This window comes from Lemur catta, chromosome 8, assembly GCF_020740605.2.
Source record: "Lemur catta isolate mLemCat1 chromosome 8, mLemCat1.pri, whole genome shotgun sequence".
In the NCBI taxonomy this organism is placed as follows: Eukaryota; Metazoa; Chordata; class Mammalia; order Primates; family Lemuridae; genus Lemur; species Lemur catta.
This window is the reverse complement of record NC_059135.1, coordinates 84404015-84476103: the sequence shown is the minus strand read 5'-3', so window position 1 is coordinate 84476103 and position 72089 is coordinate 84404015. Positions and strand designations below refer to the sequence as shown.

General features: G+C 41.1%; 2 protein-coding genes across 3 annotated transcripts in view; both read right to left on the bottom strand.

Moving 5' to 3' along the window:
* The window catches only part of LCT (lactase), a 47685-nt gene extending 24641 nt beyond the window's left edge, over window positions 1-23044 (bottom strand). The window contains exons 1-5 of the mRNA XM_045559270.1: window positions 22402-23044; window positions 13956-14035; window positions 8928-9011; window positions 4660-4762; window positions 2717-2795 (exon numbers count right to left, since the gene is read on the bottom strand). Coding sequence (XP_045415226.1) covers window positions 2717-2795; window positions 4660-4762; window positions 8928-9011; window positions 13956-14035; window positions 22402-23044 — 989 coding nt within the window. The remainder of the gene's footprint in view (window positions 1-2716; window positions 2796-4659; window positions 4763-8927; window positions 9012-13955; window positions 14036-22401) is intronic.
* A 4687-nt stretch (window positions 23045-27731) lies between these two features.
* Window positions 27732-71775, bottom strand: MCM6 (minichromosome maintenance complex component 6). Of its 2 annotated transcripts, none has more exons than XM_045559269.1 (17): window positions 71648-71775; window positions 54093-54239; window positions 51933-52043; window positions 50591-50840; window positions 48651-48816; window positions 48251-48396; window positions 47356-47506; window positions 44663-44804; window positions 42676-42817; window positions 41911-42018; window positions 40757-40912; window positions 39392-39520; window positions 37342-37503; window positions 33268-33403; window positions 32416-32571; window positions 30757-30896; window positions 27732-28243 (listed from the first exon to the last, which is right to left on the bottom strand). In XM_045559269.1, exons 1-17 carry the CDS (start codon window positions 71683-71685, stop codon window positions 28127-28129), a joined length of 2397 nt encoding a protein of 798 aa, XP_045415225.1. In that variant the 5' UTR covers window positions 71686-71775; the 3' UTR covers window positions 27732-28126. The 2 variants fall into 2 exon arrangements, with proteins under 2 accessions (XP_045415225.1, XP_045415224.1); XM_045559268.1 differs by lacking the exon at window positions 71648-71775 and adding an exon at window positions 57250-57474.
* Between the last annotated feature and the right edge of the window lie 314 nt (window positions 71776-72089).

Genomic DNA, 72089 nt, shown 5'->3' with positions numbered 1-72089 from the left:
GAGATAGGTACTACAATTACTTATCCTCATCCTATGGAGGTGGAAACTGGGACTTGTGAAAATGAGTAACTTCTGGACTTCAGGGCCCAGCAGCTCTTTACCAGCTAGTACAGACGTATTTAAATACTTGAACTACTGGTACAGCTCTCCTGATGTGGAACAATTGAATATCAGCCCTGGCTACAGCCTCCTTTCTTTTCCCTACTGTCTGGAATACAGACATAATGGCAGGAGCTCAAGCATCCATCCTGGACCATGAGGCAAAAACCTTGTTAGGGATGACAAGCTAGAAGCCTGGATCCCTGATGATTATGAGTAACTTCTCCTTGACCACATAACTTGCAAGTGGTGGAACAGAGTCTGTGCTTTTAACCACTGTACCATTATGTGTGTGTATATATTTATGTTTATGTACATGTATGTGTACATATATAATATATCTGAAATAAAACATCAGTAAAAGTGCTGTCCTTACATGCAATGTAGTCTGGTATTTTCTATTTTATTCTAGGCTGTGTCTTTCTTGCTCATTCCTTCTTTCCTTTTTTTAAAAAATTTTGGCTGCCAGCCTCTAAATTGATTTCACAGCCAATGTACTGCATGCACAGCCTCACGGCGCGCTGCAAATGGCGCCAGCGGAGGGCAGCACTGCGGGCGGGGGCAGAGCAGTCCGGGGGGGCTGCAGAAGGGCGGCGCGTGGGGAGCAGGAGGCGGAGCACAAGAACCTCCCCCCGTCAGAGGTCAGAGGGCTTCGTGTGGAGAGGGGATGATGCTTTTACCTGGTACAAGTGACAGGGACCCTGCAGAGGGGTCTCCCTCCCGAGGGGTAAAGCCTGGGCCTGAGTCGCCCCACGGTGGGGGTGGGGCAGGGTCTTCCAGACCTGGGCACCCCCCGTTTCACTCACGTGCCAGAGCAGCAGCGAGGGACATGATCACTACAGCTGTGGATGCTCCAAAACGTGAGCTCGAGTCCGCAGCACGACCAGGGACGTGTGCCCGTGCACGGACACATCGTGACCTCGCCCTGACCCGGCCCTTCTCGCTCCACTCTGCTCCTGGCTCGGAGGAAGAGGTCTCAGGAAGCAAACCACCCCGCGACCAAACAGAACTTGCCATACAGGCCTTGGGCTGGGAGTGCTGGGTTTGCCTAACCAGAGAGTTAGCACCCAGGCCGCATGCCTACTGCGTCTGAGTGCCCCACCTTCAGCCGACACGCCTCCCCGCAGCCCCGATAATGCTCTGTTGTCCCTCGCTGGGGTGCGGTGCTGTGTGTCTCCTGCTACGCGGGTACGAGAGTCACGCGGGGGCCTCTCTGCCTGGCCTGCGAGGTCTAAAATTCTCCGCGGAGAAAACCATGTCAGTCCTCTCTGCAATCTCGCTCCACCTGCCTGCAGCCCGCGGGCTCTCCGTCTCCGCATGAGTAAGGGCCCTGTCAGTTTCACAGAAGCGATGCTGGACGTTTCTTCCAGGTGCAATACTACAAAGTTGGGTGTTGGAGAACCTTGGAGCTGGTGTCATTAGCGATTTGTAATCATTGACTGCGGTTTTGTAATCACTGGCCTCTCGGGGAACCCACTTTATTGCAGCCTCTTGAGTTTTCTTTCCCAGAGACTTCGGCCGGCCCTCCTTGGCTGACTCCAGGGGTGGTCAGGGGGCAATTCTGAACTGCACCTGTTCATTGCACGTTTGCACAGCCAGACAAAGCCTGCTGTGCAGCCGCTGTGTGGGGTCTGTTGATCTGAACTGCTGATCTGAAATGAGTTGAGAGGAGGGACAGATAGAAGGAGGTTGGGGGGAGGGACAGATAGAAGGAGGTTGGGGCTCAGGACAGCCGAGTGCTGGGAGAGGAAAAGTACAAAGAGGTGGTGGCACTGAAGTTCATGAAATGTCAGAGGTAAGTGACAAGGAGAGCTCTAGCTGAAGGTCTGGAAGCCAAACGATCGCGTCCAGCCTCTGTCCCCTCTTAAGGCACAGTGTGTGACAGTCATGCATGCAGCCACCCCACGGATGTTGAGGTGCTGGGGAGCGCCCAGTGATAGTTTCCACGCCATTCTTTTCTCGCTCACTCGGGAAGCACACTGGGATACATTGCATGGGAGCAATGTAATTACGAGCATAACCTCAAGTCTGCCCTAACTTTGTTCAGTGTATCATTCACAAACTTTGGTACTTGAGTCATTCAGTAAGAGATTGTTTGCAACCCCACCAGATTAAAACCTCTGTCCTGAGAACACCTACCCATGCTGTCTCCTCCTGGGGAAGACGTTTCACATTTCACATTGAGGAAACAGGGGCAGAGAACGCCCCTCTCCTACTCAGATGTCCTGACGTGTCCCCTCAGTTGTCCATGTAACTTCAGTGGGATGGTCAGCTCGATCTTTGACCTGGCTGCTCTTCCACAAGCTCACACCTACCCCAACAAGACCTTAAGCTGGAAGGTAGGGACTCAGATCCCAGCTCCGGTAGTCATGTGCAGTTGGGTGAATGGACAGGTGAGACATGGACCCGTTTGGCACCCGGAGTAAGGCTCCATGAGAGACGGGTCCTCCCGCTTTCCCTCTGAGCCTTTTTCTCTCGTCTATTGATTGAATGGCCATAATAAACTCACTGGCCCAAGGGGCAATGACAATAGTCCTATAAGGTCACACATGGGAAAGAAAACATAGTCTTCTACAAATATCAGTTATGGATGGTTCAATAGGCAATCTGACATTACCTTTTCTTGGAATTTGATGAACAACTCAGGAATTCCTCAATGTCAAACCCAACGGTGAGCACTTGGTCTTTATTTATGGCTATAAGAGAGAAGTTGGATTTACTCTTGTGAAGCCCAACCAAGAGCACGCATGTATAAGTGAGTTTTCCTCACTTAGACAACACACCCAAACTCCAAGCAATGGTTCCAAGCACCTCTGGAAAATACCAGGGGCTAAGGATTTAAGGAGGTCAGAAGTGATTTCTATTTACTTATGACTATAAACATGGTTCTCAAACTTCAGCATGAATGAAAATCACTGGCAGAGCTTATTAAAACACAAGTGGCTGGGCTCAATCCCAGAGTGTCCAGTCCAGCAGAGAATATGCATGTCTAACAAGTTCTTGAGTGAGGCTGATTTGATGCTGCTGATCTGGGGACTGCAACTTTGAAAACAATTGATTTAGAAGAACTCCAACATCAGAAAGGGGTGAAATTGTTTTTAAATTGTGGTAAAATATATATAAACATAAAAGTTGCCATTTTGACCATTTAGAAAGGAGTGAGATTTAAGAACAGACATCATTGTGCCATCAAAGGTGAGTTAGGGGCCAGGTGTGGTGGCTCACACCTGTAATCCTAGCACTTTAGGAGGCCAAGGCAGGAGCATTGTTTGAGGCCAGGAGTTCAAGACCAGCTTGGGCAACAAAGTGAGGGCCTGTCTCCAAAAAAAAAAAAAAGTTAGGGTAAGGGTTATTAAAGGCATCTACAGATGGATGAGCTTCAAGGGGCCTGTGGAGCCAGCCCAGTGTTTGGAGGGGTTGCAGGTGTGCTATGGTTTGGATGTGGTTTGTCTCCCCCAAAAATCATGGTGAAATTTAATTGCCAATGTAACGGCACTGAGAGGTGATGGGGCCTTAAGAGGTGTTTGGGCCATGAGGGATCCACCTTCATGAAGAGATTAACCCAGGGAGTGAGTTCCTGCTCTTGTAGGACTGGATTAGTTTCCAGGAGAGTGGGTATGAAGCAAGGCTGCCTCTCGTGTTTCACCTGTTCGCAGGTGCTCACTTCCCGTTCTACCTCTCCACCGTGTTATGAAGCCCTCACTAGAAGATGACCAGATGTGGCCGCCCAACCTTGAACTTCCCAGCCTCCAGAACTGTGAGCTAAATAAACTTCTTTTCTTTATAAATGACCCAGTCTTGGGTATTCTATTATAATAACACAAAACAGACTAAGACAAAGTGGTGCAAAGGGCACTACTGACTTCTCCCATCCTCTGGCCTGTGGATAAGGGTGACAGGACTGAATATCAGAACCCTTGGGCATGTGCCCCTCTGCCCCTTCCTCCCTTCCTGCAGAGTCTCCAGTGACCACCAGCCTCCATGCCTTAACAGCCCCCACCTTGCCCTTGACTTGATTGCACCAGGAGCAGCCTTCCAGTCAGATCCACTCTCAAGAACCGGAACTAAGAGACTCCAAGAAGAAAGTCCTTGAGCTGTGAGTCCTAGACCTGAAAGTTCTCAGCATCTTGGTCAGTTACCCACCAGGGCCACATGCAATCTGAGGTAATGGGGACATGGAATTAGGGTAAGCAGAGAGGGTGGCTGGAGAGAGAGGCACGAGACAGCCTTGCTGATGAGAGGCCTTGGGGGGGAGGTAATGGAAGGGGACAGACAGGCAAGATCAGTTTCCAAGCTTACAACTCACGTCTGCGCCCTGAGTCTTTATTTCTGCAAGAGGCATCCTTATGCGGAACCTTCCCTCTTTCTTGGGTCAGTGGGGGCCGGTTGCAAAGGACCCTCCATAGGAAGGAAGGGTACACCAACCCCACCTGGAGGGGCTCTCAGACCCGCCTGCCCCCTGTACTCTCCTCCCACTGGAACCCCGGATTTCAAGACTGCTACCCACCAAACCAGTGCACCGAATGTCGCATAAAACCTCTCCAGCGATGGTCCACTCACCTTCAAGAAGGCTGAAGAGTAACGTGTCTGGGCTCTTCCTGCTGGAGGGGCAGTCCTGGAGTTTCAGGTTAAAGATGAAAACTTTCACTTTTGGCTCAATTGTCTGGAAAAGATAAAGATAAGCAAGTGAACCAAAGCTGTTTGGAAAGTATCTTTTGATAACAGGGGCAGGGTTTTAAGATAAGAAGCTATGAAAACATACTCTGGCTTTGGACATGACCTCTAGCCGCCTCAATTAATTAGGGAAGCTGAAAGAGAAAGATCTGTGCTTTGCAGTAACATAGGCCACCTCCCCACCAACGCCCACACCCACCTCCTCCTTCATCTCAGGCTGACGAGGCTCCTCTTCGAGCCAGGCCCTGTGCTAGGGTCGGGAACAAGACCGTCCACTCACATCAGGAGCTTCATTAAAAGGTCACCATCGAGGCACATGCCTGTAGTCCCAGCTACTTGGGAGGCTGAGGCAGGAGGATCGCTTGAGCCCAGGAGTTTGAGGTTGCTGTGGGCTAGGCTGACACCATGGCACTCTAGCCTGGGCAACAGAGTGAGACTCTATCTCAAAAATAAAAATAAAAATAAAAATAAAAAAACCTAAATAAATAAAAGGCCACCATCACCGTGTTTATGGATGTCTGGAGTTTGCGTCAGATAATCCAGTTTGGGAGGGAGAAGTTAGGGATGTAGGTGAAACAAGGTTAGCCATGAATCAATAGCTCCTGAAGCTGGTGATGGCTTTATTGAGGTTCATCATTCTCTCTACTTTCAGATGTTTGAAATGTTCTATAACAAAAATATGACTTTGACTTTTTGAAAAAAGTCAAAAGAGCTGTCATTAAAATTGGAGCAAGTGTAATCCCTCTTCCCCCCGTTTTTTTTTAGCCATTTCAGTATCAAGGGAAATACCTCTAGGCTGCTATGTTGTTTGACTTTTTAATTTAATTTAATTTTATTATTTAATCTTATTATTTTTTATTTTATTGAGACAAGGTCTCTGTCTTTTGCCTGGGCTAGAGGGCAGTGGCATCATCATAGCTCACTGCAACCTCCAACTCCTAGGTTCACATGATGCTCCTGCCTCAGCCTCCCAAGTAGCTGGGACTACAGGCACGTACCATGATGCCTGGCTAATTTTTCTTATTTTTTGTAGAGATGGGGTCTTGCTATTGCCCAGGCTGGTCTTGAAATCCTGGCCTCAGAGATCCTCCTGCCTCGGCCTCCCGAAGTGCTAGGATTACAGGTGTGAACCACTGTGCCCCACCTGACTTCACTTTAACTTACCTTTTCTGGGAGGTCAGGGTTTGGTCATTTTTCCCACACTAACTTTTTCTCCTTCGAGCCATTAGAAGCTACCAAGAGATACCAATAGCAAGTACTTTGAAATGAGCCAGGCACATGCTTTGTTTTCTCATAGCCACCTGGGACAATGTCCCTTCTTTACAGGTGAGGTGACTGAAGCTCCAGGAGGTCAAGTGAGTTGCTCATGCCACACAGTTAGAGGGGCTGCAACTCCATGCAGCCCTCATCCTTCCCTGTGTGGGTTCAACGCAGGGGGGCCAGAAGACTGAGGGTGGCGTGCCCAGGGAGCCCAGGGGTTTTCCTTCCTGAATGATCAATATGCAGGGGGGCAGCCTGTGTCATCCCTGGACTCAGGAGCTAGAGGAGCCTTGGAGGCCCCAGTCCTGCCTCTTGCCAAGTGGAGAACTCCCTGGGTGAGCAGGACCTTTTCTGATAAGTGGATGTGGGACCCCCTTGTGTGCCTCCTGCAGAATTCAGAACCTGGGGGTGTGCCTGGCTCTTCATTGGGGCGCTGGGCCTGAAGGCAGCCTAAGGACAACTGAGACAGCTGGGAGCCTGTTGGGGAGGCTTAGCGAGGGGCCTGCAGGTGCCCTGGGAGAGGGAGGGAGGGAGCAGGTGCCTGCCTCTCCCTGCACTGCCTCCACCCTCTTCCCTCGCAGCTCAGGGAAGAGGCCCCTTCAAGGGAAGGGAGGGGACCTGGGATGAGGAGGGAGGGTATGTGCGGAAGGAAGCCATGGGCAGTGTGATTCAAGCTCCTGGGGACACAGCTCAGCCCCTCTCCCCAGGGAGCGCTCAGCTGTCCTTCCCGTCCTGGGTGTGGTAACCGGGCATGGGAAATGCTGCCGGGCCTGTAGCTAGCATCCCGGAGAGGGAGTTCTCCTCCCCAGCCCAGCTGTCGTCAGCTGTCATTCTGAATCTTGGAGGCTGCATCCGAGCTGTCAAGTGCAGCATCTGTATTTGAATTCCTACCCAAGGAAATAAAAGGAATGAAGACCTGCTGCAGGGTGCAGCAAATGGCTGCTAAGTTTGTTTGAGTTTTACTGTTTGGCCGGCGGGCCGGCCACAGACTGAAGTTTCACAGCTTTATCCAGACATGGGAAGGAGCGGGTCTTAGGGAAGCCCTGCCCTCCACATCCCCAAGCACAGACAGTGCCGGTGCTCCTGCTGACAGTCTCTCAGAGCTGTGCCGCCTCTGCGTGGTGGAGATGGTTTAAAAAGGTGAACCCGTTAGCTTAGCAACAAGCTCTGGTTAATTCCTCAAGGAGGACAAAAGATAGATTGAGCCATCAGAGACATAGCAGACCTGGAAGACACTACAAAGTCGTTTGGGGCCCAGAAATCTCATCAGCAAGTCCGTAAGTGCAGGCTCAGGGTTGCAAGCAAGTTCAGGTTCAGGTGAGAAAGTGTTTATAAAAATAACAAAAATTGATCGCATGTGATTTTTAAAAATATTATGCCACCCTCATTATAATGGTCCCTATACCTTGGACTTATTTTCGTTTGGAAAGGCAGTGTGATGTGTTAGAATGCGAAAGCCTTGGTATTTTATTTTATTTTATTTCCCATTTAGGTCAAGAGGTACAAGAGAAAGTCCTGGTTTAAATCCCACCTCTGGAACCAGGCACTGTGGCTGGTGCCTGTTATCCCAGCTACTCAGAAGGCCCAGGTGGGAGCATCACATGAGCCCAGGAGTTTGAGACCAGCCTGGACAACACAGTGAGACCCTTGTCTCAAAAAAAAAAAAAAGCCCCATCTCTGAGGCCCACTACCCAGTGTCTGACCTGAGTTAAATTTCCTAAACCTTAGGGTGTGTTATAACGGGTGGAGATAATGTGAGGATAGAGTGCCTCTTGGGGTGTCTGGTGAGCACTAAAACCACGCAGCTATTTCTCAAATGTCTCGTGGATGCATCTACTGTCTTTGATTGATCATCTTATTGATCTAAATAACAAAAGCAGCGCTGCAAAATGGAGGTGCCACATAGCTGAAGTGCTGAGGGTTTGACATTACTGAACTGGGCCTTTAAACAGATAATTCCTCAGGTAAACCGTCCTTCATGGAGGTGGAGGTGGCGGGATTCTAAACCAGAGGCCGTGGGGCTGCCATGCCTGCCTCCGAGCCACAGGGCTGAAAGCACAGGGGAGTGGCTTTGTGCCCAAACTCGCAGAGCCAAGAGGTCAGATGTGGGTGAATTCCAGAGGTCAGAGGTCACTCGAGAGGCCCAGAGAAGGCAGTGATTCAGGGTGAGTATGGGGATACTGCTAGGACTCGGGAGGTCCTGGAGAAACCACTGGGCGTCACCAGGTAAACCTTGCCAGGGGACGGGAGACTAGTTGCGACTCCAGGGAATGAAGCAAGCAAGTTGCACAGCAGTGACCAAGCATATCCTGATACTTGGATAGAAGGCTCCTAATGTACTTTCCCTAACAAGCCAGAATGGTTAGGCTTGAGAAAAACAATACTGGGTACGGCAAGGAGAGCCCTGTGCTCACTGGGAGGTCCCAGTGGCTGGGATCTGACTTAATAGACCTGCGTGTGAAATGTTTCTTTTTTAAAGAAACTGTGGTAAAACAGACATAAACATAAAATCTTAACCATTTGTAAGTGTACAGTTCAGTGGCCTTAAGCAGATTCACAGTGTGGGCAGCCATCACCGCCACTGATGAATTGTCTGTTTAAAACTCAGAGTGAACACTGGAATTTCGATTCCTAGCAGATTTCTACACGAGACAGCAGAAGATCCATGTCAGTATTTACCTTAACAGTCTAACCCCCGTTACGCTTTCTAGGAGAGACTGCCCACCACCTGATGCTCTCTAGGGACACTCTCAGTGGACACGTCCCCAGGTGCCATCAGCAAGTCTCCAACTGCTGACGGAAGGTCAGTGTACGCAGCAGCCAAAGCATCAGACGTCTCACGCGCTCTCAGGAACCTCGCCATGCACATCAGTGTGGAAAAGGGCTCCACTTACCTGCAATTCACTGAGCTTCTGTGGCAGACTCGCCTCATTTTGGCATTCGTAAGACAAATCAAGAGAGAGGAAATCGACCGAGTCCTAGAAATAAGCAAACAGGGTCATCGGAGCATGAGCATTTCCAAGACAGAGGGCTGCTCTGAGGGCTCTTTGCTGCTTCTCCCCTCGTCACTCAACTGAACACTCCAAAGTGGGGCTTTCTAAGGGCGCAGGTGGGACGGGTGAGAATGTGTGCAGGGTGTGCCCGTGTCTGCGTGTTGTGGGGAATCCATCACACGCTAAGTGTGCATGGTAGGGGGTGGTGGGCTCCCACCAGTGCAGGGGAGCTCTCAGGGAGGGAGTGGGAGGCCAGCACTGCCCCGGCAGCCTCCTCCACACGGCCCTCATGCTTGGCCAGGCTGAAGGCGGTGGAGCCCAGCCAGACACTGGGCTACACAGTGATCTCTGAGGACCCCATTGGGTTTTGGGGTTTTGTTTTAATTTCAGGATACAGTTTGAAGTCCAACCCAGTTAGCCCCACCCTGGCCCACGCTGTCAGCTGACAGCACAACCCTCGCGGTCCTGGTTGTTGACACCCCTACCCACACTTGCAATAAGGGCATACCCTTGTGCCCGGCCTCTGGTCTGCACGTGCTAGAAAGACTTCAGATTCACAGAGTCTAAACACACGAAGACACTGCTGTGATTCTTTCCCCTCTTCCTCAACTTCCCTCAGTGAGCCCGGCTGGCTGTCCATCTCTATCCTTGTCGTGATTACATCATTGCCTGTCCTCTCCCTCTCATAGATCACCTGTTCCCTCAGGATAAGGACTGGAGGTAATGGCATCTACTCAGAACCAAGTGCTCTGCAGACCTGTGATAACTGACCCACCACTGGGGCCCTGTTGCTTTCCCCATCAAGCTATCATCAGCGTTTACTAAGGACGCCTCACACTTGCTCCCTGCCGGCAAGTATCACTCCAATTTTCCCCAATTTCCTCGCAGCTCTTGCTTCTGCTTGTCAGTTCCATACAACACATACTCATTGAGTTCCTACTTCTGAAATCACCGTGCTGGGTGCCGGGGGTGGAGATTCTCATTTAAAGATGAATAAGATCCACAGAGGCTTATAATTTAGTAGGGAGGTTAGTAACTGCACCGATTACATGAGGAAAAGGCAGAAAGGTGGGAGTGTCATAAGAAAAGCTCATACCAGGAGACAGGATCATGACAGCCGACTAGGCCAGGTAGTATGTGCTTCCTCCATGGAGAGAAACCAGTGCAGGTAGAATTCTCACATTTTGAACAGATTGTCTAGGAGAGAATGTTAGGATTCACCAGGGAAGCATCAAAAGTGGGCAAGGAGAGAGTTTAGGACAACTTGCTTGGCTGGGGACTGGCTAACCGCTGAGAGAAGCTCCTGGATGTGGGGAAAGAGTAAAAGAGAAGCCCCCAGGGCTCCATTCACCTAGATGAGCTTTTATGATCTTGGCTACAAGAGAACCCCTCGATCCATGCAGGTCTCCGGCCTAACACAGGGAGCTACTAGGAGATTGCACAGAGACGTTGCTCCAGAGAGCAATGTCTGGCAGCTGTGGGACTGGGGACCAGCCTGCCCAATCCACTGGTAGCTACCAGTAACACCCATATGGACCATTTGGGCCCTACTGGGTGACTCTACCACTGCTACTGCCACCTCTCATATCACACTAGCTGCTCAGGGGACTGAGATCCTGCCCACACCCCCAGCCCTCTGCTCCCACTTCTACTTTCTGAGCAAGCCACCTGAAGGCCCAAGAATTTGGCCCCCAGGACACACTAACACTGCTGCCAGCATCGGCTGCTCTGGGGCCTAAAATCAGGCATACTCATTCCACTGCTTCCACCACTGGGGCCCAAAGACTGGCTCAGCTGCCATTTAAGTGCCTGGCAAAACTTCACTGCAGCCTCAACTAATAACTGTTCCCTAAACCACCAAGGAAATCACAGACACCACTTGTGTGGTACACAGGTACCACCCTGTGTACTGCCTAAGAAATCATACAAAGATCACACTACAAGAGGAAGCCAAAATCAAAGCCAAAGTGTCCTACTCAACCAAAAACATACATACACCTTCAGGAAAAAATTCTCCCCTTTGAAAGCAATTTAAAAGAATCAGAACAAGCGACTGCTACATCAGATGTGCACATACCAACAGAAGGACACAGGAAACATGGAAAAATCAAGGAAATATGACAACATCAAAGGACCATAACAATTGTCCAGCAAAAGATCCCAATCAAAAAGTATTCCTCATAATTCCAGATAAAGAATTCTAAATAGTGATTCTGAAGAAGTTCAATGAGATGGAAGAGAAATCTGAAAACCAATGCAAAGAAATCAGAAAATCAATTCAGGTCATGAATGAGAAATTTATTAAGGAGATAGATATCATTAAAAAAAACATTCTGGAGCTGAAAAAGTCAATGAAGGAAATACAAAACACATTCAAAAGCTTTAAGAATAGACTAGGACAAGCAGAAGAAAGACTCTCAGGACTTAAAGATGGGTCTTTTGAAACAGTCCAAACAAAAATAAGGAAAAAAGAATAAAAAAGAGTGAGCAAAGCCTTTAAGATGTCTGGAGCTACATAAAGCAACTAGACTTACAAATTATAGGTATTCCTAAGGGGGAAGAGAGATCAAAAAGTTTAGGATACCTATTTAAGAAAACAATTGGTGAAAAATTCCCAGGACTACCAAGAGAGTTAGACATTCAGAATCCTCAGGCAAATATTAATACATTGCAAAAAGGACTTCACCATGGCATATTATAATCAGAATGACTAAAGGAGAAGTGAAACAGAGAATTTTTAAATTAGAAAGAGAAAAGCATTTAGTCACCCATAAAGGAAACCCCATCAGACTAACAGCAGACTTCTCAGCAGAACCCTTACAGGCCAGAAAAGAACGGGATGACATTTTCAAAGTGCTGAAAGAAAAGACTTGCCAGCCAAAATTTTATGTCCTGCCAGACTAAGCTTCATAAATGAAGGAGAAATAAAGTCTTTCCCAGACAAGCAAACAATGAGAGAATTTGTCACCAGATCGGCCCTACAGAAAATGTTCAAAGGAATCTTAAATATGGAAACAAAAGGACAATGTTCACCATCATGAAAACACACTAAAATATAAAACTCATAGGTCTTATAAAATAATCACACAAAGGAGGAAGAGAAAAAAATTAAATGGCAACATAACAGAAGTTCAGCAAATCACAAAGACAAAAACAGAGAAAAAGAAACAAAGAAATTCTAAAACAACTAGAAATCAACTAACAATATGACAAGAACAAAGCCTGACATATCAATATTAACTTTGAATGTAAATGGATAAAATGCTCCACTTAAAAGATACAGACTGGCAGAATGGATTTTTTAAATGATTAACTATATGCTGCTTACAAGAAACTCACCTTATCTATAAAGACACATATAGATTGAAAATAAAGGAGTGGAAAAAGATATTCCATGCACTCGGAAACCAAAAGCAAGTGGGAGTAACTACACTTATATCAGATAAAACAGACTTTAAATCAAAAACAGTAAAAAAAAAAGATAAAGAAGGTCATTATATAACGATAAAAGAATCAATCCAGCAAGAGGCTATAACATGGATATTAAGAACAGGTAGAATTTTGCTGGAAGAAGGTTTGAGGAGGGTAGGAGGACAGAAAGGACATCAAGTAGGGAATGTAGGAGAATAGGAAGTAAGCACAACATACACACTGGGTAACACAGAAGGTGAGGCCAGAGCAAAAGACACACACATACCTATACACTTTGGAAGGCCCGAGGCATTTGTACCAATTCAGGGGAGTGTGGCTTCCCAGAATGGAATTGGTCAGAACCGTGCTTTTAGAAGAAGCGCTGCATAGCATGGACTGGGGCAGAGAGACCAGTTCAAAGGCTATTGCTCTACAGGCATTTTTCTGATCAGCACTTTGGTCTCCAGAATTCATTCCGGATAGCTGTATCGCCCTTTGTAAACTAATTTAGGTGGCATTCTGGCCATGCAATCAGCCTGGGAGTTGTCTATTCAGAATCTTATCTCTATGAGTTTTATCATACCTGAACTGGTAAATCTGAAGGCTGGACCCTGAGACATGGGGCTCCACCACACCCAGATGCCAGTGAGCACCTTGTTGGTGCCGCAGAACTGCAGAAACCAGCTCTTTTCTGATGGCTTTTCACACCGCCCAGTAGCCAAAAGGGGGCCAAAGCTGTTGACGTCTCAGATGTTTTAATTTTTCTTTTAAAAATTATAGTGAAGGCCAGGTGTGGTGGCTCACGCCTGTAATCCCAGCACTCTGGGAGGCCGAGGCGGGTGGATCACTCAAGGTCAGGAGTTCGAGACCAGCCTGAGCAAGAGCGAGATCCCGTCTCTACTAAAAAATAGAAACAAATTATCTGGCCAACTAAAAATACATATAGAAAAAATTAGCCAGGTATGGTGGCACATGCCTGTAGTCCCAGCTACTTGGGAGGCTGAGGCAGGAGGATCGCTTAAGCCCAGGAGACTGAGGTTGCTGTGAGCGAGGCTGACACCACGGCACTCACTCTAGCCTGGGCAACAGAGAGAGACTCTGTCTCAAAAAAAAAACCAAAAAAAAAAACCACAAAAATTATAGTGAAAAGTGACAGAGGATATAGAAACCAGGATAAGTACTCTGGGGAGGACATTTTGAAAACTCATCTACCCTTGTATCTATTTTGCTATAATCTGATCTCTTGTCAGCTATTAATATTTTGGATTCTTAATAAAAAATCAGGGCAAGCAGAGACATTTGTCTTCTTTCTGTAGGTAAGTGGACGCTTGACCAAGCAAGAGCTGGGGCTACAATGTTTTGTTTTTAAAGTAATTAATAAATCTAGAGGACAAATGCCACTCATTCTGAGGCTGTTATAAAAATGCCACACCAATAGACAAAAACTTCTCTTGTTTCTAAAAATTAAAATCGCAGCTCTCCGCAGATGGTACTGTTATATCTCTGGGCTGTCCTCACCTGGACAAGGGCGGATGTGGTTGGCTCCAACAGGAACTCCGAGATCTCTCCAGCTCGCAGGACAACAGAGAGCTTTCCGCCTGAAACGACAGAGACACCCGCAGAGGTGAGCGCGGGCAGGAGGCTCTGACCATGGAAGCCACGGGGATTCATTTCCTATGGACCTTTCTGTTAGATGTTCACCAACTTTAAAAAAGATTTTGGGAGAAATGACCTGATTTTACTTCAGCTGAAACATTTTAGAAAACAAGGTGGCTTAAAAAAATAATGTCCTGTTTGAGAATGTTTTATATAAATCAGGACTACTAAATGCAAATGCAGAGCACTTGGAAAAGTCCTTTGGAGTAAAAACGATCACCCTGCCCTGCCACCAGCGAGGGAAAGGAGGCAAAGAGAGAACTCCTTCCTAAATTCTTTTTGAAGGTGGGATGCTCTCAGGAAACTGCTGGTACCTGGTCCTTATGCCCTGTACAGACACCAGGAGAGCCCCCACTGTGCGCTGAGGCTGGAAACGGGGAAATGTAAGCACGTGCAGCTTGTACACGGCTGCTTTGACATTACATGACATAACAGTGGTTCTCAAACTTTTGTGTGCGTCAGACTCACCGCCGTGATTGTTAAAATACCCATTTCCAAACCCTGCCCTCAGAGATCTGGAGTCAGAAGATTGGAGTGGGCCCAGGAACATGCATTTAACATGCTTCCAGGGTGATCCTCATACCGTGGTCCTCAGACCACCATTCGATAAACACTGTGGCGGGTTGGGATTCCTCAGGTGTTTTGTATTGCTGTCTAACTCTTCCACCCACATAAACCTTCAAACCACACCAGATGTTCCTTGAGGAGCAAAACTTGAACATTATTTTAATCCCTCCAAGTATCAAGCTTAGGACTGGGTGCATGGAAAGTGCTCAGACCTGTAATTTGGAAACACAAAACAAAAACTGAATAAAACCAGAGTTTGAGAAAAACTATAGGACTATAGGACTGACTTCCCTTTCATTGAAATCCTCTACAGGAGGAAGATATCCCTGGCCAACGAAACCACAACTAGCAACCACTATCAACTACCGCAGCGCTTATTTTGATAAGCGTAGTGAAACTGTGAAATCCTCTGGGCAAGGAAGGAATATCACGTGAAGACATTTAGTCCTCATTCTGATAAGATAATGTTGTTTTCTAGTTATTTAATGATAGCACGCAACATCATTTCATAGTCCATAGAGTTGGACGCTTCAGCTCATTGTCACATCAGTGCACATAGAACACATGTTCTCAGCCTGTGCTTAACATTTCAGTATGTGCAACTTAGTATCATTTATGGACCAAGGAAGTGAACACAGGTATAGTCAATCCTTAAGCACCATTAACCCACAAATCATTTGTATGTGATTTTGCAAGCTGTTTTTTTGTTTTTTTTTTTTTTTGAGACAGTGTTGCTCTGTTGCCCGGGCTAGTGTGCTGTGGTGTCAGACTCCAGGGCTCAAGCAATCCTTCTGCCTCAGCACCCCCAAGTAGCTGGGACTACAGGCATGCACCACTATGCCCGGCTAATTTTTTTCTACATACATTTTTAGTTGTCCAGATAATTTCTTTCTATGTTTAGTAGAGATGGGGTCTCGGTCTTGCTCAGGCTGGTCTCGAACTCCCGATCTTGAGTGATCCTCCCGCCTCGGCCTCCTTGAGTGCTAGGATTACAAGTGTGACCACCGCGCCCAGCCGCAAGCTGGTTTTATAATTAGCATGAATAAGTGTACCTAAAGTTCTGCAAATTCTCAAATCATACAGAATAATCAAATTTTCCTGATATGGTTCCTGACCTGCTCCCCATGCAAGCACAAACTATACTTTTTTTTTTTTTTGAGACAGAGTCTCACTTTGTTGTCCCAGCTAGAGTGAGTGAGGTGGCGTCAGCCTAGCTCACAGCAACCTCAAACTCCTGGGCTTAAGCGATCCTCCTGCCTCAGCCTCCCAAGTAGCTGGGACTACAGGCATGTGCCACCATGCCTGGCTAATTTTTTCTATATATATTTTTAGTTGGCCAGATAATTTCTTTCTATTTTTAGTAGAGATGGGGTCTCACTCAGGCTGGTCTCGAACTCCTGACCTTGAGCGATCCACCCGCCTCGGCCTCCCAGAGGGCTAGGATTACAGGCGTGAACCACTGCGCCGGGCCACAAACTATACTTCTTAATGAAAACTACTCAAAACTAGATTCTCACTCTAAGCTTGTAGTTCATGTTTTCTTTGGGATTGAAAGGGGGTAATTGCTCTGGCATGAGATAATTTATCTTCCAGTTTTTGCTGGATGTGGTTAAAGATGGTATCCATGCCTAATAGAACTCAAAATCTAGATTTGCTGTGGATAGAGAATTGACTGTATTCAGCCTGTGTAGAAAACCACTGCATAGTACTGTGGTAGATTCATATCCCTCGGAGGCATTACTAAACCCTTTGGGACTCACTAAAGGATAAGCTCACTTCTGTTTCCGCCACAAGAGAAGTCATTCCTCCAAAAATCGTTGTGGTTGTCAACGCAAAATAGCCTCTTTCCCTTATGCTCTGAATGCTTCAATAAAACTAATTTGGGACCAGGCGCAGTGGCTCAGGCCTGTAATGCTAGCACTCTTGGGAGGCCAAGGTGGGAGGATCACTTGAGGTCAGGAGTTTGAGACCAGCCTGAGCAAGAGCAAGACCCGTCTCTGCAAAAAAAAAAAAGAGAAAAAAAAAAATAAATTAGCTGGCTGTGGTGGCACACACCTGTAGACCCAGCTACTCAGGAGGCTGAGGCAGGAAGATCACTTGAGTGAGCCCAGGAGTTGGAGGCTGCAGTGAGCTGTGATTGTGCCACTGCACTCTAGCCTGGGTGACAGAGTGAAATCCTATCTGAAAAAAAAAACTAAAAAACCAAAAAACCAAAGGAAAACAAAAAAGGTAATCTGGCAAGGTGAGAGGATCGATTGATGCCAGGAGTTTGAGACCAGCCTGGGAAACATAATGACACTCCATCTCTACAAAACATTAAAAAATTAAAAAATAAATCAGGCATGGTGGTGTGCTTCTGTAGTCCCATCTACTCAGGAGGCTGAGGCAGGAGGATCACTTGAGCCCAGGAGTTTGAGGTTACAGTGAGCTATGATTGTGCCACTGCACTCTAGTGGGTGACAGAGTGAGACTCTGTCTCAAAAAAAAAAAAAAAAAAAAAAGACAGGAATTTCACAAGAGAAGAAGTAAGTAAATATGGCTAATAAACACATGAAAGCGTGCTCAACCTGAATAGTGATAAGGTAAATGAGATCATAAAAAAATACTTTTATATCTAGTAGATTGACAAAAATTTAGAATTCTGACAAATTCCAAGTTGGAGAGCTCAGCAAGAACTCTTATACACCGCTCGTGGAAATGTAATTTGGTGGGGATGTGGGGCCACTGGGACTCTCGTATCCTGCTGGTGGGAATGTGAAATGGTGTCATTATTTTGGAAAATTATTTGGCAGTTTCTCAAAAATTCAAACATATATCTATCCCATGACCCAGAAATTCCACTTCTAGGTATTTATCCAAGAGAAATGAAAACACGTGACTACACAAAAACTTGTACAAAAATGTTCATAGTGGTTTTATTCATAATAGACAAAAACTGCCAGGCTCTGTGGCTCACGCCTGTAATTCTAGCACTTTGGGAGGCCAAGATGGGAGGATTGCTTTAGGTCAGGAGTTTGAGATCGGCCTGAGAAAGAGTGAGACCCCGTCTCTAGTGAAAATAGAAAACTTATCCAGGCATGGTGGCAGGTGCCTGTCATTCCAGCTATTCGAGACTGAGGCGGTACACACTGTCTGATCCCATTTATGTCTATGGTGACAGAGATCAGACCTGTGGTTGCTCCCAAGGGCAGGATGGATTCAGAGGGGACACAAGGGGATTTTGTGAGGTGTGGGTTAATGTCTTATATCTTTTAATTTTACTTTATTTTTAAATTGACAAACAATAACTAAATATTTATAGGCTACATAGTGATGTTTCCATGCATATAATGTACGATAATCAGATCAAGGTAATTAGTATACCCATCATCTCAAACATCTGTTGTTTCATTGTATTGGGAACATTCAATGTCCTCCTTCTAGCTACTTGAAACTATTAACATATTATTGTTAACTGTAGTGGTATAGAACACTAAAATGTCTTATATCTTGACAAGGGTGTGAGTTACACAGGTGTATGCATTTGTCAAAACTAATCAAACTATAAAATTAAGATCTATGCATTTCACTCTCTGTAAATCATACCTTGACCAAAAAAATTCTTAGGAAAAAACCAGAACTGCATTTCATATTGTTTATTTTCTAATTGGCAGTAAGTGTAAATTTATTTCTTTAATATATATATTTTTTAAAAAACGGGGTGAATGTGCTTTATTTCCTAAAATGCCAGCTTTTCTGCAATTGAAAGAAATTTTTATTTGAAATAGTTGGTTTTGTACCAATAGGCTTTTTTTTTTTTTTTTTGAGACATGGTCTTGCTCTGTTGTCCAGGCTGGAGTGCAGTGGCATGGTCACAGCTCACTGCAGCCTCAAACTCCTGGGTTTAAGCCATCCTCCTGTCTCAGCCTCCCAAGTAGCTGGGACTACAGGTACGTGACATCACCCAGCTTATTTTTCTACTCCTTGTAGAGACACAGTCTTGCTATGATGCCCAGGCTGGTCTCAAACTCCTGGCCTCAAGCAGTCCTCCCACCTTGGCCTCCCAAAGTGCTGGGGTTACAAGGCATAAGCCACTGTGCCCAGCCCAATAGGTAACTGTGGACACTACAAGGGAGGAAAATCATGGATAGACAAATAATAAACAGTATATTTAGCACAGTGGTAACCTGGGGTGGGGAGTGGCAGATGGGATGGGGCAGAATAGTGATATGATTTGTTTTGTTTTGTTTTATAAACCTTCACACACACACCCCCACACACCTACTTTTGTTGTTGTTGTTGAGATATAATTTACATACCATAAAATTCACCTCTTTTAAAGTGTACAATTCAGTGGTTTTTAGTTATATTCACAAAGCTGTGCAACCATGTCCACTACCTAATTCCAGGACATTTTCTTCACCCCCGAAGAAATCCATACCCACTAGCAGTTGCTCCCCAAGCCCTGGACAACCGCTAATCTACTTTAGTGTCTCTGTAACTTTGCCTATTCTGGACATTTAATGTAAACGGAATCATATAGTATGTGGTCTTTTGTGACTGGCTGCTTTTACTAGCAAGTTTTCAAGGCTCATCTGCGTCGTAGCGTGTAGCATGTATGAGCACTTCGTTCCTTTTCATGGCTGAATTCTATTTCACCATATGGATTTATCACACTTTACTAATCCGTCAGCTGATGGACATAAGGGTTGTTTCCACTTTTGGTTTTTATGAGTAATGCTGCTATGAATGTTTGTGTACCAGTTTTTGTCTGGACATCTGCTTCCATTTCTTTTGGGCTGATACCTAGAAGAGGAATCGTTAAGCCATATGGTGACTCTGAAGTTGCACTTTGTGAGGGGCAGCCAGACTGTTTTCCAAAGCAGCTGCACCGTTGTTCATTCCCACCAGTGGTGTACGGAGCTTCCAATTGCTCCACATTGTTGTCAACATTTGTTACTGTCTGGCCTTTCTTTTACAGCCATTCTCCTTGGGTGAAGCAGTATCCTGTTATATTTTAGTTGTTGGATTGAGTAGTTGGTTTATGGGTATTTGTCATAGTATTTTGCTTTTAACCAACATGCTATATAACCTTTTTGGTGTATAATAAATAATATCTTTTTAGAAGAACAACAAATCTATATGATTGGACTTAAAAGGGAGGAGAGGATGAAGAGAGAGAGAGAGAAGAAAACCCCCTTTTAGAACAGTAAGAAGACTGAAAAGGGAATTTATTTTGTGTCTTGCATGATGTCAGGGGCAGATAGTCAGGTGATATTGGTGAAACACAAAATGAGAGCTAGGAGGAACGAGCAGAAGAAAAGTAAAATAGGAGTTTAAAAAGAAACAGTCTCTAGTTACCTGATGGAGATTAAAAATAAAACATGCAAAGCATTTTAATAAACACATGCATTTACTTCTATAATTTAAAGAGTTCTATGGAATATGCCCACAAAATATGATAGATTTGCGTTCACTTGGGCTGATACAAGTTCAGTTTTGTCTTTGTTCAAAGTTCATTTTACTAAGAGCTTCTTCAGTAGAATTGCAGCCCACAGACATCTCTCTACATTTATTTGTTTACCTAACCCGAGGTAGGCTTTCTGAAGAATTCCGTAACTCCTCCTCTCTGCTCCTCGGTTCCCAAACCTGCTTGCACCTCAGGAGCGCTGCGCTCTTCCCTCACCCTGGAACCCTCTTCTCCAAACCTCCCAGCTTGCTCCCTTGCTCCCTCCAATCTGCTCAAATGGCGCCCGGAGAACAGCCTTCCTGGTAACTCTGTCTAAACACCTCCATCACCCTCGCTCTCTCTTCTCTTACCCTGCCTTCTAAAAAAAATTGTAGTAAAATACTCATAATATTAAGTTATGCATACATGTTAACTATTTTTAAGTATACAATTCAGTAGTGTTAAAGTATATTCACGTTGGGCAACCAATCTCCAGAACTTCTTTATCTTGCAACATAGAACCTCTATACCCACTAAACAACTCTTCACTTTCCCCCTTTCCCCAGCCCTTGGCAACTGCCATTCTCCTTTCTGTTTCCATGAATTGGACTCCTCTCGGTTCCTCATGTAAGTGGAACAGTATTTGTCTCTTTGTGATTGGCTCACTTCGCGTAGCATAACATCTTCAAGGTTCATAAATGTTGCAGCATGTGTCAGAATTCCCTTATTTTTAAAGGGTGAATGATATTCCATTGTATGTATATGTCACATTTTGTTTATCCTGTCATCTCTCAGTAGACTTCCACCTTTTGGCTATTGTGAATAATGCTGCTATGATGCCGTTTTTTTTAACATAGAAAAAATGTTTAACCTCTCTATAATAAAATACATGCAAATTAACAATACAAGGAGATAAGTTTCTAGCTGTCAAATTAATAATAATAAAAATAATTATAGCATTTAAAACTGGCAGAACAGGGTCAGAAGACTAATTTTATAACTATTGGTACAAATTATTATATTTTTTCTGGAAAATCATTTAGCACCATGCTTTAAAGTCTTAAAGAATGCAGATCTTTGCACCCAGTAATTTCAATTCTAACAACCTACCAAAAAGAATGTATCAGAAGGTGGTCAAGAATTTATATACAGGAATGTTCATTGCAACGTAATAATTGTAATAGTGAAAATTAGGATAAACATAAAAATGAGAGAAATATTTTAAATTTTATAATCCATTCATATGATGGCAACCTATAAGGCCACTGAAGATCATGCTTTCAAAGAGTTTTTAATTAAATGAGAATATACTTGTAAAATATGTTGTTTAAAAGGCAGAACATACAAGTGTGCATATATATTATAAACTATATATACAAATATATGTACAGTATATAATGAAAATAAGAAAGCATATATACTCCAGGCCGGGCGCGGTGGCTCACGCCTGTAATCCTAGCACTCTGGGAGGCCGAGGTGGGTGGATCTCTCAAAGTCAGGAGTTCGAGACCAGCCTGAGCGAGACCCCCGTCTCTACTAAAAATAGAAAGAAATTATCTGGCCAACTAAAATATATATAGAAAAAATTAGCCGGGCATGGTGGCACATGCCTGTAGTCCCAGCTACTCGGGAGGCTGAGGCAGTAGGATCGCTTAAGCCCGGGAGTCTGAGGTTGCTGTGAGCTTGGCTGACGCCACGGCACTCACTCTAGCCCGGGCAACAAAGCGAGACCCTGTCTGAAAAAAAAAAAAAAAAAAAAAGCATATATAATCCAAAATTGGTTCTTAAAATGGGTGTAGCTAACATTCACTTAGGGGATTAATTAAAATCACAAATAGCCTGGTTCTGCCTAGACCTACTGAATCAGAGTCTCAAGTCACCTATGGAGCAGGAATACGAACAGTTATGCTTGTCTCAGCACCGTTATTTTATCTTGCATTTGTCTGTCCGGCTGGAACGTGAGCTCCAGCCAGAACGGTCAGCTGCTCTTCCTAAGGCGAGGGCGGCCGAGGGAGAAGCGCCTGCAGCCTCGGAGCCTCGGCAGAGCCAGCGAGGCAGGACGGCGGAAGGGAAGGGCAGAAAGGCAGCAGGGCTGGCACAACTCAAGGACGGGCAAGGGAGAGGCCGAGCATTACGCGGTACGAGCTACCCCTGCCATGTCGGTGGGGAAACCGCTACACCGCCAGTTTCTCGGTGATGCCTAGATGCGAGAGGACCTCTGCTGGCGAGCGGGAGGAAACGCCGGCTCCCGCCTGGGACAGGTGGGTGATGGAGGCTGCGGGCGCGCCGGCCGCCGGGGCCCCGCGTACTCACCCCGAGAGGCGTATTTTTCGTGGTAAATCTCGTAGGCTCTTCTGTGGGCGTCAGTGAGGGTCTGGAGACGTGAAGCTCTGGATTCCTGGTGGGGAAGCTCCAGCATCACGCCCTCCAAGTCACTAAAGGTGAACCAGATGTCAGCTAGGTCCCCAAAGGAGCGGAAGGCGAACGTGGCGTAGTCTGCGAAGAGATCGGCGAAGACGCGGCTCCTTGCGGCCGCGCCGGCGGGGAGGCGCTGCTGGTGCAGCACGACCATGGGCCGCAGCCCCGCGCCCCGCAGGGCCTCAAGCAGCCGCCGGTAGCACTGCACGGCCGTCCCGTCGGGGTCCCCGGCGCTTCCCGCCGGGAGGAGCTGTGCCCACGACAGGAATACTTTATAATGGGTGACCTCACTGTCACGAAGACTGCTGAAGTACTCTGGCAGGGCAGTGGGCAGTGGCTGGCGGCATACATAAATGTCCTTGTCCCCTGCTACAGAATCAGAGCCCTGGTTTCCCAGCGGACCGCTCAGGCTGTGCAGTAAGGCATTGGTGAGCGGACCCGCGGCGGAAATGAAATCTCTATCAGATTCCCAGTCTGCCCCCCAGCACGGAAAACCTAGGAGGAGCACAGAAAAGACTGCCTTCCAAGACAGCTCCATTTTCAAGGAACTGTTAGGCGGTATGTGGATCCTTACTTTATAACTACAGCTGAGATTGTAAATTACTAAGTGATTATTGACATTTAATATTTAACTAGGGTATCTAGGATCACAAAATCAGTACAAGGCTCACCCATGTAATATTTTAAAATGTAAAGATAAGAGATAACACAAAACCCTCAAACTTCTAACAATTTAAGGAGAGGAACCTGGAAAATGTCTGAAGAAAAGAAGTTCTCGATTTTTTTGGCCTTACTTACAAAATATTTTTAAAATTTGTTTACATAATGAACCAAAAATAAGTCCCTCACCAAACTTTTTTCCCCTGTAAAAATATGTAAGTAAACAATAAACACATTTTGTAAAAGATTCAAGCAATATAGAAACATCTATGAAAAACTTGGAAATTACCTTTCCTAGGATAAGTACCTTCAACAATATGCATCCTTCCGGTGTTTTTTCTCTGTGTAGCTTAATGGTGATTCAGGAGTCAGACTGCCTGGGTTTGAATCTCATCTGGCAAAAGTTACTTAACTTTGTGTCTCTGTTTCCTCACCTGTAGAATGGGGATAATTAATGGGGGTTATGGGTCATTTTTGTAGCATGTTTAGGACAATGCAACTCAGTGATAATTATTATTACGTATATACAAATGCAAATATATGTGTACAGCATTTAAAACATACAACAATTTAGCATTTATGGGATTGTGCCGTATGTATTGTTTCTTAGCTTTCAGTTTTTCACTTAATAGCTCTTGGAGCTCTGTCTTTATCAGAACAGAGACCTAATACTTTTTAACAGATGCACAGCATTCCCCAGTAAGGATGTACTATAAATTACCTCTTGCATGATGAACATTTTGGTTTTAAAGTTTTGTGTTGCACACAATGCTGCAAACAAATAAATATCCTTCTATATCTATATCTTTGTCCACATGTAACCATTTTTAAAAAATATAGATTCTTAGAAATTAAGTTGCTGACTCAACAGGCATACCCACTTAAAATTTTGAGTGAAATGCAAATAGTGTTCCAAAATGGTCTTTTCAAATTTAAATCCTACCTACAGTTAGAAGTGTGCCTAAATCTCTCTGCCTTGCTAGCACCTATTATAAAACTTTACATTTTTGACACTTGGAAGAATGAAAATATTATCTCCTTGTTTTTCTCATTTTTCTTATTACATAGAGGTGAGGTTCTTCATGTTGACTAGCCATTTGTTTATTTGTTTTTCTTCTGAGATTTATGTTCATATCCTTTCTCCATTTTTATCTTATTACTGATATATACACTCAATAGAGTTTGATATCTGGTCTTTATAAAGAAATGATAATAAGAATAAAGAGATAAAAAACCACAAAGAGCCCTTTTGTTACGACAGAGGGGTCGGTTCGCCATTCTGTGGCAAACATATCTTGCTCTTACTCTGTAAATCTATCTTGTCCTTCCTCAATAAACTTCATTTCACACTATCAAAAAACAAACAAACAAAAAAAACAACCGAACAGAAAAAGACACCCGCCCAATCCCCCCCACAAAGAATAAACTTTTAAAAAAGAAAAAAATGACAGGAAAAAAATCACTTTCCTCCTTTTTTTTTTTTTTTAGATACAGGGTCTTGTTCTGTTGCCCAGGCTGGAGTGCAGTGATGATACCTTAGCACCCATGAACTCCTGGGCTCAATTGATCCTCCTGTCTCAGCCTCCTGAGTAACAGGGACTTCAGGAACACACTGCCCACCGTGCCCAGCTAATTTTTCTTATTTTTTTGTAGGGATGAGGTCTTGCTATCTTGCCCACTCCTGGCCGCAAGCGATTTCCCTGCCCCAGGCTTCAAAAGTGTTGGGATTACAGGTGCGAGCCACTAAACCTGGCCTCCTATCTTTTAATTTGGTTTATACTATCTTCTTTTAAGATATATTACCTGGTACCATAGTTTTAAAAAAAATCCCAAGTCAAATCTACTTTAGTACTTATTGCTTTAATTTTTGTCATTTATTTTTATCTTTCATTTATAAATAATTGCACGTATTTATGGGGTACATTTGACAAGGTTTCATACAAGTTGGTCACAGGGAAAGAAAATTATTAGGAGAAATATGTTTAAATCATTGTTTTGACATATACTAATTTGTCTTGTTATCTAATAATAGATTTGTGGCTGCTTGAATTCACACTGCGCTGCAAAGGTCAGAGATCAAGGTAAGTCATCAAGTACTCACTGGTATTAGACTGTTCCACGTGGATCTTAGACTTTGACAACATTTTGCTTCATGACCTTTTACATATTTTGTAATTTAATGGATCTTCATCACATGCACATTAATTTAAAAAACAACAGTTCTTGACACTAATGACACTGTAAATGTTTCCAACATCTTGTTTTCAAAATTATATTTTAACAAATATGCTTTTTTGTATTTGACAGGGTAGGATTAAGTCCAGTTCACAGTAGGACCACACATCTTTGGAGTGGCAAAAGACAGCTGGGAGGAGGTTCGTGGAAGCCGTAATTGACTTCCTGTAGGTTTTTTGCAAATTCCTTTTTAAAATTGATATATATTTTACTTATGAGGCACATATGATCTTTTGTTGCCTGCATAGAATGCGTTATGATCAAGTCAGGGTATCTGGTGTATCCATCATCTAGCATTTATCATTTCTTTGTGTTGGGAACATTTCAAATTCTCTTCTAGCTACTTTGAAATATACAATACATTGTCACTAACAGATGTAGTAACCCTACTCTGCTATCAAACATTAGAACTTACACCTCCTTCTAACTATATGTTTGTATGTACCCATTTGCTTTTAATCTTTACATCTTTAACCTGCCTTGAATTTTAACTTTGTGTTTGTTGTCTGGCAGGCCATTTTTTTTTTTTTAAGGCAGAGTCTCACTCTGGCTCTGTTACCTGGGCTAGAGTGTAGTGGCATCATAGCTCACTCCACCCTCCAACTCCTGGGCTCAAGCCATCCTCGTGTCTCAGCCTCCCAAGTAGCTGGGGCTACAGGCACGCACTGTCACGCCCAGCTAATTTTTCAATTTTTTGCAGAGATGGGGATCTTGCTCTTGCTCAGGCTGGTCTTGAACTCCTGGCCTTGAGTGATCCTCCCAGAATGCTAGGGTTATGGACATGAGCCACTGTGCCTGGCCCCAATTTCTAACATGTTATTGAATATACCATTCTTCCTCCACTAAGGTGAAATGTCACCTTATCAGAAATGAAAAATCTGTACATATGTAGATGTTTCTGGACTTTCTGCTGTTAAGACTATCTATTCCTGTGCCAATCCCATGCTATTTTAATTTCTACACCTGTGTAGTACTTTTTGCTTTCTGATAGGACAAGACCTCTCCTATCATTCCCCCTCCCCCCAGAATCTTCTTGGCTATATTTGCACATTTTCTTTTCCACGTCTTGGAGATATTTTCTTTCCAGAACATCTAGGTCTACCTCATTTTTGTTTGTGGGTATCCTACAGCATAGCTGTGTCACAACTCCTTACTGATGGATATCTGTTGGGATTTGGTTAAAAATGCATTAAATTGATCAGTTGACAACTTATGATATTCAAATCTTCCCATTCTGGAATGCTGTCTAGCCACTTACCTTAAATATTTGTCTAATTTTCTTCATAAAGATCTTGTATATTAGCTATTATACACTAACCACTTCACCTCCCTGACAAGTAGCACATGGAGGAAGTGAATGTGTGGAAATGTAAGCACACATACTCAGATGTGCAAAAATGGGCTTTATTTGTAGTAATAACCTCATTTTGCTTTAGAGCCCCCACTCTCATTAATGGCAGGACTGGGGAGAAGACAAATTCACCAAAAAGAAATGTATTCTTCCTGCCCTTAAAATTTTCCTTTGGGTAAATATCTGGTCAAATTAAAGGTCAAATTCTAGTCAGACTGTTTCCTTTCAGGATCTCCATACCCCATTTTCCTAAAGAAGTCAGAGTCAGTGAAGGGAGATGCTCTTTTTTGCCATCTTCTGGATTTTCACTAGAATGTCCCTCCCCTGCAGGAAGTCTGAGATCCCACATGTCAAGGCCTCTCTTACTCTTGTGAATTAGAAACATACTTGACAGGAACTTTTACACCATGCATCTGCTGTGTAACTTCTCTATCCGTTTCCAGCCCACCTCACCCCATCCTCTTCAAGTCAGGGTAGAGTGAAGTTACTTTATAACCATATCACTTAAAAACCACTTTCCCTAACTGACCCTGTAGGCCTCAGAACACCATCTGTTGTTAACTACAATAGGAACTGCTACATCATGAACATACTGATCACAGCTAAGTCTCAGGAACTGTTAGTATCACAAACACCAATAACTTTTCCTGGAAGGCGGCTATAAAACTTGGGGACAGCTTGTAATATAGCAAAGGACCTACTTCCCCTAAAAAAACAATCTGAAAACAATCCTGAGAAATTACCCTTAGGACACAGAAGTAAAAGAAATTATTAGAGTAATGAAGAAAAAAAGTACAACAAACTTTTTATTTTTATAAGCTACCCTAAAAAAAGAACTGGAATTAACCTTGGAAAGTCATCTCCAAGGCCTCTAGCATACTAATTCTCTAATGACTCTTACCCACAGGAACCTAATCCTAGATTCATAATGCCATACCTCTACCTGTTCACCCCAGATTAAGCAAAAAACAAAGATAACTTCAGAACAAGTTGTTTTATTTTGATGATTAAAAGTAGTAGTTGGCAACTGAGAAAGTTATTTCCTCAATAAGATATCACAATACCATAAAAGGGGCCTTTTCCTACACATAAAAACAGGTCTTAGTTATAGAAACCATACATTTATAAAACCACACATTGCTGAGTTCCAATTCCATGAGGACGAGAAGCACACTAAAGGAAGTGCCGAAGCCTACACAGGTATAAAAGCATGTGACAGGAATATGACACACAGGACCATCAACTTATTTATTTCTCAAATCCTGCAGCGTCACTCCCAGGAACATTTCTGTCCCTAGCAGAGCTGTGTCCAGGCTCCAGGTCAGGAGGTGGTGTGCCACAATTCCGCAGCTCTGGCGGGTTGCTTTCAGTATCTCAATCTTCCAGCAAGTAGTTAGGGTTAACTACCAAGTAGGGATCTTCTTCATAGCTCTCACTTCCCTCTGTGGAGCCTTTTAGTCCAGCTTGTGTGAGCTCAATTAGAACATGATCCTGTGAAACACAAATATTTGTCCTCAGGTCTCCAGCAGTATCATAAACAGGTCCAGATATATAGACCGGACCCTTCTTCTGAATGTTTGCTACTGAGATTTCCTTTCATTTCCCCACCAAAGGCCTATACCTTAAAATCACTATCAGTGTTCTGTTAAACACCCTTCCCATTAGGGTACTGACTTTTTCATACCACAAACCACTTTTGGAAAATTCAGAAATATGTAAGTAAGCTAAACAGACGTTGTCATTTTTATAAGGTTTCTCAGCATATGATATCAAATGCTTGTAAATGTAACTTCAAAAAAGACAGGAGGCACTAGGAAGAAACACAAAGTAGGGTGACAGCAAGAGCAGAAGGCTGCTATATTGACAGGCTAGGCAAGAGAGGCTTCTTTGAAGTGGTGACATTTAAGCAGACACCAGAAAAGAGGAGGGTATCTGGGGTCTCGAGACAAAGGGTGAGTGCAAAGGCCCCCGTGTTTGTGAGTCTAGGGAACACGGCCAGCGTCCCTGGGGTGGAATGGGCGAGGGGAAGAGTGCTACGAAACGAGGTGAATGAGGCAGACAGGGCCTAGACTGTGTAGGGTTCTGCAGGCCATGATGAGGAGACTGGATTTTATTTTAATGTGGAAGAAGCACTGTAAGGCAGGGCAGTAAAACACCTTGACTTATGTTTTCAAAAGACCTATCTGGCTGCTGAGCAGAGAGCCAACACAAAAGGAGACAGGAGGCTCCCCAGAGTCCAGGCATGGGGGCTTGGGTGGGCTGGTGAAGTGGTGAAAAGAGAACAGAAAATATACACACACTGAAGGGAGGGTTCACAGGATTCACTGTTGATTCAAGAGTTGTTGTTGTGAGGCAGTAGAATCAAGGCATCAAAGATGATCCCAAGGCACCTGGCCTATAGCAATCGAGTGAATGGGACCATACTATAAAAGTAATGGGGAAAGAAGACCTCTGTGTTTGAACGCATCAAATGTGAGATGCCTGTTAGTTCATTAGCAGGCAACCAGCCACATACATCTGGTGTTTAGAGGAAAGGTGAGAACTGGTGATATAAATTTGTGAGTCATCAGTAGATGGGTAAAATTCATAAAGACAAATGAGATCACTTAGGTAATGAATGTCAATAATATGAGAGTAGAGTAAGGACAGAAAGATTCAGGAAAAGGGACTAAGAGGAAATAACCAGGGAGACACAACACTCAGGAGAGTATGGTTCACACAGGAAACTAGCGGGCCCTGCTCATTAAGGAGTCACAAGACACGAACCAAGGTCTCTGAGAAAAACAGGATGAGGTGAAGAACCTGGTTAAGACCAGTTAGAGCCAAGATGACAACAAAAACGACCTCTGCTAGCTCTTGCTGCTCATTATACCCTGTTTATAATGTATTAGCATACAAAAAGAAACTTCCACCAGCACCGTGACAACCCCCAGAAGTTACCTTATATGGTAAGAAAAGGAGACCCAATTTCTGGAAGTCTCCATCCCTTTCCCAGAAAACTCATGAATAATCCACTCCTTATTTAGCATATAATCAACACACAGCCATAAATAGCTCACCAGCAATGTACAGGGGCTGCTCTATGTAGTAGCCTGCCTGCTGTTCAATAAATTTTGCTTTTGTTTCCAACTTAGGGCTCGCGCTTGAATTCTTTCCTGCATGAAGCCAAGAACTCTCTTGGCCTTGAGGCTGGGTCCCAGTTTTGGGTTCCATGTTCCTGTGTTATGGTGACTCAGAAGCCAAGTGAAGAAGGTATTTCTGGAAGGAGTGATCAACTGTTACAAATGCTGCTGCCTGGGGGAGCCTGATGGAGAATGACCAGTTCTTGTGAGTAGAGAGAAGGTATGTAATGGTCCCATAACAGAGTGAGAGAAAGAACTGACCAGGGAAAAGTAACTGTATTGGGCAGTGCTATTGTGAGGTTGATAAGACAAATTTAAGAATTGTCCACTTAAGATTTGTGGTCATCAATAAATAAGGCTGGGCACGTGGTTGTATGCTTTTCTCAGGTATTTTTAGCTGCTTAGATGACAGTTAAAAAAAAAAAAAAAGGAATTCAATTTAACCAAGGCTGGGGTTTTGCCAAGCAAGTAAGACAAAGAAACAAAAAAGGTGAAAGTGTAAGAAAAGAACAACTATCGGGCTGGATAAGGTGGGATATGAAGGAAATAAAACATAGAAAATAGGTGTCAGTGGTCAGGATGCTGGAAGGTTTACTGTTTGACCAAGGGTGCTGGTGGGGGTGGAAAACAGAGGTTAAAAACACCCACACAATGAGACCCCATAGCCTCCTTCCTAGACTTAACCTAAATTCTGCTTATTTCAGCAGAATAAGTCATTTACTCATTGTTAATTCTCCCTTGTTTTACAACTCATAATTCTGACTACACTCCAATGATTCAAAATAAACGAACATCAAAGAACATTTCACTAATGGACCTACACAGATAAGACATGGACTCCCTTCCTCATTAATACTAGAGCAAGCAAAATTATGTACATACATAGCGTGTGAGTCGATGAATGACTTTCTCTATGATTCTCTTTTTATTTATAAGTTCTTCTTCAGAGTCTATTTCTGATTCGATTTCCTTCAAGTACCAGTTAACGAGCTCGCTCCTCTTTAATGCTGATTCATCCTCTTCTGCAACAAAAAATACATTTTAAAAGGATTAAATTATTCTTCTAGCAAACTGTATTGCCAGTCCTTAGGGTTTACACATACAAGATAATACACAGATTAGATACCATCAACCTGTCACAAAGTACATCTGCTGAAGTAATGTTCCAGCATAAGCCCAAAATAGCCTGTCATATTACTTGTATTAAAGCACGCCTTACCTTTACCCATAATAGGAGAAAAACCTAATAAAATAGAGATTATAAGAAACAAGTTTCTTAAAGCTATTAAGATTTCAAAGTACGAAGGTCTTTTCTTCATCTTCTTCCGCTTCACCACCTAAGAGAATGTTTGCCAACGGCAACTAAAAGCATAAATTAGAAATAAAGCAACACCAAGCAAAACTTCTTAAATATAGCTTTTCCTCTTTGGACAGGGGAAGACTTTACAGAACTTGAGTCTAATTAGAAGAGAAATTCATGGGCATTCATTTTCAAAATTAAAAAATTATCAGTTTATTTTAACAAGGACCATCTATACCATCTGCTTTAAAAAATCCAAGGCAAAACTCAACTCGAAAGAGTTGAGACCTGGAGAACATTGCAACTAATCACAGAAATACAGTGTAATAAAAGGAAACTAAAACTCTGCTTTTGCTATGTTTAAAACTTAGTTGCATGCGGGAGAAAGAGAATAATGAATAACATGAATACAAGAACATGCAAGCTCCCAAAACATTTTATATGGGAATGGAGCGGGGATAAACCTGACACATAGCCACACTGTTGCCTTTTCTCCCACAGGTCCACAGTTCCCAGGGGAACAAGGGCAAAAACTATAGGGCTCAAGTCTTTAATAAGCCAAGATGATCTCTGTTGCTTTCTTCCTCCATAGCAGATTGGACACTGTGATGACAAACTATGCCTGGAAGTCAGCACAGAGTCCTGGGAGCTTTTAAATAAGAATTGAGGTGTAACTATCAAATAGGATTTCAAGTTCTACCCTTCGAATTCATTTTTCCTGCTGCCATGTGGCTAACTAGGGTGATAAAACTTGGAATAGCATGTTAGAGCAGTTGAGGACAGGAGGTGCACTAATGTCCCGATACCACACTTCATTGATGGATAGATGAGGATTTCACTCCATTTCTAGTCTTTTGGCAGTATAGATTTCTGAGCTCAATTACTGGTCAATGAATTATAAATACCCTAGGAGTCCACATGTTTTAAATAAACTCACTGTAAGGAGGAGTAATTTTGCATTTGTAAAAACATTTGTATGTGCTTCTTCATGTGTTATCAGATCACAAATTCCACTTCCAAATTATTAACATAGGCTAAGAACATTAACAAGAATGATCCATAAACCTTTGTCTGACAATGGACTTGTGGGGAAATGTTCAGGCTGGCAGGTACACTGATACTCCATAGATTTACTTTGCTAAAGTGAGCTTGCCTAGCAATTAGTCATCTCTTCTGACAGAACAATACAATGTTTAGCAATCAGAAGTGGCCTATGAGAATATAGCCTATTTTAGCCTCACCTTCTTCCATCTTTCTTAGGTGAAGCACAATAAGGTTAGAGATTCGGCAATACTCAGAGAAGCCCAGCCTTAAGGAGGCTTTGGGAACAGAATCTTGATTTATGTCTTCACTGTAGCCGCTGATTCCATTCACAGGTGCAGGGCTGTCAGCATGACCTGAAGTAAAAAAGTTAACAACTGAATTTTGTTTTTGTGCCTCCAACATTCCCTTGTCAAATGTTTATACTACTTATATTTAATACTAACTTCAAAACAAGCATATAATTATGTACAGCATATAAAATTTTACAAATAAATTTATAAACTCTAGTAGTGAAGACAAAAACTAACTTGGGAGGAATATGAGGAATAGCAGACTTAAATTTCATGATCTAAAAGTTCATTTGTAGTATCATGCAAAGATAAAAAATTCTGATATTTGTTTAAAAGCAAAATAACAATACAAATAAGGGTGGAGAGGCCAGGGATTTAAGTCCACTATCACCATTTTGGTGCATTTTTTTTAGTCTTTCAAGCATATATACGTACTTTTTTTTTTTTGAGACAGAGTCTTGCTATGTTGTCCAGACTGGCCTCAAATTCCTGGGCTCAAGGGATCATCCCACCCCAGCCTCCCGAGGAGCTGGGACTACAGGTGTGCGCCACCATACCTGGCTAAGTATATAACTTTTAAATCAACTATTTAATTATACTTTGACTTGTCAACAGTTAATATAACTCAATATGTATTTTTTCGTTTTTTGCTACATAGACTTCATAATCATCAACAAGGGTACTTTTAACAAATGACATCTCAGAAAACTTTTTGGTGCCTAACTCCAGACAGAATAGTCATATGAATAAACATCTCACCATTGATGCCACCTGGACCCTCATCTACCTCCATCTGGACCTCTTCCTCTTGATCTAGATTGACATCAGGTGTTTCCACACGGATGATTGATTTATTCAGTAATCGGAAAGCTTCCTTTACATGTTTAGGTTGGACCTAAACCAATAAAAATGAAGTGATTCAGTTAAGTCTTCTTGATATATTAAACACGGTTTCTCCAGACAAAATCACAGTAGTATTCTGGTTTTCCCACCAACACACTCTCTTCTCAGTGCTACTTTGGTTTTCTCATAAATGTTCTTTCTCTCTCTCACACACTCACGTGCTATGAAACAGCACCATAAATTGACAATGGCTACAATTGACTGAAAATATCAAGTGGTGGCAAGAATGTAGAACTACTCTCATTTACTGCAAGTAAAAACAAGTAAAAATAGAAACTGATACAACAGTTTGGCAGTTTTTACTAAACACATGCATAACCTATGACCCAACAATTCCACCCCTAGGTATGTATGCACAGAAATGTAAAAAAACAAAAACAAAAACATATATATATATCATATGGACCCAAAGACACATACATCCCATAAGAACCGAAACTGGAAACTATCCAAATACTCATTAACAAACAGAAGAATGAGTGAATAAACTGTAGTACATTCATCAATAGAATATTAGATAGCAATGAAACCAGACAAAAAGTGAAATGGAAAAAGATCCTACCTTTAGTACCAAGAAAAATGGCAAAATATCAAGAAATAAAAAATATGCAAAAACTATATGAAGAAAAGTTTAAAACATTACTGAGGGTGACAAAATATTTAAGTGGAAAGATTCTGTATTTGTGGTAGTCATCAGAACTGTTCACAAATGTTTGCCTTTCTCATTCTGGCACCTGGTAGGAAGGTACTTTCTCTAAACACTGGAACTTAGGGATGGCCATGTTAATTTCTGTGGCTAGTGAAATGTGAGTGTAAGTGTCATTTCTGGACAGAAGGTAAAGACGGTACATGGTTTACCTTTTTTTCTCTTCCCTGCTTTCTGTCACCATGGAAGCAAATGTCAAAATTGAGCCTTTACATCAGCCTGAATCTGAGCAACACAAAGAGAAGCATCCCTTGCTGACTTAATGGATGTGTAGCATGCTAAAAAGTATCTCTTTTAAGCAGCTGAGATTTTTACAGTAGCACAACCTAACATATTCTAACTGCTATAATGTTCTTGAATGGAAAAAAATCATCAAGATGTTTTTAATTCTTCAGTATATAATTTAATGCTATACTAATAACAATATCAAGTTTTTTTTAAAAAAACTAAGCCAGCTGATTTCCATGTTCCTAACAGCTGAAAGAGAACAATGCACTGGAACTAGCTCTATATTTAAAATATAAAGCTCCATTGATTAAAATATCATGGTACCAATGTAAGAGGAACTGACAGACTCAATGGAAAATAGAAAGTCCAGAAGGAGATCTTAACATAAAACACAATATTTAATAAGGGCATACCAAACCAGCATGAAAAAGATGATTATTCAATAGATGGTGTTGGAACAACTATTAATAGAAAACTAGCTGAAAAACAATCAAGTGATTAATACCTCACATTTTACTGAATAAATACCAAATGTTTAGATGATTTAAATGCAAACAATAAAATCATCTAAGTGCTAGAGGAAGTCACAAGAGAATTTTTTATAACCTTAAAGGAGGAAGGCCTTTCTAACAAAATTAAAAATGGAGAAATAATATGAACACATAAGGAGACAGAAACAGTTCTTAAATATATGCAAATATATTCAATTTCATTCAGAAAATATTTTGTGCATAATATATGTGCATATATTTTAATATTATATGAATTTGCTACCTATTTAAAAGACCAATTTTTAAAAAATAACAACAGAAAAATCTATTTGAATTTGCCCTAAGACGCATATCAGTTTTATGAAACTCATTTCAGGAAATAATCACGGTGGAAAAAAAGTACAAATGTTAGCATGATTTTAGAATGCCCTTTCCCCAAGGTCTTTTGCCTATCAAAATTCTACACACCCTTCAGCAATCAGGTTTAAATGTCGGCACATCCATAAACCCTCCCCCTTCTTTAGGAATAAAGTAATTGATCTCTGTACTCTTTGCTTGTGATGTTCTATCATCATATTTTCCCTCTTTTTTTTTTTTTTTTGAGACAAGGTCTCGCTCTGTTGCCCAGGCTAGAGTGCAGTGGCATATCATAGCTCACTGCAACTTTAAACTCCTGGGCTCAAGGGATCCTCCTGCCTCAGCCTTAGAGTAGCCAAGACTACAGGTGCACACTACCTCATCTGGCTAATTTTAAAAAATTTTTTTGGCTGGGTGCAGTGGCTCACACTTGTAATCCTAGCACTTTGAGAGGCCACGGTGGGAGGACTGCTTGAGGCCAGGAGTTCTAGACCAGTCTGAGCAAGAGTGAGACCCAAAACATAGAAAAGTTAGCCAGGTATGGTGGCGTGTGCCTTTAGTCCAAGCTACTTGGGAGGCTGAGGCAGGCAGGAGGATTGCCTGAGCCCAGGAGTTTGAGATCGCAGTGAGCTACGATGATGCCACTGTACTCCAGCCTGGGCAACAAAGTGAGATCCTGTCATTAAAAAAAAAAAAAATTTTTTTTTTTTTGTAAAGATGTGGTCTTGCATGTTGCTCAGGCTGGTCTTGAATTCTTGGCCTCAAGCCATCCTCTGACCTTCACCTCCCAAGGTGATTACAGGTGTCAGCCACTGTGACTGGCCCCCTCTCTCATTTTTTACATGCTTAATTAAATACATGTTTCACTCCCACCAGATTAGCAGCAAGGAAGGCAGGGGCTCTCTTATTTATCTTTGTTTCCCTGAATGTGTCCCTTAAATGTTAGGTGAATCAAAGAATATCAAATAAGTTAGTGTGAAAGTACTTTGTTGATAGTAAACACCACATTAAAGAATTTGGAAACCTAAAAAGGAAAAAAAAAGTCTTTTTTATCTATGGGATAAAAATGGGATTGAAGTCACACAATGGTTACTTCTGGGGAAGAAGGTTAAGATTGACAAGAGGCACAAGGAAATTTCTTTCTTTCTTTTTTTTTTTTTGAGACAGAGTCTTACTCTATTGCCCAGGCTAGAGTGTCATGGTGTGCATCAGCCTAGCTCACAGTAATCTCAAACTCCTGGGTTCAAGCAATCCTTCTGCCTCAGCCTCCTGAGTAGCTGGGACTACAGGCATGCACCACCATGCCTGGCTAATTTTTTATATATATATTTAGTTGTCCAGCTAATTTCTTTCTGCTTTTTTTTAGTAGAGACAGGGTCTCACTCTTGCTCAGGCTGGTCTCAAACCCCTGAGCTCAAATGATCCGCCTACCTTGGCCTCCCAGAGTACTAGGATTATAGGCAAGAGCCACCACGCCCGTCCTAAGCACAAGGAAATTCTCTGAAACGATGGAAATGTTTTGTATCTTGAACTGGGTGGTCACATGTACAAATGTGTGAAAAAAAAAACAGCAAAAACCCACCAAGCTGTACATTTTTGTCCATATCAAATTATAGCTCAATCATTAAAAAAAAAAGCTAATCCCCCTTTTCAAAGAAAACCTTACATGAAATCGAATATATAAAACCAGGGAAAAGCAGGGGTGCTTTGATTGAAGCAGAGACGGAAGGCTTGAATGCCCTTCCGTACTGTTCCCCTTTTACCCCTTAATATCCACTGATCTATACTCGTGGAACCTTGGGCTCAAAGAACAGTTTAAAAACCATATACTTTATAGAAACCTAGGGAGGAGGGTTCCTTTGAGGCCAGGGGCTACATTATCTTATCTGTATCCCCAATCCAGAGGCCCAGTACACTGTGGGATCTAAGTACATTTTTCCTGAATGAATGGACTATATTCATTAAACGCTTGACAGCAACCTCCTTAAAGGGAAAAATCCCAGGGTCATAGATCCTATGAACACTCAACAGTTATAAAAATAAATCCATGGCAAATTCTAGTGTGTCCCATACCAAAGATAAAAATATGCCTACAAGGCAACAAATCCATTTCTCTTTGCCCTCATCGTGTCAAAGTGACCCTGATACCTCATCACAGCAGTGCATACGAGCCATAGCTTCAGAGAGACGGATCATGCTCTCAAGCTGTCGCACTGTAATCCTCCATGAAGACTTGGTTACTCCAGAACCATCCCTCTGGCGAAGACGTTTATACTGTTCCACAATGAAGTCCTCTGACTCTTTGGAAATCTGTTTCACAACATTAGTAAAGTTAGAGAAACATTTCTCCTTGATGACAGCTGTATCAAACGTAAGTTTAAGAGCCTTTCAGGTAGAAACATTTGGGGGAATGAGAGGGTTGAAACTTTTGAAAAGCCAGTGACAATAAATTACTACTGAAATGCCCTTCAAAAGAAACTAAGCTTATTAAACAAATTAATGCTCAGACTTTCCTTGTAGTTCAATAATTAACTCATGCTGTCTTGGGGAAAAAAAAGAGAGATCAACATACACACACACAGGCTGTCCAGAAAGTATCCGGACATTGTTAATACAACAAGAATGATTACACGGCTGGATACTTTCTGGATAACCCTTGTATGTCTCTCATCTGTTTTAGTAAACCTTATATCCAAAGGATCCTCAGTTTTTCAGAGCAAGGAACTCAGCATATTAAGGAAGCATGCCAAGGTCACAGAGTGACCAGTATGTAGTCATAGAGAACATATGCCTTTTTACACAAAAGTCACCCACAGCCCTAATTTTACATAACTAAATTTCTTCTGGGACAGTGAGAGCCAACTCCAATTTACAAATAAGTGAAGATGATGGATAATTAATAGCTAAGGATAACTCCCAAAAGTCAAGTCAGACAATATTGTAAAAACCTCAACCAGAATGAAACAGTTTTTTCCCTTTTCATATCTTATTTTAGGAAAGCACCAAGCAACAAAACAGATGCACACTATGGAAGTTTATTTTTAAAAATAAATGTCCATGGCTGGGCACGGTGGTTCACGCCTGTAATCCTAGCACTCTGGGAGGCCGAGGCGGGTGGATCCCTCAAGGTCAGGAGTTCGAGACCAGCCTGAGTAAGAGCGAGACCTCGTCTCTACTAAAAATAGAAAGAAATTATCTGGCCAACTAAAAATATGTATAGAAAAAATTAGCTGGGCATGGTGGCGCATGCCTGTAGTCCCAGCTACTCGGGAGGCTGAGGCAATAGGATCGCTTAAGCCCAGGAGTTTGAGGTTGCTGTGAGCTACGCTGACGCCACGGCACTCACTCTAGCCTGGGCAACAGAGCGAGACTCTGTCTCAAAAATAAATAAATAAATAAATGTCTAGGTAAGTATCCTGGGTCCAGTACAAATTTAGTTCAATACAGTATATCAATTTCAATTCCTGTAAAATAGTAATCCATAGTTATCACAATAACCTAGAACAATACAATTTTCCTTCAAAGGAAAATTCAATAACATTCAGTAGATTATAGATTTAGGCACATAAACAATTTTAAGATTCTCAGTAGTAATAGTTGAAATAAAAGGATGCCCCAGCTTTATTCAGTTGTCTAAAACTCTTCTTCCACAAAAATCTTTTTATTAGCAACTAACAAATAAGATATATGGAATTATTCAGATTTTTTAAAGGTCAGATTAAAAAAATAAAAAATAAAAAAGCCTGGGCATGGTGGCTCAAGCCTGTAATCCTAGCACTTCTGGGAATGCTTTAGGCCAAGAGTTCAACATCAGCCCGCTTAACATAGCGAAACCTTATCTCTACAAAAAATAAAAAAATTAACCTGTGTGGTGGTGCACATGTGTAGTCCTAGCTTACTGGGAGGGTCACTTGAGCCCAGGAGTTTGAGGTTACAGTAAGCTATGATTATGGCAGAGCACTCCAGCCTGGGCAACAGAGTGAAACTGTCTCTAAAAAAAAAAATCTAATAATATTTGATAATAATAATAAAAATAAAAAGTTATTTCAACCCTCTTTAAAGAAACAAATTGCTATTCAAAAAAAAAAACACACTTTAGGTAGACTACAGGTTCAGTTAATTTCTACATAACACATTTGTTTAAATTCTACTTTAACATACCCTTTATGACTTATTCCAGTACAAAAGGGCTGGTTACCTTGGGTTTAAACTGTCTTGCAAAGAGAAGATACCTCCTGATATCGTCAAGGGAATAGACACGATCAATTGATTCCTCAATTCTTGAATGCAAGTCTACTATGCGCCTGGCAATAGCGTAATCTGTAACCTAATTCAGAACAAGAAAATAGCTTTGATCAGTCACAGAAATATCTACTCTGAACTAGCCCAGGCAATAGGCAAATGACTTATAGCTAAAAATAAGTTCCAATATGCCATCGAAAGAAGTATTAATAACTACTAAGTTTCTGAGGAAGGTGTGGGAACAGACTGATTAAAACCAAACTTACCATGTTGTTAAAAATTTTTAAGTCTACTCTTTTTTTTTTTTTTTTTTTTTGAGACAGAGTCTCGCTGTGTTGCCCGGGCTAGAGTGAGTGCCGTGGCGTCAGCCTAGCTCACAGCAACCTCAAACTCCTGGACTCAAACGATCCTCCTGCCTCAGCCTCCCGAGTAGCTGGGACTACAGGCATGCGCCACCATGCCTGGCTAATTTTTTCTATATATATTTTTAGTTGTCCAGATAATTTATTTCTATTTTTAGTAGAGACGGGGTCTCGCTCAGGCTGGTCTCAAACTCCTGACCTCGAGCGATCCACCCGCCTCGGCCTCCCAGAGGGCTAGGATTACAGGCGTGAGCCACCGCGCCCGGCCCAAAAATTTTTAAGTCTAAATACAAATAATTCTAATAAACTAACATGTTAGAATCCAAGTAAACTATAATTTTCCACTCAACAAAACACTAACCAGCAAAACAAAAAATGTTATAAAAAATCCTGAAGTGCGAGTTCAAGACCAGCCTGAGCAAGAGCGAGACCCCGTCTCTACTAAACATAGAAAGAAATTATACAGACAGCTAAAAATATATATAGAAAAATTAGCCGGGCATGGTGGCGCATGCCTGTAATCCCAGCTACTCGGGAGGCTGAGGCAGGGGGATTGCGTGAGCCCAGGAGTCTGAGGTTGCTGTGAGCAAGGCTGATGCCACGGCACTCTAGCCCGGGCAACAGAGTGAGACTCTGTCTCAAAAAAAAAAAAAAACCTGAAGTGCATGTTTGGGTGTTAAGTGTAATTTGTTTCCTTCTTTTTTGAGAATTAAAAAACAGTAACAAAAACAAAAACTTTAATATTCCTCAACACAATTAAGTGGAGCCAGCAATTCAAATGACTTTATTCTGAGTTGCTTACTAAACACTTTGCCCAATCCCATGCCACACAGAGGGAAATGAAAGGTTAGTGCACACACACATACCAGCTGTTGAGCAGTGTATCCTCCAGCCCCGTCTCACTCAATAACTCAAATTGGAAATAAAAAAGGAAGCTGAGTGACAGCTCATGTGGTTACCTCATTACATTCATCCACAAGGATAAAGAAGAGATCAAATCGGGACATGATGGGAGCCGACAAGTTTATATTCTGTTTCAATGATTTTGATCTGTCATAGTGTCCACTGATTGGGTTTGCTGCTGCCAAAATGGACGTTCTGGCATTCAGAGTAGCCTGACCACAAATGAAATAATTGTGACAGATTTAAAAAGACATCAGGACTAAACAATAAACACATGACAAAAATGTTCAATTTTACCCATAATTCACTAAATGCAAACCAAAATAACCAGACATCCTTTTTCATGTATTAATAAATAGCAACTCCCCTTTAGGCCATCAATTTGTTAGAATTTATCTTGCAGCTAGGTACAGGAAGATGTTGTGTTCAAGGATGTTTACTACAATACTGATTGTAATTCCAAAGACTGAAAATGACCCAAATGTCACTCTACAGGAGTCTAAAGAACCAAACTGTGGAACATATAATACCATGGAGTAATAAAAATCCCAAGTTAATCTAATATGTGCTGGTATGGATAGACTGTCAAAATAAAATTATGGCACTAAATGAGCAAGGAATGAAACTATACATATTATGCTTATTTTATTCCTAAAAGGGGGACAAACTCAATAGATAACCTTTTAGTATCTACTGGTGCTGGGAGTTGCAGGGGAAGATTTCTTTTAATTTATACTTTGTGTACTGCTTAAATTTTTCTTAAATACTTGAATCTATTGCTTTTATTTTAAGAAGTTTAATTCTCCCTAACATTGATATAATATTGTACTTAATTATTTTCATTTACATAATCTGTTGACCAAGATAGATAAATAAATACATAATCTATTGATCTTTGGTTATTTTTGTCATAATTGGAAGCATGCTCTATCAGAGGAAATATAAGCTTTGTTCATGGAAATTTTGAGAAGTGAAATGCTAAAAATGTCACCAGTACTTCCTCTACTTTCTATCATAGCAACAAATTTACACAGTACCCTAAACAACACCTACAATTTGAATTAATAGTTCTCAAAGCTGTATTTTGCATTTTAATGAACAGCATTACATGTTGAAATAATGAATTTTATGCAGGTAAACTTCTCTAACACACTACATTAGTCTACAAGGCTAGGGCATGATGCAGTGGAACAGAAGTGGACGCACCTACCTTCACCCCTGCTTTAGTGATGGAAATGGTCTGCTGCTCCATGGCTTCATGAATAGCAACTTGATCCCGCACGTCCATCTTATCAAATTCGTCAATACAACACACACCCTGTAAACAAACAACTCTAGCCTAAGAAACTACCTTTCAGATGTAATTATCACAAGTAAACTCACAAAGTTTGCTACCACAAGAGACCTTTCTATTCTCTACACAAGTAGCAGATATGTAAGTAAGCATTCTTTATTCCTTTTTCTAAGCAAGATAATTCAATAGATCCCAGGCCTAGGAGGAACAACACGACTGACTTAAGAGCAAAACTAAAAATATATAGATATCTACTACACTATTACTTAACATCAAAATCTTGTGTAAACCCCAGTGTCAAGACATTATGGGTCACCTCAGGATTGATTTTACATCTACAATTTATACATATCCCCAGATCTAATCCATCTATGTCAAAAACACATAAAATGCAGCATGTGTCCATGCCTAAACCTACTCGGAAAGGTGTCATGTTCTGGAAAGGAAAAAATGCTGGAAGTACTAGTCACAGCAACCACACATGTTCAAGGCAGGTAACACATTCTAGAGAAGCTCAGAAAATGCTGACCAATGATGATAATCTCAAATTCTAGATTAATAAAACTATAAATTATTTACTAAAGAATACTCTTTCTACAAGGACATCTTTTTAACAGAAACTTATACGCCTTCACTGATAGGGCAGGGGGTATTCTGACTTCTTTATATAAATGTTCTTACATTATCAGCCAACATCAAAGCTCCAGCCTCAATGACAAACTCATGAGATTCTTCATCTCTCACAACGGCTGCCGTTAAGCCAGCAGCACTGGATGCTTTGCCACTGGTATAGACGGCTCTGGGGCTGAACTCCTCCACATGCCTGTTCAAAGTCATCATATAAACACTCATTAATATGTGACTACAAAGTGCCCTTCCAAAGAATATCTCAGCTGACAGGGGTTATGTCAATGAAGACTTTAAATTTCTGAAAGAACATCTAAGAGTGGCATTAAGCATAAGCAATTCATAAAGAAACAGGACAGAATGAATGGGAAATCTATCTCCTTCAGCTTTTTAAATGGATTTAAATCCACGCCTAGGTAGGCACAGTGGCTATAGCCTGTAATCCCAACACTTTGGAAGGCAGACCAGCTTGGGCAACATAGCAAGACCTCGTCTCTACAAAAAATTTAAAAAATCATCTGGGCATGGTGGTTCATGCCTGTAATCCTAGCACTCTGGGAGGCTGAGGAGGGAGGATTCCTTGAGCTCAGGAGTTTGAGACCAGCCTGAGCAAGAGTGAGACCTCCAACTCTACTAAAAATAAAAAAATTAGCTGGGCATTGTGGCATGAGCCTGTAGTCCCAAGCTACCTGGAGGCTGCAGCTAGAGGATAGCTTGAGCCTAGGAGTTTGAGGTTGCAGTGAGCTATGATCATGTCACTGCACTCCAGCCTGGGCGACAGAGCAAGACCCTGTCGCTAAAAAATAAAGTCTATGCCTATAAAATGGAGATGAAGTTAATACGTGACAAAAGTATCAATTTTAAAAGAAGTTTATTAATAAACAGTTTAGCAACAATGATCTATTAGAAGGTCTTGCAATTAAAAAAAAAAGAGAGAGAGACAAAACTAGATACGGATTTATTCCAGAAATGCAAGACTGGCTTAACACGTGAAAAGCAATCAGTGTGTCATATTAATAATGGATAAGAACTACATGATCATCTAAATAGATTTAATGAAAAAGCATTTGACAAAACCAATACTTTTTTATGATAAAAACTCAACAAACTAGGAACAGAAGAGACTTTCATAAACCCGATAAAGAGTTTTCTTTAACCTGATAAGGGCATCTGTGAAAACCAACAGCTAACATCAGATGAAAGGCTGAATGCTTTGCCCCCTATGATCAGGAAGAAGACATGGATGTCTGCTCTTGTCACATCTATTCAACATTATACTGGTGGCGCTAGTCAAGGGGATAATAACACATGTCTGTCTGGGTGCTGCTAGGATAAGACATAATATACGTATATACATAGCACTAACAACACAGCAAGTGCTCAGAAACTGGTTGCTTTTGAGCCCTAATTTTCTTACAAATTTGAAAGTACTTATAGCTTCTAAAAATAAGCAAAAATAGTGCTCATGCTGATAAAGTTAGCATAAAATATCTTGTAGCATTGCTTTTGGACATAGTGTCTTATCTAAAAACCTTATAGATATTTGTATTCTTTTGTCACAGCAATCCTATACCTAGGAATTTACCCAAAGGGAACAAAAAAGATGTATATACATTATGATGTTCACTGTATGAATATCTCCAATCACTATAGTAAACTACCCTGTTAATTGTGTAATAGGGCCAGGGAAATAATTTTGTAAGTTATAGTACACCAACAAAAAGATAACTGAAAAGAAAGAAATATGGAAAAATGTTTAGGGTAAATTAAAATTAAAAATATGGATACTGTGATTTACAATAATGAAAATACAAATTCATGTATTCAAAGGCTTATACAAAGATAAAAGAGTTCAATGTGAGAATGGGATTATAGCCAATTTTTCCCTATTAAAAAATTAACAGTATTTAATCTATGAGTTATATATTCAACACATCATTTACACTCCTCCCACTGCAGTAAAGGCATTCCTGGTAGTACAGTAAGCTTGGAACTACGTACATTGTTTTTTTTTGTTCTACCACCTCAGGCAAACACTTACTTTAGAAACTGGCTCTTTGCTGTACTTGGGTCACCAACAATACAAACATTTATGTCCCCTCGAAGAGAGGTCCCTTCCCCTGTTGTCTTTGGAACACCACCAAAGAGCATCAGCAGGACACCCCGTTTTACTTCATCATTGCCTGAAATGAAAAGAAGCTACAGATAAAAAACCCATCTTTCAACATGAAGTTAATTAATTCCAGAAGAAACTACAAAGACATGTTTAACAACCAAAAGGCAGAGACATTGAAAACAAAACATAAAACTGGAGTAAAAACACCTGGCTTCTGATCTTGGTTCTTGCTCTGTGGACTCAGTCACCTAATCACTATTCCAGCGTTTTCTCCTGCACCACAGATGTCACAGATGCTGGTGCTCACCATCGTAAGAGCCACTCCTTGTCCGTAAGTCCTACTTCCTATAGAAAGCCTTTCCTAATGCCTTAGCCCTCAAGGATCTCTCCCCATAAACTATAGCTATGTCCACCACAGCCTACCACAGTTGCTAGTCCTTTCTTCTTTTTTGTTTAGAGACAGGATCTTGCTCTGTCACCAGGGCTGGAGCACAGAGGCATTACCATAGCTCATTGCAACCTCAAACTCCTGGGCTCAAGTGATCCTCCTGCCTCAGCCTCTCAGGTAGCTTGGACTACAGGCATGTGCCACCACACTCGGCCTAGTTTTAAGATTTTTGTCTTGCTTTGTTACCCAGGCTGGTTTCAAGCTCCTGGCCTCAAGTAATCCTCCTGCCTTGGCCTCCCGAAGTGCTGGGATTATAGGCGTGAATCACTGGCCTGGCCTTGTTAGTTTTTTCTAATGGTATCTCTTATAGTTCCATCAAGAGTATTTGGAAATGGCCCATGACACTTCTTTTGTATCACCTATGTAACCAGCACTGAAAAAATACATGCTAATTGCATTAGTATGGGTTAAATAAGATGCTAAATGAAATTTAGAGCTGTCTCTACGAGCTGTTCGTAAATCCAATGTAAGAAGGAAACATACAATTTTCTTAAAAAAAGACACTGTGCTATTAAACATTTTTCTGTGGAATTATTGACTCTTTGTGAACTCCATCAATAAAGTGATAGGCAAATTTATACAAAGCATTCCTTAAAAGTAGAAAATTAAAAATCCATTCCACAAACAAAACTTCTCTGACTTATGACCAATGAAACAGAATGTGTTAGGGGCGTGGTGGTATTGAAATAGTCCATAAATTCTTTGACACTCCTCACTTTAAGGGATGGAACTTAATTCTCCTGTTAAGTGTGGGCTGGACATAGTGACTTGCTTCTAATAAATAGCATATGGTGAAAGTGAGGTCTGTAACTTCTGACACTAGGTCATAGGAGGCATTTTGCTTGCTCTTTGCTTCACTCTCTTGGACCACATGCTCTGGAGGAAGCATCTGCTGTGTTGTGAAGATACCCAAACAGCCCTATAGGAGAGATTCATCTGGCAAGGGAAGAAGCTTCCAGTTAACAACTAGTACTAACTGGTAAGCTACCTGAATGAGCCCCTGTCAAGCAATCAGATGACCTCAGCTCCCACTGATGTCTGAACTGCGACCTCATGAAAGACTAAGCCAGAAGCACTCAGCTAAGCCTCTCACAAATTCCTGACTCACTGACTGTTGAGATAGCGTTTGTTCTTATAAGCCACTAAATTTTGGTGTGATGCAGCAATAATTTATGAGAGGAGAAGAGCAGCATAAAAATATAACACCTGCTCCTTATAAGGAGAGATGCTCTAAAATTCATAAAATGTTAACATAAAGGGTTTCAGTTATTTCATTGACTAAAATATTGAGATAGAAAAAAAATTAATTTTAAATGATTGAAAGTATATACCTAAAAGAAATACCCCAAAATCTTATGAGTTCTTAACATAACCTCAATTGAGTAAGAAGGACAAGGATGGAAGAGTTCAAGGATAAAGCATTAGGCGCAAAAGTTTAGTCATATCCTTCAATACACAAAGGGCATTTAATGACTGATAGTGAACACCTAGCAACCAAGAGTCAGAAAAATGTGAAAGGAACTGCTAAAGGTATAGACAACCAAGAAATATCATGAAATCTCTAACTCTGTAAATTAAAAAGAAAAACAAGAGCCAGGTGCAGTGGTGTGTGCCTCTGATCCCAGCTACTAGGGAGGCTGACGCGGGAGGACTGTTTGAACCCAGGAGTTGGAGTCCAGTCTGGACAACATAGCAATACCCTGTCTCTCAAAAAAGATCCCAAGGCCAGAAAAAGAAGACTAAACTCTTTTTTCCTCTTTGAAAAAACCTGTGGTAAAATATACATAACAAAATTTACCAGGTAACCATTTTAAATGTATAGTTCAATGGCATTAAGTACATTATGTTGTATAACTATCACAACTACCCCTTTTCAAAACTTCTTCATTATCCCAAACAGTAACTTTATCCATTAAGCAATAACTCTCCATTTCCCTTAATTCCCCTAGCCACTGATAACCTCTATTCTACTTTGTCTCTATGAATCTGCCTATTCTAGATACCTCATGTAAGTGGAATACCATGGTTGTCCTTTTGTAAAACGATCCCTTCCTTCTAAACCCGCTAAAAAACTTTCATGATCTGATTTCTGTGCTTTGAGAAATCAGTTTTTGGTGTTAACAATCAATTTTGATTTCAAGTTTATGCCACCAATGGCTAGACCTCTTACCATGTATAGTAGGGAAGAGGCTGGTACAAAGATTGTGGTATAGATTTTTATCTTGACTCATTTCAAACACTTTCTCCCACTCCTTCACAGTCATTTGGTTCTTAATGCTCTCAGCTGTCTGTTCCTCATCTCTGAGCTCTTTCCCTCCAAACTGAGGGTGGAAAACAAAGGGAGAATTATTAGTATAGAAGCAGCTAAAATAGGGTAAAGAAAAAATTTCATTACAAATAAAACATGGTCTGGGAGGTTAACTTCACAATTTGTTGACTACAAAGGTTTTTTAAAAACTCCCCAACTAGTACCTGTTAGTTAATGAAGACGCTTAAGGGTTTGTCCAATGAGTTAAAAATTTTAAAGCTACCATCATTGTTTTTATATCACTATTTAAATGAATATGAGTGCTCAAGAGATGAGCCATAGTAAATGTTAATCACTGATACGAAGATGCAAATGAAGTAACAATATTATGTTCACCCCCTTTTCCCAATACTGGATTATTTCCCAAACTCTTTCCCATTTAGAACAAAGAATCAAGTTAGCAACAATCTTGTGAGGAATCCATCAATCTTAGAAACAGCAATTTACTTCCCAGATTACTAAGTCATTTTATCTGTACTTCCCTCCAGGAGTGTAACAGAAGAAGTATGATACTTAAAAAACAACATGGATAATTTGTACCACTGCACTTAAAGCAGTGCAACCTCTTATGTATGAAAACAAGACTTCTTCAAAGTCAGAAAGACATGAAAGGATTTAGTTTTAAAACTAAAGAAGCAAATCTCAACTTAATTCCCTACTTTTAACACTTTTAAACTCAGATGTCTTCAGAAGGCCACAACTTTGTGGCAGCTGCAGGGGAGGTCTTTCTTAAGCTTTGGATTCAATTAAGACTCACCCTTGGGTTGGTTGGTGCAACACAGCAGGCAAGAAAGACCAGCCTGTAAGAAAGGTCCCTGACACCAAGGGCCCGGAGTCCTCGAACGCCTTCTGTCTCATATCCATCAACACCACTGACACGGGAATTAGTTTCTGCACGTGCTCCTGTAAGAGTGAATGACAGGCTATTTCTTTCGCAGCTCAAATATTAGGGCGCTGAGAACCTAAATTGCTTAAGCTTTCAAAACTTTCAGAATAGCACCTTTTGTAGCAAAATCCATTTGTTTTTATTCTCACCACAATTCCTTGCTCACTTTCTGACTGGTAGACAAAAAGAAGACAAGGGAGATGTGACACACTAGATACCGCGCAGTTCAGGTAACTGAGAATTTGTTAAATCTGTGCTATAGATTACTGACCTGGTGTGCTAAGCTTGGAGACATCGGGCACAACAATCAGTGTCCCTGTAAAATCACACTTGTCACCAGCTTGAGCTGACTCCACAGCTTCAGCCCTCAAGATTACTTCTAAACTTCGGGGAATACTCCCTCGAGGAAGCTCAGCTTGAGTCTCTTGAATACGAACCTGTAACAAAGACAAATAAACAGCCAAGAATGAGAAGAGATCCCTTTCACATGCCATACAATCTAAATTAAGTGCCACAAATACTGACATATTCTAAACTATCTCAACCCGTTAGCAAACTTTTCACATGTATCAAAATTCACCCTAAAAATCACCTACCCTAAAACCTCTTTTAATCAAAACAGTTCAATTTGGTAAGAGATTACATGTATTAAAAAACTTGACTCTTACTCATTAAAAAATATTGTTTTTTTTCCCTCTCTGTTCAAAATGACTCTGTAAATTCTGTTGTGTTCCATCTTCTCCTAAATTTTGTATTTGAAAGAAGTTGTAAACATCAAGAAACATCACACCTATCGCTCAAGGTCAGGAGTTCAAGACCAGCCTGAGCAAGAGCGAGACCTTGTCTCTACTAAAAAAAATAGCAAGAAATTATCTGGCCAACTAAAATATATATAGAAAAAATTAGCCGGGCATGGTGGCGCACGCCTGTAGTCCCAGCTACCCGGGAGGCTGAGGCAGTAGGATCGCTTAAGCCCAGGAGTTTGAGGTTGCTGTGAGCTAGGCTGATGCCATGGCACTCACTCTAGCCCTGGCAACAAAGTGAGACTCTGTCTCAAAAAAAAAAAAAAAACCAAAAAAAAAACAAAAAAAACAAACAAAAAAAAAAACCACACCTAAATACTTTAGCACTCATCTCTAAGAATAAAGACAATCTCCTATGTAACTATGATACCGTTATCACAACCAAGAGAATCAAACTATTTAATTCCATAAAATTACTTATTTTCTATTATCTAGTCCATTTTCAAACGTCTCAATTTTCAAGAACGTCCTTTATACAGTTGTGCTTTTTCTCCCAAACCAAGACCCAATCTAAATTCATACTTTATATTTGGCTGTTATATCATGTTCTTTTAAAAATATAAATCATCTCTCACTCAAAGCTATTGGTAGAATATGTGCTTCTTACAAGGTTCTTGTAAGTTATAAGGTTAATATAAGAAAGCTAAGTAAGGACTAAAGACTGAATTTATTATTATTTATTTTCCATACTTAAGCTGCTGCAACTTTTCTTTCCTCTTTGCACACCCCATAAAGTTATCACATTCTTACTGCTTCCACCTATCACCTCTCACACAGATAACTACAAGTGTCTACTAGTTTCTGTTAAATACTATATACCACTGTCCTATTAGGTTTCTTAAAAAAAAAAAAAAAAGAAAAGAAAGAAACCCACCCCACCTCCAAATGTATTCCCACTACTTATTAAAGATCAAACTTCTCAGCCTGAGGTTTAAGGGTCTAAGTACCTTCAGGCTTCATATCAAATCATCTCTCAAATGATTTCCAATTTTGTTCCTTTACTTCAATCACGATAATCCTCATTGTTTCCATCCTAGACTATCCTTTTATTCATGTCTTCCTCCTTCCTTTCCACCAAATTGAAGTCTTACACTAAGAAGTTGATACTTCTTCAAAATTTTCTTAACTCCAGTTCACAATAATGATAATGTAGTTATTGCTTGTTCTTTGATAAACACATCTTGGCAGTCTGAAGGACCTTCCATTCCAAGTTATTAAAGGCCAAAACACATGTATATACTGACAGTTGAAATTTACATTAAAAGTTTTGGGCTTAAGTCAGTGGTCACTTCTGATAATGTTTAATTTACATAAAAATTCAGTTTACCATTAAATAAGCTACTGCAAGGGCCAACGAGTCAATTATTAGCATAGGCTGAATCTGATCCAAACAGAAGTAAATACAAACCTTCTGGAAATCAACAAATCTTGATTTATTTGTATCCAGCAAGAATCTCCTCCTGTTTGCACAAACTGGATTTCGGCAGATGTTCGGCTGTGTGTATTTGAACTGCTGTTCTACATCCTTGATCACTGTCTGACAGTCCAAGCACAGAAAAGTTCCACTCACAAGCTCTGGGTGAACTGGGTGAGTCCGCACCACCTGCCCACTGATGCGAGTAAGCAAACCAATTCTGGATGAGGTGAGCTCTCGAATCCTGTTTAAAGACAAATGTCCCATCAGGAAATATTCATTTCCCAATAAGAGGATCTTTCCATCGTAACAAGCAGGTATTCAATAATAGTTTATGCTTAAGAAAAATTAAGAGACAAGGTATTCTCTGGATTCTCCTGTAAGAACGATTTAGTCAACATGCCCATTCCTAAATTATACAATGTATGTGCATTCACCACAAAATATATAAATGAGTAAATATAAACTAAATAAAGGACACCAAAGAAACAAAAATTAAAATTATAAAACAGAATGATCCCAGTTTGGTTTTAAATGCAAGTACATTTTTGCTTACCTACCATTTCTAAAAAAGCATGTGTTACTTTAATAATAAAGTTATCATGGAAAAAAATTTTATACTCAGAAGTTCAGAAACATTTCATTACTTCTAAATCTATTTTACATGAAATAATCAGGTAATTTTGTAAAATACTTTTAGTAGTTTAAGTTTTCAAAATGTCGCTTCAATTTCTTCCAGTAAATTTATCTTGAAATAACTGCTAAAGGGGTGTTTGAAAATTATGCATTTAAGCTGAGAAAAATTTCCAAAGAGCAAATCATTTATCCCCTCTAAACATTCTCTCTCTTTTTTTAAACAGATTAGGATTCATGAATTTCTGCAATTGTTGACATTTTTCGTATTTTCTCATTTGACCAATTTTTTCCCCCAAACTCCCCTAAAGGTGCCCTAAAATATGACAATCCAAAGAATCTGCTTCACTTCACTTACTTCCAATCCCATCTCCATTGAAAACATGTTTCTCCAAAACTAAACTTTCTGGGTAACTGGTAACTCTTTCACAGCATCAATTTCTTAAGTACTCTTTTTACAATTCTTGTCGCTACCAACCATGAAAAAGTAATTTTGCAGCAACAACCTACCTGTTGCATGATTTAGGTAGAAAACCTAAGCTGTAGGATTTTACAGATGAGAAAACTTGGGCCTAGTGAGATAAAGTGTGATATTAAAGAGCCAGCTAGTAGCAGATGGAGGTAACCTCCCAAGTTTTCTGTCAATTAAGTGGTATCTATACTATTGGGTGAATTCCTTTTCTTCCAAAGAAGGCTTTCTTACTTGTGTCTGGTAGGCAGGTCTTGGAATGCGACATAAAAATCCTTGGCAAGAGGGATCTCTTTACGGTCTTTGACGAAGGTTTTCAAGGCCCGACACAGGTAAGGGTAAACTCTAAAAAATAAACAGAAAAAAATATCAAAAAAAGTCAACTGACATCTTAGAGGTCTATCAAAACCTCCTACCCTTTTCATGCCTGCCAACAGCTGAGACTAAGGAATTCCATCTGGTTATAATCAAGCTTTAGAACTAACTGTGCATGACACTTCTCTGTTATCTAGTCTAGGTATAGAAGCCTCATTCAATCCTGTCCTATCTTACCACAAATAGAAACACCAAAGATAAAACACCATACTTGAATATCAATTATCTTTATCATTTAACACCCACACACTGTAGGCGAGTCCTTTGTCCAAAACGATTTTACCTGAACAATCACATTGTCAGTATTATGATCAATACTTTGGGTTTTCTCTGGACGGTCTTACAACCTAATAAGGCAGCCTCCTGTTTGGTGTCGAGTCCTAGTTTATTTTTTGTTTCATTCTTGATTGATAAGAAATGGATGAGGACAAGGGAGAAGTCTGTGTACTAATGTGAGAGTAAATTGGCAAAAAGCTCCATTTGACTGGCTAGACTCAAGTGTGCATGCCATTTTGATATAAGTTCCCAACAGCTGCTGCAGCTTGACTTGTTTAAGCAGTAGGATCTGAAAGTCTTCTGAAAAAGAGCTACCTTCAGTAGAGAGAACTGCTGTGTGTCTTGTGCATGAGGTAGGGCACAGCCACTACTACCACCAGGCATGATTTTCTACATCTCTCACTTGTCAGTAACACAGCTTTTACCTCGACATGCTTTCAAAATAAACTCTGCTGCTTATCCCTCCAACTGCTCTTGATGGACAACTATGACTAGAAACATTGAGACAAGTCCTTCCATCTCCCAATCTACCAGGAAAACACCAGGACTGTCTCTCCTTATCCCTGGGTCTTCATTTCTCTTTCGTGACTGTCCACAATGTTTATTTTAACCTGATTATATATCCACAGATTGTCACATTTATTTAGTCCAAATGCAAACAAAGATTCATGCACAAAGATGTTTCTTGTTGTATATCACAAAAACAAAACAAAAGCCTAAGTTATTAAACATAATCTCTAAACACTTTTCTACCAAAAAATACTATAAGAGCTACAAAATGTTTTCTTTCTTTCTTTTTTTTGAGACAGAGTCTCACTCTGTTGCACTGGCTAGAGTGCTGTGGCATCAGCCTAGCTCACAGCAACCTCAAACTCCTGGGCTTAAGCGATCCTCCTGCCTCAGCCTCCCAAGTAGCTGGGACTACAGGCATGCGCCACCATGCCCGACTAATTTTTTTCTATATATACTTTTAGTTGGCCAGATAATTTGTTTCTATTTTTAGTAGAGACAGGGTCTTGCTCTTGCTCAGGCTGGTCTCGAACTCCTGACCTCGAGCAATCCACCCGCCTCGGCCTCCCAGAGTGCTAGGATCACAGACGTGAGCCACCGCGCCCGGCCTATTAGAGCTACAAAATGTTTTCAAGAAATTTTATATGACATTGAATAATTACAGACATACAGAAGGACATCAAAATGTGACAGAAGATCCTTACAAAACTCTGCATTTGTAAACTTGGAAGGTTCTTGTTGCAGCAGACTTGCTAATGGTGGTTTTATCAATAAGTGGTGGGATTGCAAGTGTGAAGATGATTTAATTCTCTCTACTTTTCTCTATTTTCTAAATTTTCTATAATATACACACATTACTTTCACAATTGGAAAAACAATTTGAACTTTAAGGAACAAGAAGAACAACAGTTTGCTGTAAAGACATCCCTGGTCCAAGCATAGGACCCACACAAACACCTATTCCTGAGGGGGAAAAGGATTAATCAAACGACATAACAATAGCACTAAGTGCCTGTCAAAAATAAGTACAGTTTTCCTCTTGGGAAAAGCAGATTTTAAACAGTTGCATATGAAAAAAAAAATTCAGCTCTACAAAGGCCTACATTAAGTTCAGAGTACGACTAAAATGACCACTGGCAGTATCAAAAGGCCTCTCAGAAGGAAGTAACTGCGACAGCTGCCCTTCTCAGGTTCCAACCCTGTTCAAAGTAAAGAAGATTCATACACCCATACCTATAGAACTCTTCTTGAATGGTGGTGGAAAGTTGCTGGTTAAATTGTTCCAGGTCCATAAAACTCACAACCAAAGTGTTTCTCTCAGGACGAATTAGCTCCTCTGCTAACTGCAAGTACTTAATTTCTCCATCACTGCTCTGGAACCTGTGGATACATGCAAGTCAGACTAATCAAGGAAATAGGCAGTAAAACGAATCTGAATGCCCGATAATTCAGTATACTGGTTAAAGATGGTCAGCTTTAGGGTCAGAGAGACCCATGTTTAGTAGTTCTGCAACTTGGAGCAAATTATCCCCTCTAAACATTCTCTCTCTCTTTTTTTTTAAACAGGTTAGGATATCACTGTATCTCATAAAATTGCTGTGAATATTAAATTAGAGAATGTCTGTAAAGTGATTTGCACAACACTGGGAATAAAAGAAAATTGGGTTTCTGGATTTCAAACTAAATTTCATGACCTAACATTTTCCAACCAACAAATACCAACTGTTCTTTCATTACTGTTATTTGTAATTAAGATTGGCAAGTGTTAAATCAGGAAATTCAGGCTAAAACCCAAAGTTTCAATTTCCATAGGGAATTTGAAAACACAGATTTAAAAAGCAGAATAAAAATAAGAATACACAGAAATGAGGTGCTTCACTGCCCAAGACCTCAGGAAAATGGAAACATATACACATTACACAAAGCTAGCATTTTTTCTTCAAAAGGCCAAGCAGAATATCAGACAAACTTAGTTTCTGTTCTTTTAAATAATATACAGATTAGTTTTGAGGAAAACATCAATTCCTTCTCCAAAAAACAGCATGTTCTGACTCTTCTAAATATTAAACATTGTCTATGTACAAAGCACTATGACAAAGGTACCCGAAGCTGAAAATGGCAGTGTTGTCCCTGTCCTAGGGTTGACAATCTACCTGTCTAAGGAGAAAGACAATGTAAACAAGACAGGTAAGAAAGATGTTCCTACTAACAAGGACAAGAAATGTGGTACGGTAATATAAACTAATTCTGCCTATAGGAACATCTAGAAGAGTCATACATATAAAAGGTGGCACTGAAATTCAGCCTGTGAAAGAGTTAAAAATTTGAAAGAAAAACAGGTAGTAGAGAGACTGGTTACAGATGTTTGCAAGTAGGTAGCCAAGTCAGAGAAGGTATAGGAGGACTGTGGATGATGACTGAGGCTGGTTTTGGAAGATGAAACTGCGAAGAATGGTGAAGAATTTGAACTTTATTTCATAAGCAATGGCAAACTAAAGTTGATTTTGTGAGAGGCAGTTGGCACTTAAAAAAAAAGTACAAGGATTATTTATCTTGTTTATCATTATCCCCAGCATCTAGCTGAAAGGTAAAGTGAAAGCACTTATTTTATTTGTTGAAATGAAGCATTTATTGAGGACCTTTGTAATGTGGTGTGGTGGCTAGGTGGGGCTGAGGATGGGATTCACATTCCAGATGAAGTGGCTGACAGTAAAGCTGTAATAAGTCACACTGCCATAGATGTATAAAAAATGGCACTCGGGAAACCTAACAGAAAAAGGATTAGGGCTGCCCAAAAAGGTTTGTAGGTTTTACAAAGGTGTGAGCTGGGTTTTGAAGGATGAGGAGCTGCCAGGCAAAGAATAACATTGCCAAAGGTAGGGAAATAGAAATTAAATTATGGTTTTAAGCATATCAAAATTTCATAAGACAGCAGCATTATTCACAATAGCCAAAAGGTAGAAGCAAGTCATGTCTGTTGACCATTGACAGACGGATAAGCAATTTATGCAGTATATTTACAGGTTGAGTATCACTAATTCTAAAATCTGAAATGCTCTAAAATCCAAAACTTTCTGAGTGCTAACATGATTTCCAAAGGAAATAGTACTCACTGAAGCATTTTGGATTAAGGATGCAAGTGGTTAAGTATAATGCAAATATTCCAAAATCTGAAAAAATCCAAAACCTGAAACACTTCTGGTCCCAACCATTTTGGAAAAGGGATACTCAACCTGTATATACAATGTGATTTTATTTAGCCTTAAAAAGGAAATTCTGACGTATGCTACAACATAGGTGAGCCTTGAAGACATTATATTAAGTGAAATAAACCAAACACAAAAGGATAAATAACTGCATGAGTCCACTTATATGAGGCACCTAGAGTAGTTAAACCCATAGTGACAGAAAGTAGAATGGTGGTGCCTGGGGCTGGGAAAACGGAATTAGTGTTTAATAGGCATAGAGTTTCACTTTGGAAAGACAAAAAAAAAGTGTTTTGGAGATGGAGAGGGGTGATGGCTGCACAAGGTGAACACACTTAATGACACTGAACTGTACACTTGAAAATGGTTAAAATGGTAAATTTGTGCTATGTATATTTTGCCATAATAAATATAATTTCATAAGACATTTCAAAGTGTTCACACTTCATCCTGGAGGCAGCAGAGTCCACATTCTAAGGGAGAGCAGTGGTATATCTGCACTATCTAAGAAAAGTAACTAGTGGGTGGAACAAGCCAGGGAAGGGGGTTCTGAGAGGCCAGGAGCCTAGAAGGCAAGACGGGAGGAGGCGAAGGAAAGCAATGGAGGGATGCAGCGAGAGAAAGGAACGCAGAGCAGGGGGTATGTTTAGGTAAGCTTAGCAGGGCAGGGCTCCCCCCGGCCCCGGAGCAGCTATCGAATCACGTTCACGCTAAAACTTTCATCAACACAAGCTCCAAGGGTGGCCCGGGCCCCGGGTGCCCCGAGCACCAGGCTCCTGGCCGTCTGGTCCAACAGGGACTTGCCAGGGTTCACTGCCAGTTCCGCCTCCCGCTCCACCCCGCCGCGCCAGGCGGCCCACTGGACCAGTTACTCGTCATCACCGGGTCAGGTGCGATAAATACTGAAGCAAAGCGCTGACCACAGGGGACCGGGCACTACAAGGGTTTGAGGAAGAGCTCAAGATGGTTTCCACTCACGAAAGTCCCCAGGCCCCTCGCGGCCCCCTAGCCGGAAGCCTGAAGTTGGGGGTGGGGAAGGGCGACCCCTCCCGGGCGCGCGACCCCTCGGTTCCCGAGCGCGCGCCGGCCACACCGCACGGCTCTGCCGGAGACCGCGGGCTCGGGAGGCGGCGGCGGCGGCGGGGAGGGCGCGGGGGCTGGGGGGAGGGCACTCGCCGACTTACTCTTCCAGGAAATCTAGGAACAGTTTCTGGCACTTCTCGGCCACCTCGTCGCGGACCTCCAGGTGCTGGCTGCCGCCGCCCGGCTCCGCTGCCGCCGCGAGGTCCATAGCTGCCTAGCGCTGAAGGACCACCTCCGCCACGCTCGGCTGCCACGAGTCGCCCCTTTCCGTGCGCCGCCGCTTTGCGCGCGCCGCTGCCGCTGCCGCCCCGCCCCCTCGCCCGACCGGAGCGGCCGGAGCCAATCGTGGCACAGGAGGTCGAGGATTTCGCGCCAAACCTGCCCAATAAACGGCGGCTCCTCCCAGAGCCCCGCCCGCTGAGCGGGGATTTCGCGCCAAATGCAAAGCCCTTCCCGAGGTGGCTGGGGTTCTGCCTTTGCGTCTGCGCAGTGCGGCCGTGCCTTGAGGGTATTTTGGCTGCTGGAGCAAGTTAAAAGCTCGGAGCCTTGTGCGGGTGGTTTTTCAAAAGTTCTTCACATCATTCTACTGATATTTGAGCGGTAGGAGTAAGGCTCTATGGAGGAGAAAAATGATTAAGATTCAAACTTTCTGCTTTTGCTGTCTAGTCAGAGGAAATAAACTGTAAAGCACTGGATAAAACCCTGTAAAAGAGTCAAAGAGACGTATAAACAGTGCCTGGGCGAGTTGGCAGAATTATTCTGGTGGTGTTGACCGAGGAAAGTCTTCAACATATTTGACACTTTGTTTAATACTCCTCTTAAAACACACTATTAGCTTGCGTTCACCCGGTGTTCTCTTCCCCTCTTCGGCCATCTTTCCCTGACTTCATTTCACTTGAATTTTCTCCCATCTCTTCGGCCGTCCCTGGTTAGCATCCTTGCTAGGCGCCTCTTCTTCCGCGACTCCCGTAAATGTCCTAATTCCAGAATTCTTTCCCTGGTAGAGTAGTTCTCCAAGGCGGCCCCCTACGCTCCCTTGGCTTTAATTAACGCCTGAGAGCTGATGACTTTGAAAAGTGTTTCACCAACCAGTACTTTTTTCTGGGCCTCCAAGACATTAAAAGAAACCTGGACCACTTCCATTTTTTGAGGCTTCCAAAATATTAAAGATTTTTTAATGCCAAACAGGGTGGACAGAAGTTCAAATAATTCTTTGAACACACACGTACACATACACTATTCACAAGATGTTAATATTTACAGGGTTTAACCAAAATGGTCATTGCTGATGCACTGTAGCGTATCTGCAATTGTATGTATTTCCTCATTTGAGGCCCTGTATCCTTCAACCCTTCACCAGCTCCAGACTCTGTCTGCCTACTGGACTTCACCACTTGTATGTACTTTAGGAACCTCTGACTCAACAGTGTTTCCTGGGTATTCACAACCCTGGTGCACTAAGAATGGATCTACAAGGTATCTGGAAGCAGTTTGCTAACCAGATTTCTACCTTATCCTCTCAAAAGGCCTCACTCTTTTCTTTCCTGTTTTTCCTTTCCTCTTCTATCCTGTTAATTAGAAACATAACAACCACCCTTCCCCCCACACCCTACCCTTGGACATTCTAATACTTGAAGTCATACTAGGAATCAGACTATCCTTCCTTCTTGCCTTCCACATACTGTGCAACTAAATGCTTTCTAAAAAGCTGCCATCATTCATACAATCCTCTCTGCGGCAGCTAAGAGCAGCATGGGCTTTTATTTTTTTGTTTCATGTTTCCTTTTGTTTAATTACTTCAGAATAACTTGCATTCAGATCAGAAAAATGTTTCACTTAGTTCCACCTGAACTGTTTGCAAATGCATGTTTTTCTGAGCCACCTGTCAACAAACCGGTCTGCTATTTATTCTAGGATGTCTCCTGGGGCTGATGAAAGATGTGGTCAACCCACATGCCTGTGCAGCCTGCCACAACTGCACATAGAGTATGAATCGTTTTATGTCTTGAAGAATGGGATATGAAATTTTCGTTTTCAATCTCAAGCCAAGGAGATGGGTTTTATCTCTTTGTGAATCAGTGGGTAATTATTGGGCTCTAAATTATAATAGAAATAATTTACTTGTTGAGGCTCAGAGTCAAGAAGGAACGAATTACATCAAAGTCTTCAGTGTGCTGGCCCCCTAGAACATAAGAGTCCATGAGAAGCAGGGACTTTTGTCTGTTCCATTCACTGAGGTATCACTAGTACCTATCACAGTATCTGACACAGAGTAGTACTTGGTAAATATTAGTTGTATAGCAAATTTAATAAATGAATGAATCGAGCAAAGTTTGGGGATGGCTGAGATTTTAGGGACATCAGGAACCTTCTAATGCTCAACTAATCCTTTCCCACTGACAGGCTATAGCCTGTAATTCTAAGGTCAGAACTTTATCTATTTGCCTTAAGATTCTTATTTCACTTAAAATTAAAATACTATGTACATCGGTAAGAGAATTAAATTGCTACAACCTAATTGAAAAGCAATTTGGCAGTTTATGAAAATGTTCATACCTTTTCACTCAGGAGTAGCCTTCCAGAAATTTATCCTCCAGAAATACATACATACGAAGATGTTAATTGCACTTGTTTCTACTGGGGGGTACGTGGGTGGGAGGGAGGAAATAACCTAACCTATATTCTTTGATTGGTTAAGGAGAAGAAACAGGAACAAAGAGCTGAGGTTGGGCTGTACGGGTTCTTTCTGTGATACATCACGTGTGTGCATTTTGTTGTTCAGTCATCTGCTGTCCTTCAGTCCACCCTTCAGTTGGGGTGTCATGCAGTGGACAGCCATGTTTGTGGAAAGGTGATTAAAAACATACAACTCAAGGATGGAGGCAGGATACGAATGAATACAACTACAATTTGCAGAGTAATATGCAACTATGCCAAAATACATAAAGTGTAAAGTGGTATCAAAATATAAAAGTAGAAATGAAGGATCCTAATTAGGATATTTACTCTAAAAAGAGATAATCTACTGGGAGCCAAAAACCATTGATTCCTTATTTTATAGGAAATTATAATTTTAGCAATTGCAAATAATACACATTTATTGAAGACAAGCAGGAATAGAAGCAAGAAAGACAATAAAAACACCTCAAATTGTACCACACATAAATATTATTTGTTAACATTTTAGGTTTCTTTTCAAAATGCTCCTCTATTACTCTATGAGACTTGAAGCTCCTGGATCGTACAGTATGTTAACAGGATCAGTGTCAGGAGCTCAGCTGAGCTGGGAGAGAGAGCTGTCAGAGTAGCTGATTAAAGCAACAAGCCCAAAATGAAAGAGTGAAGCCTTTAATCACTTACTGTGATGATAAAAGCCAGAGTTTAGAGCTGGAAAAAGCGCTGACTCCTGAGTTTCATTTCCGCCATGAAATGGCACAGTGGTGGATTAGGTGCATCGGCACAGATGTAGGGGGCTCGGGCAAAAGGCTCTGGCAGTTTTATGGACCCTGAAGTAGGAGAGAGGAGGCATAGAAAAGTTCTGGGTGCTGAGTCAGAGTGGAGAAAAGTGTCTTAAATGTTCTCCCTCATTCCCTCTGTAAGGAGGCCTTGGCAGAGGCACATGAAGAGGACCTCAGATAGAGACCCAGTAACCAAGATGCCAGGGTAGGAATGTAAATATGGGAAGAGCATGGCTGGCCAGGGCACCCTGAGTCCTTGCCTACAACTCCCTTAGAAACCACAGTGCACTGGCTGTGCACTGAGTCTGGAGTGGAGAGAGCACCTTTCCCTGTGAGGCCTGCCAGGTAAAGTCTTTGTTATTGCCTGTGGTTAGGCGTGAAAGACCACAGACAGGTGTTTAGGCAACAGCCAGCCTCCTCCATCAGTACATCCCATGGTATTGTGCCTATGGCTTCACTGAGTTGTTGTGTGGGATTCCATGATGGTGCATCAAACTTTGTAAGCCCTGGGATACTGCTGCTAGATGAGGCCTGTCAGGCAGAAAAGGAAAACCTGGAATTTGTGCCAGGCTTTCAGTGACTGATGACCACCAGTGCCTCATCCACGGGGGATAGTCTCTGGTGGTCATTAACAGGTAATACAAAGATCTTCACATTTTGTTCTTACTGCCATAGGTCCATCCACATGCTTTTTTGGCAAGGCTCCTTATCCCTAAACTTTCAATCTTTCTCTTTCCAGGCCTCTAATCGACCTAGCCATTCACCAATATCCACAAATGTACGTGTATTCTTATCTTGGGCCACTTCTCTTTCCATACAGAATAGATAACCTAAGGCACTGTCCACTAGGAAGATTCTAAGTCCTTCAAGGCCACTCCTGAGTGGTTCTAGTATAACGGCAGCAGCCACTTACCAAGTCAGCCCAACTTTGAACCAAACATGGCCCTCTTCCTCTTCTGCCAGCTGGTCTTAAGGGAGCCTCCTTTGTTCCCACCTGCACCACCCCAAAATGTGGCCATAAGTTTGAGCTGAGGAGAACACATGCAACAGTGGTGCCGACATGGAACTCTGGGAGTCCTTGATTACCAAGCTTACTGGCCCTTTTCTACTCATGCCCAGTCCCAAGTCATGCCCAATCCTAAATGTAGCAACTACTATCTCATGATGGATTGCTCTTGGCCCTTATAACTTGGTGGGTCTGACAGAACCCAGCACACAATGGGAAAATCTGGCTGCAGGGTCACTTGATGTCCTATGGTCAGGTGCTCTATCTCTACCAGGGCCCTGTAGCTAGGCAAGACCTTTTCTGAATGGTGTATAGTTCTCTGCTGCAGATGATGTAGCCTTGCTCCAGAACCAAAGGGCTTTATGTTGTGATTCTCCTAGTGGGGTCTCCTATAAACTCCACATGGCATTGTTTCCCACCACAGATACTATTAGTAGCACAGGGTCTTGCTGTTTGAACTACAGCCTGGACTTGGATCAAAGAGTATTCTTTGAAGGTTCTATTCAACAGTTATTGGTTCCATGTATTCTGGACTTCGAAGGTGAAAAGAAACTAGGAAATTATTATTATTGTGACACTTTTTGAATGTCTTATAAAAAGTAAGTCACTGTAAAAATGTTATTTATTGAAGAAATCTCTCTTTAATCTGCAAATATCAAACCAGCACAGTACATTTTGTAGGTACTGCTGTAGAAACAGTAGAAACAGAAAGGCAAAGACCAGAAATTCCAGTGAACAAATCTTCCTTTAGGATGCCCTTTTATGACAGATTTCCTTAAAAATATTCAGGAAAGGTTTTACTTTCCTATCACCTTATAATACAAAGAAAAAAGTCCCCCAGAATCCTCAGCATTTCAAATGATAAAGCCACACAGGCATTTTTAAAATTCATTTTGTATACATGTTTAGCCCCACCATATCATGTTGTCTTATTAAATATTCTGGTGACAGTTTTAAAATTAAAATTAGCATTTTGATACTTTTCACAACTGGAAAATTCAATTGTCTGATTCTGAAGGAAACATCAAGTTGGACATGTGGAGGCTATGGCCGATAACCAGTCAGCAGCACTAAAGCTCAGTGGGAATGTCAACGGTTTTCCTACAAACTGGAAATGTTAGTTATCCCCAGTTGGACTCAGTGACAGTCCAGATGCAGGAGCCTGTTAGGACGTAAAGCAGGTCCTGAGTTATTTCATTTAAGAAAGAATACAACAGCTAATTTTATTTAATTTCAGAAACTTGCCTCTGATCAGCAATTTCTTAATATGAATTGCTGCATGATCAACTCTTCGTTAGAACAATTTATAAGAGTACTCATCCAAAGATATATCTGACTGAATATGTTAAAAAGTAGAGTAGTTAATTTGGAAATTTCTATAATAAATTTGACTAAATTAGAAAAATGAATAACTATTTTGAAGCCCAAATAATCCATCAACATATGTGATCTACTTATCTTTAAAAGCAGATGGGAAAAAGGCAACTGCTTAAAAATGTTACTGTTTATATCCTTTCAGATCTCTGAGTGCATTTACATATTTGGATATATATATATATATATATATATATAATTTTCCCTAAACAGTGCGACACAGTAGCTATCTAGGTCAGGGTCCTGGTGGGAAAGATACAGCACACCCAAAAGAAGTATGCTTGAAGAGTTTTCTGAAGCGGCCATAAACAAAGATTCAGGAAGCTGTAAAGGAAACCAGAAAGGAATGGGGGAAGTGCCTAGCGCCATCAGCTGTAGGAAGAAGCTATTACTACCTCTAGGCCTGAAGGAGCAAAGAGAGCAGCTATGGGGGGCTGAAAAGAAGCTATAGTTGTAGAGAGGGAGTTGTGACCTTCAAGAGAGGAAAGCATCCACTGTCAAAATGTGGTCCAGCAAAGAAAGAAAATATAATAAATATCCTGACCTTTCTCTTCTCCCTCCATCTATTCTGTTAGTGCCTTCCAATGACCAAACCTGGCCGGGCACGGTGGCTCACGCCTGTAATCCTAGCACTCTGGGAGGCCAAGGCGGGAGGATCATTTGAGCTCAGGAGTTTGAGACCAGCCTGAGCAAGAGCGCGACCCCGTCTCTACTAAAAAAATAGAAAGAAATTATATGGACAACTAAAAATATATATATATAAAATTAGCCAGGCATGGTGGCGTGTGCCTGTAGTCCCAGCTACTTGGGAGGCTGAGGCAGGAGGATTGCTTGAGCCCAGGAGTATGAGGTTGCTGTGAGCTAGGCTGATGCCACGGCACTCTAGCCCAGGCAACAGAGCGAGACTCTGTCTCAAAAGAAAAAAGACCAAACTCAACTAGAAGCCATTGGGAAGGATGCTTGGTTGATGCATCCGTAGAAGTTGGCCTCCTGGGGCACCAGCAGAGTGGAAAAGGGCAGTGAGCGCGAAAGGGGAAGGGCAAATGGAGAATGTCCAGCTCAAAGGAAGAGCTTTCAATGACAATGAATATACTCTTTAGTTAAATTACATCAGTCCCCCAACACAGTTCAAATTTCAGTTACAATGGTAATATTAACTGTGACTGTATAAAATACAAACTTCACTGTTAGCTCTTCAGGTCACAAATCACTCCAAAAATAACAGGTATGTGTCATGATCAGTGATCAGCTTCTTTAAAAATCCGTCATCGCTTCTTTAGAAATCTGTTGGTGATTGGTCACTGCACACATTTAGTTCATTCACAAATATAGTTGTGTTGCCTCCTTGTCTCCCACTGAGGAAGCCATGTGGTATTTTACCAAAAAAGATATTCAAAAGAGGGAATTAGCCAACAAAGATGACAGTGCAGCAAAGAAACACAAAGTGATAATTCCGGAATTGAAATCTGATCAAACGTAAATGTTGTTAAAGAAGAAAAATCTGACCATGGGAGTGCTGACGCTGCTACCTTTTGACAAACTCCAGATATGTAGCCACAGGAACCTCATGAAGACAAACTTATTGACATAGATGAGGAAAGTGGCTGTGATGGAAAGGATGATGTCCTAGAGGAAGTGACAAGAGCAAAAAGCTTCACATTAAAATATCTCAGAGATATTTCATGGTTTTTAAAGTACAAAGGTCAAAATGTTGGAAGCTGATCTGAATTTAGTATGGAATATGACAATTCACCAAAGCACAGGAGAAATGGTTACTCCATAGTGAAAGTTACACAACAAGAAGGGAAGTGCTGTTCACATTACTCTTGCAAATTTTCTTTACAAAGGCATAAACCACTTTTTCAATGTTTCTAAAATTTTAAATTACAGTACACTAAATTAAATTAGTTTTACTATTTTTTTCATTTCTCTATACTCTTATAACCAACAGTAAAGGAATTTTTAATGTTTGACAAAACTTTTTAAAGATCACGGAACAATCTTATTTTACCCTTTCGATGTTAACATTGCTTTGCATGGTTTTGGTTTTCATGGTCATTAAAGTTCAACACAATTGTGTAAAGCGAAGACTGCCTGTACTGTGCTTTTTAATGGCTGATTAACATTCTATAATATGGATACATCCTCTACTAATGGACATTTTAGGTTGTTTGCAATTTTTTTACTGGTAAAAACAATGCTGTAATAAATATCCTTGTACACATTTTTTTTTGTGCATCTGTGTTCTTAGGATAAATTCTAAGAGTACAGGATTACTAGGTCAAAGGATATGCATATTCACATTTTGATACATACTGCTAAGCTGCCTGCCAGAAAGGCTCTACCATCAGTGGCTCAAAGTTTCCGATTCTCTATCCTATGGTGAACAATAAGCATATTTTATCATCATTGCTGATTTGGTATCTCACTGTTGTTTCAATTAATTATCAGGGAAGTTGAACATCTTTAAGAGATAAGGTTTTAAAAAGTTATTTGGAAAAAGAGTTCCATAAAGATTACTGACGTTGAAAGTAGATAGACCATTTCCTTGCTCTAGGGACGTGATGGTATCTTGATCCATAAGAAACAGTGGTAGTCACCTGTTTAACTCTTGGGGCAGCAACTAAGAGCTTGGTGGCTCATTTTAATTAGGTCAAGATACAAAAAAAGATTTGAAGAAAGAGTACAGAGAAAAAATGTTAAGACTTTGCAAACTGGTGGTTACCCCTCTTAGCAAGACAGCTTATTTTTAAAGAAGGCCTGTGGATCATATTTTGGTCTTTCAACTAAATATATACACATATTGCCAGATTTAAAGGTACATAAAACATTGTCAGATGTGAATGTAAAAATAAAACTCCTAGTGTAAATACATTTTATCTTGGGTTTATTATTTACAGCTTCATCTCTGAACTCCTGGAACTAAGCAGTTTGTAAGTTATATTAGGCACATGCCATGTACTCATTATGCTATGAATATGAAACTATAAAAAGTTTAAGATGCGGTCCCTGCCCCTTAGCATTAACAACAATACCTGTTCAGTGAATACATTTTATATGCCAGGAACTGTAGGGGAGTTTTCACCTGTCTGATTTAATCCTTACAATGTTACAAGGTAGGCATTGTTAATTGTTAACTCCACTGTACAGGAGTAGATTCTGTACTCAGAATTATACACCTGCTGTCAGGTCAAGACTTCAACTCAAAGTATTCTGATTCCACATTGCTATACCAAATTGTTTAAAACCCAGTTGAAGAAACAAAATAACAGGAATTTCAGAGAAAAATTCGGTGCAAAACCATGTGGCCTTGATAGTAAAACAGTAAAGTCTTTTATGGACTGAACAGCCTGCAGTATAGTCAATTGGACAGGTGAGTACTTGGAAGATCCTGAGCAGCTCTGGGAAAGAGTCATTCCTGTACGTGTCGGGAGAAGCAGGCCTGGGGAAGGGAGGGTTGAAGGAGCTTTGCCAGGGTCTCAAGAGATAAAGGACAACATTTTATGGCTGAGCAAAGGGAAGGGGTGACAGATGTCCATCTGGAGAGTCAGAACATCGGGGCTGGTGATGTGGTTCTGTCATACTGATGAGGTAATATAAGATATCATGCAGTGAACAAAGGGCTACTCTAAGTGGTGAGTTAACCAGTCTTATGTGTAGATGTCGACATTTGGCAGAATATGGCAAAACGAAAATGTTTCTTTTAATCCAGGTTTATATGACTTGAGAAACTGAGGTAGCAGATAACAAATACAACTCAAAATCTAGAGAAATCCTCAAGCACCAGCAGATTGAACTGAAACAAAAATTGGGAGAATGTTGTATTGTCTCCACAGTTAGTGCCAAAGACAGTGTCATTTAGAAATCTATAATTACGGCTTTAGAAAAAAGAAAACAGGCTATTTTAATGGTCTACACATTTCTAGAAATTGCAGGAGCCTATGTTTGTTGAAAAATATGTTCTTATCTAAACCATCTATATAATAATGTATTATACACATTCACTTAAAAATCAGTTAAAATATTAACAGGTGTTAGCTTGAGTTAGCAAAGTGCTCCTATCTGTAAGTAAATCAAAGAGAAAAAGAAAAAATCGGAACCACAGGGAGTTACCCAAGAGCTAGTCCATGACAAAAGCCTCAGTACAAATTTGACTGTACCCAAGCAGAACCTTTTGTTGCTCCATGCAACAGCTGAAGAGAAAACTTCCCATGGAGCCTTAGTCACTGCAAATCTGAACTGGGCAGCAAGTTAGTATGGTACAAAAACCACTATGCTGGACGACACCATCTATTCATTGTTTAAATATTATTTTCTTCTTTTATATTATAGCCATCTACCTCAAGATGGTCCAGTGAGTTTACATGTGATAACCCTTTCATGTGAACACTCAACAACAACAGACAAAACCAAAACAAGACATAGGAAAAGTATTTTGTAGGAGAGTCTCATAAAGCATTTATTGAAAGATATAAGTGATGGCATAATTGCCACCAAAGAATATACGTATGAACAAAAATAGGCACAGAGGAGATAAAACTTATTAGAAATTTTGGAAATGGAAAATATAATCATTGAAATAAAAATGCAACAAAGTGGCTTAATTTTAGACTAGGCTTTTTTGAAGAATTATACACATTACAAGATGGGACTGAGCAACTCATCCAGAACACAGCACATAGACAAAAGTGAAAAATATGAGACAGGATTGTTGAGAGGCCCAATATTTATCTAATTGGCGTTTCAGAAAAAGCAATATTTAAAGAGATAATTGCTAAGAATTTTTCAAAATTGAAAACAGACAAGGGTCCTAGACAAAAAGCACACTGAATACTAAGCAAGATGAGTAACTGTCAAATTGATCACAGGGAACTGGTAGAACATCAAGGATAAAGACGCAACTTAAAAGCAACCAAGGAAAAAAGACAGATTACAAAGGAAAGACAGACTGACAGCAAACTGCTCATAGGTAACAACGGATGTCAGAATTTAATGCTGTAACATTTCAAAGTGCTAAGGAAAAACAACTGCTTACCTGGAACTTTATACTAAGCTAAACTATCGTTCAAGAGTGCAGCACACTTTAGAATTTATAATCAAGAGACCCTAACTTAAAGAAATATTAAAGAGGTACTTCAATAAAAAGACACTCAGATGGAATATGCAGATATAAGAAACAATGGTGCCAAGCACAGTGGCTCAGTCTATAATCCAGCACTTTGGGAGGCTGAGGCAGGAAGATTGCTTGAGGCCAAGAGTTCCAGACCAGCCTAGGCAACCTAGCTTGATCCCCGTCTCTACAAAAAATTAACAAAACAATTAGCTGGGTGGGCACGGTGACATGCGCCTATAGTCCCAGCTACTCAGGAGACTGAGGTGGAGGATCCCTTCAGCCCAGTAGTTGGAGCTTTACTGAGATAAGGTAACACCAATGTACTCTATAGCCAAGGGGAGGGAATGAGATCCTGTGTCAAAACAAGCCAAAAAAAAAAGAAAAAAAAAAAAGTTAAGGGTGTGCATATTATAACCTCTAGAGCAATCACTAAAAAAATACAAAAATGTTTAGTTAAAACATCAATAGGAAAACTAAAATGCAATTCTAAAAAATATTTAAATAATCGTTTTAAATAATGACAGGAAAGGAAAAATAGAGGAATAAAAAGCAGACGAGGCAAGTAGGAAACAAAGCAGTAGATACAAATCCAACCATACAAATAATTACGTCAAATGTTTACAGGATAAACTCTCCAATTAAAATGTAGAGATTTTCAGAGCAGGTAAATAAGATTCAACTATATGATATCTGTTAGAAACCCACTTTGACTATAAAGACACAGAGCCCAGGAGTTTGAGGCTACAGTGAGCTATGATGGCACCACTGAACTCTAGCCTAAGCACTATAGTGAGAACTTGTCTCTAAAAAAAGTAAATAAAAAGAACAGAATTAAAAAAAATATAAAGACACAGATGGGCTGAAGGTAAATAGATGGAAAAAGATATGCCATGCAAACAATAAGCATAAGAAAATCGCAATTGCTCTATTATCAGATAAAACAGATTTCAAGACAGTGCATCACCAGAGTTATAAGGGGCATTTTATTATGCTAAAAGGGCCAATTCATCAGGAAGACTTAACAGTTACAATAATGTATGTGCTTAATAAAAGTGATTCAAAATATATCAATCAAAAATTTACAGAATTAAAGGGAGACAGACAATTCAAAATTGTGAAATTGATTTTAACAGCCCTATTTCAGCAACTGATACAACAATTAGCCAACAAAAATCAGCAAGGACACAGAAGTTCTAAACACACTATCAACACCACCACCTATAGAATACTACACTCAACAAGGACAGAGTACGCATTCTTTCCAAAAGTTAATGAAGAGAGTAAGACGTGATGAATTTATACACTGAACACTGAAAACTAGACAACACTGAAAAGGGAAATTAAAGACTGAAGAAAAAGTAATTATTTCATATTCATGGACTGGAAGACAATATACTCTTAAGGAAGACAATTCTTTCCAAATCGATCTATAGATTTAATGCAATCTCAATCAAAATCTTAGCTGGCTTTTCTGAAGAAATTGATAAGATAATTTAAAAATTTATATGGAAAGGCAAAAGATTTAGAATAGTCAGAACAAATCTTGAAAAAGAAGGATATGGTTGTAGGATTTGCACTGCCTGATTCCAAGACTTAAGACTGCACAAATCAAAACACTGGTATTGGTGTAGGATAGACACACAGATCAACGGAATAGAAGAAAGTCTAGAAATAAGCAAATACGATGTAAGAATTAGATAGGGAGAGATTAAACTCTCTTTATCTGCCAGACAGTATTCTATGTATTTTACACTCTTTTATTCCCATGACAGTCCCATGAGGTAGAATTATGCAAATGAGAATTGAGAATAAGCAAGTTACCCAAGGTCATATAGCTAGTAAGCTGCAACACCAGCCAGGATGTGAACTCAGGCAGGTTGTCTACAAAATCCATACTTTTTACACTAACTTTTCTCACACCACACCTCTCTGTCTACTTTGAAAATACATAAGACTCAACACATACTATTAGAACTGAGTTCAGGAATACTGCTGCATAAAAACAGGCACATATAAAAATTGATAACAGATAGTGTTCTTTATTCTGTAACAATTTAAAAATGTAATGGAAAAGAAATCTCATTTCCAATAGAAAAAATTTTGTAAGGTGTTCTAGCATAAACTAAAAATTAAAAAGTAACTTTTTGTTTTTGTTTTTTTTAAAGAGATGGGGTCTCATTCTGTTGCCCAGGCTAGAGTACAGTGGCATCATCATAGCTCACTGCAGCCTGGAACCCCTGTGTGTTCAAGGGATCCTCCCACCTCAGCCTCCCAAGTAGCTGGGACTACAGGGGCACACTGCACACCAGGCTAATTTTTTTTTCTTAAGGGACAGGTCTTAAGAGACAGGGTCTTGCTCTGTCACCCCGACTGGAGTGCAGTGATGTTGTCATAGCTCACTGTAACCTCCAACTCCTGGGCTCAAGTGATCCTCTCACCTTAGCCTCCTGAGTAGGTAGGAATATAGGTGTGTGCCACCATGCTTGGCTAATTTTTAAAAAATATTTTGTAGATACAGGGTCCTGCTATGTTGCCCAAGCTGGTCTCAAACTCCTGGCCTCAAGTAATCCTCTGGCCTCAGTCTCCCAAAGTGCTGGGATTATAGGTGTGAGCCACCCACAACCTGGCCAAGTAGGCCATTTTAGAAAACCCTTTTAAATTTTGTTACATGGAACAGTCTATTTTCAAGAGCACACGTTAAATCCTGCCCACAAAAAACACTAAATACTTTGCCAATTTCTTCCCTCTCACCATAAGATTAGCAGATCTTTGGCAAGGCTGTCCTGATTCAGCTAAAATATCTTTGGGTCTACCTACAAAGGACAAAGATATGGAGTTAAAACAGAATGTGGCTTGCCTCCAGCATTAATGGTACTAAATTCTTTGATAATTTTGAGAATAAAATGCTGATGAAATCCCTATGGGAGGCCGGGCGCGGTGGCTCACGCCCATAATCCTAGCACTCTGGGAGGCCGAGGCAGGAGGATTGCTCAAGGTCAGGAGTTTGAGACCAGCTTGAGCAAGAGCGAGACCCCCGTCTCTACTAAAAATAGAAAGAAATTATCTGGACAACTAAAAATATATAGAAAAAATTAGCCAGGAATGGTGGTGCGTGCCTGTAGTCCCAGCTACTCGAGAGGCTGAGGCAGGAGGATCGCTTGAACCCAGGAGTTTGAGGTTGTTGTAAGTTAGGCTGATGCCATGGCACTCTAGACTGGGCAACAGAGCAAGACTGTCTCTTAAAAAAAAAAATCCCTATGGGAGTAAACAACAACATCAAACAAACAAAAACCAAACAAAATAGTTTTTAAGGATATAAAAGAATACCAATATATTTTATAATTAAAAAAAAGAATATCAATAAATGAAGAGACTACCATGTTTATCCACTGGAAGACCAAAAAGAGGGAAATTCCAAGTCTTTCCAAATTATTCTGCACATATCAAATAAATCTGCAAGACAATACTAAACATTTATAGAAACATATTTAGTTAAAATATAAAAACATGGAAAAGAAAAAAAGACAATGAATTAATATAATAGTTACCTATAAGAAGGTACGTAGGAAGCATTTACTATATGCATGATTTCTTCTCCCCTTAAAAAATATTTGAGAGCTGGGTGCGGTGAATTGTGCCTGTAATCCCAGCTACTCAGATGGCTGAGGCAGGAGGATCACTTGAGCACAGGAGTTCAAGACCAGCCTGGGTAACACAGCGAGACTCTTATCTCTAAAATATTTGAAGCAAATACGAGTGTTAAGATTTGATAAACCTGGATGGTGAGTACATGTTCTAATTTGGTCAGCATGTTTGAAACACTTCATAATAAAAAAGATGATCATTTTACACACCATTATTTTGAAAGAAGTTGTAATTATACAAAGTTCAGATAGCTCTAGGACCAATATTATTGCACTGTTTTAAGGCACTGCAATTACATAATATAGAAAAAGATGGGTAGTAGTCCATTTTGTTCTTGATGTGTAT

Excerpts from the sequence above, each read along its gene's own strand:
- MCM6 (XM_045559268.1), bottom strand. The coding sequence starts at position 57,356 with ATGGACCTCGCGGCGGCAGCGGAGCCGGGCGGCGGCAGCCAGCACCTG. Across the intron at positions 44,805-47,355 it reads CCTCTTCCCTACTATACATG|GCAATGATGAAGTAAAACGG; the intron begins GTAAGAGGTCTA and ends TTTTCATTTCAG. Across the intron at positions 32,572-33,267 it reads GGGTCCAGGTGGCATCAATG|GTCATGCTGACAGCCCTGCA; the intron begins GTGAGATGTTTA and ends TTTTTACTTCAG.